Source organism: Salvelinus sp. IW2-2015, linkage group LG20 (genome assembly GCF_002910315.2).
Source record: "Salvelinus sp. IW2-2015 linkage group LG20, ASM291031v2, whole genome shotgun sequence".
In the NCBI taxonomy this organism is placed as follows: Eukaryota; Metazoa; Chordata; class Actinopteri; order Salmoniformes; family Salmonidae; genus Salvelinus; species Salvelinus sp. IW2-2015.
Window position 1 is genome coordinate 56090315 of NC_036860.1, and position 71501 is coordinate 56161815.

Sequence of the window (71501 nt, forward strand, 5' to 3'; positions counted from 1 at the left end):
TAGAGGTCTGTAATTTTTATCATAGGTACACTTCAACTATGAGAGACGGAAATCTTAAATACAAAAATCCAGAAAACCACATTGTATGATTTTTAAGTAATTAATTTGCATTTTATTGCATGACATAAGTATTTGATACATCAGAAAAACAGTACTTAATATTTGGTACAGAAACCTTTGTTTGCAATTACAGAGATCATACGTTTCCTGTAGTTCTTGACTAGGTTGCACACACTGCAGCAGGGATTTTGGCCCACTCCTCCCTACAATCTTCTCCAGATCCTTCAGGTTTCGGGCTGTCGCTGGGCATACGGACTTTCAGCTCCCTCCAAAGATTTTCATTGGGTTCAGTCTGGAGACTGGCTAGGCCACTCCAGGACCTTGAGATGCTTCTTACGGAGCCACTCCTTATTGCCATGGCTGTGTGCTTCGTGTCGTTGTCATGCTGGAAGACCAGCCACGACCCATCTTCAATGCTCTTACTGAGGGAAGGAGGTTGTTGGCCAAGATCTCGCATACATGGCCCCATCCATCCTCCCCTCAATACGGTGCAGTCGTCCTGTCCCCTTTGCAGAAAAGCATCCCCCAAAGAATGAGTTTCCACCTCCATGCTTCACGGTTGGATGGTGTCTTGGGGTTGTACTCAATACTTCTTCCTCCAAACACGGCAGTGGAGTTAGACCAAAAAGCCTTTTTTTGTCTCATCAGACCACATGAACCTTCTCCCATTCCTCCTCTGGATCATCCAGATGGTCATTGGCAAAACTTCAGACAGGCCTGGACATGCACTGGCTTAAGCAGGGGGACCTTGCTGCTGCAGGATTTTAATCCATGACGGCGTATGTGTGTTTACTAATGTTTTCTTTGAGACTGTGGTCCCAGCTCTCTTCAGGTCATTGACCAGGTCCTGCCGTGTAGTTCTGGGCTGATCCCTCACCTTCCTCATGATCATTGATGCCCCACGAGGTGAAATCTTGCATGGAGCCCCAGACCGAGGGTGATTAACCGTCATTTGAACTTCTTCCATTTTCTAATAATTGCGCAACAGTTGTTTCCTTCTCACAAGCTGCTTGCCTATTGTCCTGTAGCCCATCCCAGCCTTGTGCAGGTCTACAATTTATCCTGAGTCCTTACCACAGCTCTCTGGTCTTGGCCATTGTGGAGAGGTTGGAATCTGTTTGATTGAGTGTGTGGACAGGTGTCTTCAATACGAGGTAACGAGTTCAAACAGGTGCAGTTAATACAGGTAATGAGTGGAGAACAGGAGGGCTTCTTAAGAAAACTAAACAGGTCGTGAGAGCCGGAATTCTTACTGGTTGGTAGGTGATCAAATACTTATGTCATGCAATAAAATGCAAATTAATTATTTAAAAATCATACAATGTGATTTTCTGGATTTTTGTAAAAATTACAGACCTCTACATGCTTTGTAAGTAGGAAAACCTGCAAAATCGGCAGTGTATCAAATACTTGTTCTCCCCACTGTATATATATACACAGTGACAGAGTGGGGATTGGAACCAGGTGTGTGTAATGATGATGAGACAAGTCCGGGGTTGATGAGTGAAGGGTGTTTGCCAGCAGCAGGTTCGGCAGCAGCTGGATGGCCGGCGACGCCGTATGCCTGAGCTGGACAGGAGGGGGAGCCAAAGCCGGCTGCCACCGGCTTGAGGAGAGATTCATGATATGAGGGTGAGATATGGTAATTGACTTGGAGCTGTAATCTGTACGTCACCTAATTGACTCTCCTCAGGACTTTGAACGGTCCCACAAACAACGGACTCAGCTTCTGGCAGGGCAGGCAGAGGGGCAGGTCCTTCGTAGAAAGCCAGACCCTGTCACCGGTGTGAAAGACCAGGGCCACACTGCGGTGACGATCGGCCTCTGACTTCTGCCGGAGGACGACACGCTGGAGACGGGTGTGCACTGTGTTCTATACCTCTTCGGCGCACCGGAACCAATCATCCACCGCAGGAGCCTCGATTTGACTCCGGTGTCAGATGCCAGGGCTGGCTGATATCCTAGAACAAACTGAAAGGGTGTGAGGTTAGTGGAGGAGTAACGGAGGGAGTTTTGGGCATATTCTGCCCGAGGCAGAAACGTAGCCCACTACCCCGGCCGGTCCTGACAGTAACTACGAAGGTACCTACCCAGTTCCTGATTTACCCTTTCCACCTGCCCATTTGATTGGAGACAGTACCCGGAGGTGAGGCTGACCGTGATCCTCAGTCGTTCCATGAAGGCTTTCCAGACACGGGAAGGGAACTGAGGACAATGGTCAGACACGATGTCCTCCGGGTCCCGTAGTGCCGGAAGACATGAGAGAAGAGAGCCTCCGCGGTCTGCATGGCAGTTGGGCGACCAGGCAGAGGAATCAAGCGACAGGCTTTGGAAAACCGGTCCACAACAACTAGGATGGTCGTGTGCCCCTCCGATGGGGGAAGGTCTGTGACAAAAGTCCATGGAGAGATGGGACCAGGGTCATTGTGGAACCGGCAGCGGGTGGAGTTTGCTATAGGGGAGATGTCTCTGTGTCTTGCTCTGTGCGCAGGTGGAACAGGAAGAGAGGTAAACTCGGACATCCTGGGCCAAGGTGGGCCACCAGTACTTGGCAAAGAGACAGTCAATAGTACGGGCTATATTGGACACAGGTGCTGTACCGGACACAAGTGCTGTGTGTGCCCAGGCGAGAAGAAAGTCCTGCACATCAAAGGGCATGTAGGTACGCCCCTCGGGACAGGGTAATAATGGGTGTCACTTTCTCCCTCCGATCCACTGTGCAATGCACCCTGGACAACGCATCGGCCTTGACGTTCTTAGATCCTGGCCAGAAGGAGAGGGTAAAGTCAAACCTGGCGAAGAATAAGGTCCACCTTACCTGCCGCAGGTTCAGCCTCTTCACTGCTCGAATATATTCTAGGTTCTAGTGGTCCGTCCAAACAAGGAATGGGTGTTGAGCACCCTCCAGCCAGTGCCGCCGTGTTTTCTGCACCTGCTTGACGACCAGCAACTCACAATCCCTCAGGTTGTAATTCCACTCTGCGGGAGACAGCTTCCGTGAGTAGAAGGCGAAAGGATGGAGTTTAGGCGGCGATCCAGTTGGGAGAGAACAGCCCCAACTCCAACCTCGGAGGCGTCCACCTCCACGATGAAGGGCAGAGACGGGTCAGGGTGAGCCAGGACAGGTGTGTTTCGTAAAATGTTCCTTGAGCGCACGGAAGGATTTGTTGGCCTCCTCAGTCGAGCTTAGCTGTCGAGGACCTCCCATCAGGAGGGAGGTGAAAGGGGCCACCAGTGTGCTAATGAAGCACCTGAAATAGTTGGCAAAACCAAGGAAGCTCTGCATCGCCTTGATGTTGGATAGAACAGGCCACGACCGTTCTGCACTGACCCTCTGCTCTTCCATCTCCACTCCTGCGGTGGATATCCGATAGCCCAGGAAGGAGACCGCCTGCTGGAAGAAAAGGCACTTCTTTGCCTCGTACCCTATCAGCCTCTACAAAACGGACATGACATGAGATACATGTTTCTTGCGTGTAGTGGAGTACACCAAGATGTCATCTATGTACACCACTACACAGCGACCCAACATGTCTCTAAACACCTTGTTAATGAAAGCTTGAAACACAGAGGGTGGATTTGTCAGGCCGTATGGCATTACCCTGTATTCGTAGTGCCCGGTGCTGGTGCTGAAGACGGTCTTCCATTCATCCCCCTCTCTGATGTGCACCAGGTTGTAGGCATTGCGTAAATCCAATTTGGGAAAGTACTGAACACCATGCATATGTTCGATCACAGTGGGTATGAGAGGCAGGGGATAACTGAATTTCAACAGTTGCCTTGTTCAGTGTGCTGTAATCGGGGCAGAGACCTCCGTCCTTCTTCACGAAAAAGAAGTTGGAGGAGGCCGGAGAGGTGGATGGGTGGAGGAATCCTTGGGCCAGCACCTCCTGGACGTAGGCCTCCATGGCTTTGGTCTTTGCATGCGAGAGAGGGTAGATGTGCCCCCGCGGGAGGGTACAACCAGGCAGTAGGTCGATAGTGCATTCCCATGGGCGATGAGGGGGCAGGCACATGGCACGGGTCTTCAAAAAGCCACCTGTAGGTCCCAGTACTCCTCCGGGATAGGGACGTGGGCGGCTTGGTCCGGACTTTCCACTGAGGTGGCACAGATTGACACAGAGACACCTCCCCTGACACTGCGACCAACCCAACAACCTCCTCTCTGTCCACGATATACTGGGGTTATGCAACTGTAACCAGGGGAACCCTAAAACTACGGGGTGTGCAGGAGAGTCTAAGATGAGGAAAGGGATGTGTTCATGGTGGTTGTGAGCAACTGTGAGGGAAATGGGACTCGTGATCTGTCACACCAGTCCTGTTCCTAGGCGACGGTTTTTTGAAATGCTTAGAAACAATATGGGTTTTAAAGTCTTTTTAGATTTTTAGTTTAGTCTTTCTTACTCTTGTATGTCTTTTGTTTTTACAAATGTATAATGTTTATTAAAGCAAATTTCAATTTACAAAACAAAATGACGTTTTCGTCTTTTGAGKTTCTAGTCATGAAATCTATGCAGCCTACTCGATCACTTTTTATAGCTACTGTTTACAGGCCTCCTGGGCCATATACAGCGTTCCTCACTGAGTTCCCTGAATTCCTATCGGACCTTGTAGTCATAGCAGATAATATTCTAATTTTTGGCGATTTTAATATTCACATGGAAAAGTCCACAGACCCACTCCAAAAGGCTTTCGGAGCCATCATCGACTCAGTGGGTTTTGTCCAACATGTCTCTGGATCAACTCACTGTCACAGTCATACTCTGGACCTAGTTTTGTCCCATGGAATAAATGTTGTGGATCTTAATGTTTTTCCTCATAATCAGACTATCGGACCACCATTTTATTATGTTTGCAATCGCAACAAATAATCTGCTCTGACCCAAACCAAGGAGCATCAAAAGTCGTGCTATAAATTCTCAGGCAACCCAAAGATTCCTTGTTGCCCTTCCAGACTCCCTCTGCCTACGCAAGGACATCAGAGGACATAAATCAGTTAACTGAGGAACTCAATTTAACCTTGCGCAATACCCTAGATGCAGTTGCACCCCTAAAAACTAAAAACATTTGTCATAAGAAACTAGCTCCCTGGTATACAGAAAATACCCGAGCTCTGAAGCAAATTTCCAGAAAATTGGAATGGAAATGGCGCCACACCAAACTGGAGGTCTTCCGACTGGCTTAGAAAGACAGTACTGTGCAGTATCAAAGAGCCCTCACTGCTGCTCGATCATCCTATTTTTCCAACTTAATTGAGGAAAATAAGAACAATCCTAAATGTATTTTTGATACTGTCGCAAAGCTAACTAAAAAGCAGCAATCCCCAAGAGAGGATGGCTTTCACTTCAGCAGTAATAAATTCATGAACTTCTTTGAGGAAAAGATCATGATAATTAGAAAGCAAATTACGGACTCCTCTTTAYATCTGCGTATTCCTCCAAAGCTCAGTTGTCCTGAGTCTACACAACTCTGCCAGGACCTAGGTTCAAGAGAGACACTCCAGTGTTTTAGTACTATATCTCTTGACACGATGATGAAAATAATCATGCGCCTCAACCTTTCAGCTTGCACTACTGGACCCTATTCCAACTAAACTACTGAAAGAGCTGTTTCCTGTGCCTGGCCCTCCTATGTTGAACATAATAAACTTCTCTCTATCCACCGGATGTGAACCAAACTCACTAAAAGTGGCAGTAATAAAGCCTCTCTTGGAAACGCAAACCTTGACCCAGAAAAATATAAAACATCGGCCTAGAATCTTTCATTCCTCTCAAAAAAAATTGAAAAAGCTGTTGCACAGCAACTCACTGCCTTCCTGAAGACAAACAATGTATACGAAATGCTTCAGTCTGGTTTTAGACCCATCATAGCACTGAGACTGCACTTGTGAAGGTGGTAAATGACCTTTTAATGGCATCAGACCGAGGCTCTGCATCTGTCCTCGTGCTCCTAGACCTTAGTGCTGCTTTTGATACCATCGATCACCACATTTCTTTTGGAGAGATTGGAAACCCAAATTGGTCTAAACAGACAAGTTCTGCCTGGTTTAGATCTTATCTGTCGGAAAGATATCAGTTTGTCTCTGTGAATGGTTTGTCCTCTGACAAATCAACTGTACATTTCGGTGTTCCTCAATGTTCCGTTTTAGGACCACTATTGTTTTCACTATATATTTACCTCTTTGGGGATGTCATTCGAAAACATAATGTTAACTTTCACTGCTATGCGGATGACACACAGCTGTACATTTCAATGAAACATGGTGAAGCCCCAAAATTGCCCTCACTAGAAGCCTGTGTTTCAGACATAAGGAAGTGGATGGCTGCAAACTTTCTACTTTTAAACTCGGACAAAACAGAGATGCTTGTTCTAGGTCCCAAGAAACAAAGAGATCTTCTGTTGAATCTGATAATTAATCTTGATGGTTGTACAGTCGTGTCAAATAAAACTGTGAAGGACCTCGGCGTTACTCTGGACCCTGATCTCTCTTTTAACGAACATATCAAGACTGTTTCAAGGACAGCTTTTTTCCATCTACGTAACAATGCAAAAATCAGAAACTTTCTGTCCAAAAATGATTCAGAAAAAATGAATCCATGCTTTTGTTACTTCTAGGTTAAACTACTGCAATGCTCTACTTTCCGGCTACCCGGATAAAGCACTAAATAAACTTCAGTTAGTGCTAAATACAGCTGCTAGAATCCTAACTAGAACCAAAAAAATTGATCATATTACTCCAGTGCTAGCCTCCCTACACTGGCTTTCTATTAAGGCAAGGGCTGATTTCAAGGTTTTACTGCTAACCTACAAAGCATTACATGGGCTTGCTCCTACCTATCTTTCCGATTTGGTCTTGCCGTACATACCTACACGTATGCTACGGTCACAAGACGCAGGCCTCCAAATTTTCACTAGAATTTCTAAGCAAACAGCTGGAGGCAGGGCTATCTCCTATAGAGCTCCATTTTTATGGAATGGTCTGCCTACCCATGTGAGAGACGCAGACTCGGTCTCAACCTTTAAGTCTTTACTGAAGACTCATCTCTTCAGTAGGTCATATGATTGAGTGTAGTCTGGCCCAGGAGTGTGAAGGTAAACGGAAAGGCTCTGGAGCAACGAACCACCCTTGCTGTCTCTGCCTGGCCGGATCCCCTCTCTCCACTGGGATTCTCTGCCTCTAACCCTATTACAGGGGCTAAGTCACAGGCTTACTGGTGCTCTTCCATGCCGTCCCTAGGAGGGGTGCGTCACTTGAGTGGGTTGAGTCACTGACGCGATCTTCCTGTCTGGGTTGGCGCCCCCCCTTGGGTTGTGCCATGGCGGAGATCTTTGTGGGCTATACTCGGCCTTGTCTCAGGATGCTAAAATTCTGGTTGAAGATATCCCTCTAGTGGTGTGGGGGCTGTGCTTTGGCAAAGTGGGTGGGGTTATACCCTGCCTGTTTGGCCCTGTCCGGAGGTATCATCGGGTGGGGCCACAGTGTCTCCTGACCCCTCCTGTCTCAACCTCCAGTATTTATGCTGCAGTAGTTTATGTGTCGGGGGGCTAGGGTCAGTCTGTTATATCTGGAGTACTTCTCCTGTCTTATCCGGTGTCCTGTGTGAATTTAAGTATGCTCTCTCTAATTCTCTCTTTCTCTCTATCTTTCTCTCTCTCGGAGGACCTGAGCCCTAGGACCATGCCTCAGGACTACCTGGCATGATGACTCCTTGCTGTCCCCAGTCCAACTGGCCGTGCTGCTGCTCCAGTTTCAACTGTTCTGCCTGCGGCTATGGAACCCTGACCTGTTCACCGGACGTGCTGCCTGTCCCAGACCTGCTGTTTTCAACTCTCTAGATACAGCAGGAGCGGTAGAGATACTCTTAATGATCGGCTATGAAAAGCCAACTGACATTTACTCCTGAGGTGCTGACTTGTTGCAACCTCGACAACTACTGTGATTATTATTATTTGACCATGCTGGTCATTTATGAACATTTGAACATCTTGGCCATGTTCTGTTATAATCTCCACCCGTCACAGCCAGAAGAGGACTGGCCACCCCTCATAACCTGGTTCCTCTCTAGGTTTCTTCCTAGGTTTTGGCCTTTCTAGGGAGTTTTTCCTAGCCACCGTGCTTCTACACCTGCATTGCTTGCTGTTTGGGGTTTTAGGCTGGGTTTCTGTACAGCACTTTGAGATATCAGCTGATGTAAGAAGGGCTATATTTAAAAAATTATTTGATTTGTCTAGGGCATGGACTAGGATAGGGGGTTGTAAAGGGACTAGAGCAGCTATTCCTAAACTGGGGTACGCAATGCTGTCGGGGGTACGCCAAATAAAAATGTGATTCACATTTTTTTAAATGTAAAAATAAAAACCTTATATTGGTACATTTTTTGTTCTTCACATTTTCAAACAGTCCATTTATATTTTCCAACGGGGCTATACATTTGTGTGAGTTTTTTTTCTCGCCAGAGTAGACTCGTTTCACTACCATAAATAAAATTAAACCATCTAGTGTTCAGCGAAATAACAACACAATGTGTTGTAGCCTAGTCAGGTAGCCTAGTCAAATAATTAACATCCTGTCAAATTAACCGTTACTCTCTCGCGGGAATTTCACTAACGGTCCGTATGTAGCCAAACGTAGCTACTGCTCATGTTGGTATATGTACTGATGGCGCAAAAGCCATGACAAGGAGACATAGTGGAGTGGTAAGGCACGTGCAAGCAGTTGCTCCTGACACCACTTGGGTACACTGAGAGGCTCTTGCTGCCAAGGGAATGCCTGACAGCTTGAAAGACATTTTGGACACTACAGTGAAAATGGTTAACTTTGTTTAAGCAAGGCCCCTGAACTCTTGGGTATTTTCTGCACTATGTAATGATATGGGCAGCGACCATGTAACGCTTTTACAACATACTGCACTGGTTACCAAGGGGCAAAGTATTGACACGATTTTTTGAATTGAGAGACTAGCTTAAAGTTTTCTTTACTGACCATAATTTTCACTTGTCTGACCGCTTGCATGATGACGAGTTTCTCACAGGACTGGCCTATCTGGGTGATGTTTTTTCTCGCCTGAATGATCTGAATCTAGGATTACAGGGACTCTCCGCAACTATATTCGATGTGCGGGACTAAATTGAGGCTATGACTAAGAAGTTGGAGCTCTTCTCTGTCTGCATTAACAAGGACAATGCACACGTCTTCCCATCATTGTATGATTTTTTTGTGCAAATGAACTCAAGCTTACGGACAATGTGATATAGTGAAGCACCTGAGTGAGTCGGGTGCGCAATTATGCAGATACTTTCCTGAAACGGATGACACAAACAACTGGAGTCATTATCCCTTTCATGCCCTGCCTCCAGTCCACTTACCGATATCTGAACAAGAGAGCCTCATCGAAAAGTTGTAGACCACACTATCTACCCAGAAAGTTTTCATCTGTATTTTTCGTAGCTGTCTACATTCCACCACAGACCGATGCTGGCCCTAAGACCGCACTCAATGAGCTGTATACCGCCAAAAAAACTCTCGACCACCTTTACTCCACACACGCGTCTCTATGTGTGGAGTAAAGGTGGTCGAGAGTTTTTTCCCCCTCTTGTTGCACATTTAACATGCTGGTAGAAATGATGTAAAACAGATATAAGTTTCCCTTCATTAAAGTCCCCTGCCGCTAGGAGCGCCACCTCTGGATGAGCGTTTTCCTGTACAAGGCTCTCCCTCGCCCTCCATTTGGCAAATCTGACCATAATTCTATCCTCCTGATTCCTGCTAACAAGCAAATATTTAATCAGGAAGCACCAGTGACTGGGTCTATAAAAAAGTGGTCAGATGAAGCAGATGCTAAGCTACAGGACTGTTTTGCTAGTACAGCCTGAAATATGTTCTGGGATTCTTCTGATTGCATTGAGGAGTACACCATGTCAGTCACTGGCTTCATCAATAAGTGCATCGATGATGTCGTCCCAACAGTGACCGTACGTACATACCCCAACCAGAAGCCATGGATTACAGGCAACATCCGCACTGAGCTAAAGGGTGTAGCTGCCGTTTTCAAGGAGCGGGACTCTAACCCGGAAGCTTATAAGAAATCCCACTATGCCCTACGACGAACCATCAAACAGGCAAAGCATCAATACAGAACAAAGATCAAATCGTACTACACCGGCTCCGGCGCTCGTTGGATGTGGCAGGGCTTGCAAACTATTACAAACTACAAAGAGAAGTACAGCCGAGAGCTGCCCAGTGACACGAGCCTACCAGATGAGCTAAATTACTTCTATGCATGAGAGCATCAGCTGTTCCGGACGACTGTGTGATCGCGCTATCTGCAGCCGATGTGAGTAAGACCTTAAAACAGGTCAACATTCACAAGGATGCAGAGCCAGATGGACTACCAGGACGTGTACTCCGAGCATGTGCAGACCAACTGGCAAGTGTCTTCACTGACATTTTCAACCTCTCCCTGTCTGAGTCTGTATACCAACGTGTTTCAAGCAGACCACGATAGTCCCTGTGCCCAAGAACACTAAGGTAACCTGCCTAAATGACTACCGACCCGTAGCACTCACGTCTGTAGCCATGTAGTGCCCAAGCCATGAGACTACTGAACATCTAATCAAATGGCTACCCAGACTATTTGCACCCCGCCTTTACGCTGCTGCTACTCTCTGTTATTATCTATGCATAAGTCACTTTAATAACTCTACTTACATATATATATTACCTCAATTACCTCGACTAACCGGTGCCCCCGCACATTGACTCTGTACCGGTACCCCCGGTATATAGCCTCGCTATTGTTATTTTACTGCTGCTTGAATTATTTGTTACTTTTCTTTTTTTTCTTTAGGTCATTTTCTTAAAAATGCATTGTTGGTTTGTAAGTAAGCATTTTACTGTAAGGTCTACACCTGTTGTATGCCGCTGCTGTGACTATTTTGATTTGATTTGGTAGGCCTGATCAACAATGAGACAGCCTATAGGGAGGAGGTCAGAGACCTGGCATTGTGGTGCCATGTCAACAACCTCTCCCTAAACGGGTGCTAGACAAAGTGGAGTATTTGTGGACTACAGGAAAAGGAGGGCCGAACACGCTTCCATTCACATCGATGGGGCTGTAGTGTTTCAAGTTCCTTGGTGTCCACATCACCAACAAACTATTATGGTCCAAACACACCAAGAACGTTGTGAAGAGACCATGCCTTTTCCCCCTCAGGAGTCCCCAGAGTAAATAGTTTCTTAACTTCTTTTAGTAAATACTTTCTTAACACTTATTTGTTTTAACTGCATTGTTAGTTAAGGGCTTGTAAGTAAGCATTTCACTGTTGTTTTCAGCTGATGTGACAAATCCATTTTGATTTGATTTTTGGTGTGTTGGCCGTACCCACCAATTTACAACACCTGATATTAATAATAGCTTGTTTCTTTTGAAATGGGGTCTGTTTGAATAGACCAAAATGAACAGCTTTGCATGAGTTTAAAAAAAACATTGCATTCTAGTTCCATCCTGGTGGTGCAGTGGATTAATTCCATGGATAGAGAACAGAATATCATAGGTTTGACTATTTATTGTCGCTTTGCCACAAAAAAAATTATTAATGCGTAAGCAAATTAATTTCCATGTCTCCTATTTGTGATTTGTGTTCAAAACAATTAACCTAAGCTAGCAGTGTTATTCAGTAAAAGCTATTAAAAAACTCAAAATTACATGTAATTTCTGTTCTCAGAACATTAATAAAACCTCCCAGGAAAACTTTCAGGGAACCATAGTAAAACGTTCTCAGAACCTCCCTGCAACCTAAAAATGAAAGTTCCCAGAACAGGTTAAATGTTCACTTCCATTCTCAGAATGCTTAAAAAAACGTTCAGTTTTACCAATCATGAAACATATGGCTTAGTTCCCAGAACCAATGGGAAACCAGAACGTACATTCCCACAACTTCCAAGGATCCAGATGTACTAACTGGAAACCTATGTAATTTGCTAGGTTATTGTTATCTTTGCGCTGTTAAAAATAGTATTTTACCGGAATTAAAGTAATCTACCGGAGACACAACTCTCATCTGGCTATACCTCCTGAACAGGGCTAACAATATATTTTATTTTGATATTTCAGGTTCACCATCAGCAAAAATGTTGGTAGTTTTGCTTTAAACAATCAGTGTACATGGTCATTTTTACATATACAGGGTAAAGTTGATCATTTCATAACGAGGACAAAAATCCCTTTTGTGAGGCGCACTGCATAGACGAAGAGGAGAATTGAAGATCTCTCCCTAAAAACTTCCAAACGGTCAAAACCATTCGATTTTGAGATGGGGGTGAAATCCAAGGTATTGCTATATATTAATTGGCTATGTCATAGTTCATTTGTAAACAAAACATTTTGATATATTACTAGCTCAATCACTTAATCTGCAAAAATGACAAGTTAATTAGTGGGTGATGGTAATTTCTGAACGAAATTGGAGGGACAAAAAACATAGGCTACATTGAATTGTATTGCATCGAACCAAATCACATCGACTCGTTCTCTAATCAAACTAAATCGCACTGAATCGTTTGAAACTAAAACTTATCGTAAAAATGATCATTCCATGTACAGTATGTTATACCCATGTATCATATTCCACGTATCGATTCGTCTTGAAAGGGAAAGATGCTAGTCCCTAGATTGGGGGTTCCAAAGGGCGGCGCACAATTCATTGTAAATAAAAATTTGTTCTTAACTGACTTGCCTAGTTAAATAAGAAATATTTTTAAAAAATAGCATGATCTCTTTATTACCACCAATAAAATAGCCCCATAGATACAATACTTATAGGGTTCGATTTAATTCCGTGAACACTCCATCATCAACACAACGCTGTTCATCTGTGGTAAATGTGAGTCTGACCAGTGAACACCCAGCAATAATATACATTTCACTATGGCTTGGCAGATTACAGTTCCTTCAGGTGTTATTTACACACACTTAAAAGGAAATCAACAATATCTGCAAGTGTCGGAATTGAAATGAACTGGTTATGCAGAGGCAAGTCATCAGTGACTCTGTCAGGGAATCTTCTTATCTGTGTCACTCACCCTGCGCACGTTCCCTGTCTCTCTTCTCTGAGCAAAGGATCACAGCCACCCGTCAACAGCTCTGTGTTACCACCAACTCTGTGTTACCAGCAACTGATACTATTCATATTTACCAAACTGACATAACAAAATGTCACTTGTATGGCGTTTGACATCTGTTGGAAGCAGTAGAACTTCCAATCTTACCAAACAGAAAGAGTTACAGTATATGAATATCAAGGTCCATGGATGTGAAGGAGTATACATAAAAGAATACAGAGATAGATATTGATAGAGATTCTAGAATTAGATATAAATGTGAACTGAATAGATATGACCACTAGAGAATAGAGGGAATAGGTGTGAATGCTGGAAAGAGGTGAGATATGAGTGCAAACGAGTGCAAACTGAATAGATACAGATGTAGGATCTTAATTTGAGCCAGTTTGCTACAGCAGGTAAATAATCCTGCAGCAACAGGATATGTGATTTATTGTGTGGATTATTATTAATGGACATTTATTGTTGGGCTTGATAACATTTTCATTAGGTCAAATCAAGTCTGACATTTTAAAGTGGAAATTGCAAACTTTAGAAGCCTTTTTCAAACCTTGTATACACAAGTTTGCATTTCCTGCTGTGCAGAAATATTCTCAGCAACAAAATAGTGTTGAAAATAAGATCCTACATCTGTATGAGCACCATTGTTCTGGAATAGATCTGAACCCAGAGATGCAGGAGTGATTTCTGACACTATAATGCAGTGATGAATATTAAAAACAACATCTACAGAGAGTAAACATTGTGGGCTCTCTCACCCACTCAACAGCCTCACCAATTTCGCTCATTTAATCAAATTGTTTTTTATCCGCCTCTCCAGCTTGAGCCACTGAGTTCAGCTTCACAGCTCTTTAAGGAGCATCTATTAACCAAAATAAAAGGAATCCGCGAGTCATGTCATCTAGAGAAAAAATGGGAATAGTAATTTGTTGAAAAGCAGAGAATTAACTAAATTTACTACAAAAAAAGACCCTGATGCATAACGAATGCAGGCATAAAATTAACCTATAGTGACTAATTTGAAACAAATAACTCTTAATAAATGTAAAATGAGTGTGATTATTTGGTTGTAGATTTGATCATCTGTTGCAAATTGTGTGCTGTGTCTAATTGATCGATGTTGGCAATTAAGCAGGTCTTTCTAGGGCTGTCGGTTTATCCATGTCCTCCATTGATTTTCTGCCTGATACAGTTTAATGCAACAACAAAGGAAGATGGCGGAAGGTCAGCCTTTCCTCAGGTAACAGGTTAAGAGCGGAGTACAGTGCATTCGGAAAGTATTCAGAACCCTTGACTTTTTCTAAATTTTGTTACGTTACAGCCTTATTCTAAAATTGATTAAATACTTTCTTCCCTCATCAAGCTACACACAATACCCCATAATGACAAAGCGAGAAAAACGGAAATACCTTATTTAGATACGTATTCAGACCCTTTGCTATGAGATTCAAAATGTAGCTCATGTGCATCCTGTTTTCATTGATCATCCTTGAGATGTGTTTCTGTGTTTCTACAACTTGATTGAAGTCCACCTGTGGTAAATTCAATCGATTGGTCTTGATTTGGAAAGGCACACACCTGTCTATATAAGGTCCCACAGTTGACAGTGCATGTCAGAGAAAAAACCAAGCCATGAGGTCGAAGGAGCTGTCCGTAGAGCTCCGATACAGAATTGTGTCAAGACACAGATCTGGGGAAGGGTACCAAAACATTTCTGCAGCGTTGAAGGTACCCAAGAACATAGCGGCCTCTATAATCCGCCATCACGGTTGACAACTCCATTGTGTCCTCCTCCCAGAGCGCTAAGAACCTTGGCGTGATCCTGGACAACACCCTGTCGTTCTCAACTAACATCAAGGCGGTGGCCCGTTCCTGTAGGTTCATGCTCTACAACATRCGCAGAGTACGACCCTGCCTCACACAGGAAGCGGCGCAGGTCCTAATCCAGGCACTTGTCATCTCCCGTCTGGATTACTGCAACTCGCTGTTGGCTGGGCTCCCTGCCTGTGCCATTAAACCCCTACAACTCATCCAGAACGCCGCAGCCCGTCTGGTGTTCAACCTTCCCAAGTTCTCTCACGTCACCCCGCTCCTCCGCTCTCTCCACTGGCTTCCAGTTGAAGCTTGCATCCGCTACAAGACCATGGTGCTTGCCTACGGAGCTGTGAGGGGAACGGCACCTCAGTACCTCCAGGCTCTGATCAGGCCCTACACCCAAACAAGGGCACTGCGTTCATCCACCTCTGGCCTGCTCACCTCCCTAACACTGAGGAAGTACAGTTCCGCTGTCAGCCCAGTCAAAACTGTTCGCTGCTCTGGCCCCCAATGGTGGAACAAACTCCCTCACGACGCCAGGTTCAGCGGAGTCAATCACCACCTTCCGGAGACACCTGAAACCCCACCTCTTTAAGGAATACCTAGGATAGGATAAAAGTAATCCTTCTCACCCCCCCCCCCCCCCCCCCCCCCCCTAAAGATTTAGGACGATGCATATTGTAAAGTGGCTGTTCCACTGGATGTCTTAAGGTGAATGCACCAATTTGTAAGTCGCTCTGGATAAGAGCGTCTGCTAAATGACTTAAATGTAAATGTAAATGTATAATTCTTAAATGGAAGAAGTTTGGAAAAATCAAGACTTCCTAGAGCTGGGTGCCTGGCCAAACTGAGCAATCGGGGGAGCTCTAGAGGTCCTCTGTAGAGATGGGAGAACCTTCCAGAAAGACAACCATCTCTGCAGCACTCCACCAATCAGGCCTTTATGGTAGAGTGGCCAGACAGAAGCCACTTCTCAGGAAAAGGCACATAACAGCCCGATTGGAGTTTGCCAAAAGGCACCTATAGACTCTCAGATCATGAGAAACAAGATTCGCAGGTCTGATGAAACCAAGATTGAACTCTCTGAATGCCAAGCGTCACGTCTGGAGGAAACCTGGCACCATCCCTACGGTGAAGCATGGTGGTGGCAGCATCATGCTGTGGGATGTTTTTCAGCAGAAGGGACTGGGAGACTAGTCAGGATCGAGGGAAAGATGAACAGAGCAAAGTACAGAGAGATCCTTGATGAAAATCTGCTCCAGAGGGCTCACGACCTCAGACTGGGGCGAAGGTTCACCTTCCAACAGGACAATGACCCTAAGCACACAGCCAAGACAACGCAGGAGTGGCTTCAGAACAAGTCTCTGAATGTCCTTGAGTGACCCAGCCAGAGCACAGACTTGAACCCGACTGAACATCGCTGGAGAGACCTGAAAATAGCTGTGCAGTGACACTCCCTATCCAACAAGACAGAGCTTGAGAGGATCTGCAGAGAAGAATGGGAGAAACTCGACAAATGCAGGTGTATCTAGCTTGTAGCATCATATCCAAGAATACTCAAGGCTGTAATTGCTGCCAAAGGTGCTTCAACAAAGTACTGAGTAAAGGGTCTGAATAACTACAGTACCAGTCAAAGTTTGTACACACCTACTCATTCAAGGGTTTTTCTTTATTTGTGCTATTTTCTACATTGTTGTCACACCAGCCTTAGCTTTGGCTCCCCCTCCTGTCCAGCTCAGACGCTGGCCCTCTAGCTGCTGCCGAACCTACTGCTGGCAAATGCCCTTCACTTATCAACCCCGGACTTGTCTCGTCATCATTACACACACCTGGTTCCAATCCCCACTCTATCACTGTGTCACATAGCTAGGAGTGGTGGGTGTGGAGTCAGGCGCAGAGAGCAGAGGTTTCGGGGAAAAAAAACATTTATTTCGGTAAGTAAATGGTCACGCCAAAACAAGAGGCGAAAATAATGACTGACCCAAAACAGGACACCAAACAGTCCGGAAAATACAAAACATAACCATCCACAAATAAAACAGAGAACAAGCCTGCACAAAAGCAGGCGGACATAAAAGGCTTAAATAGCCCTGAAACAACCCCCAAACAAGAAACAGGTGAAACCAATACAGACATAACCAACAGAAAAAGAAAAGGGAATCGGTGGCAGCTAGTAGCCCGATGACGACGACCGCCGAGCGCCGCCCGAACAGGAAGAGGAGCCACCTTCGGTAGAAGTCGTGACACACTGTATATATATACTCCCTCTGCCATTATTTTTGTATTGGTCATTGTAAATGATACTTGTTTTCCTGAGAGGAATCTCTCCTACTATTTCCAGAGTACTTTATATTTTGCCCTTTGCCTTTTTGTTTATGAAGATATATTTTGAGCGTTTGGGTTTCGTCCCGCTTTGTTCTATGGTGCTTAAATAAATTCAGTAGTTCTAAACCTGCGATTGCCTCCTGCCTACTACTCTCTACACCAGTGACAGAATGACCGACCCAAGAAAACAGGAAGCAGCAGGACATCCCGGCCTATCCGCTGTAGGAGCAAAGCACCGCCACCCACAACTCGTTTCTGGAGCGCCTCGGAACTGCCATGGACCAGATGCTCCGTTCCAAGGCGTTCCGGGCCGTACGCCAACTGCATGTTACACAACCACCTTCCCAGCTCCCCGCAGTCATTCCAGCCACCCCAACATCATCTACATCACCCGGTAAGATCAGCAACGTCCAGCTGCCCATCCCGGATCGGTTTGACGGCACCCCAGCTCATTGTAGGGGGTGTCTCCTGCAGTGTGACCTCCACCTGGCCCGTCATGCCGGGATGGCCTCCAAGAAGGACAAGGTGGCTTTGGTGATCTCGGTGCTGACAGGCCGGGCTCTGGAGTGGGCGCACGCCGTCTGGGAAAGGGACGGACCAGAAGTGCAGTCCTATGAGCACTTCATCCAACTCTTCCGTGCCATCTTCGACCACCCTACAGAGGGCCGAGAGGGAGGTGAGCGTCTCCTCCGTCTACGCCAGGGGTCCAGGATCACGTCGGAGTACGCTCTGGATTTCCGGACGGTGGCTGCGTCCACTGCCTGGAACGACCAGGCCGTGTTGATGATTTTCCGCAGCGGGCTACAGGTGGACGTCCAGACCGAGCTGGCCTGTCGAGATGATGACCTCACGCAGGACCAGCTCATCGCCATGGCCATCCGCCTGGATAATCTCCTGCATGCCCGTCGTCGCCCATACCGGGGATTCGGGTCTCTCCCAGGAGCCTCCAGCGAGACTGAGCCCATGGAGGTTGGCACGACGCATCTTCCCCCTGAGGAAAGTCAATGCCGCTGTCAACAGGGTCTCTGCTCCTACTGCATGGAGTCGGACCACCCCTGAAACACCTGTCCCAGAAGAAGAACCAGGCGAGGAAGCGACAGGCCGAGGAGCGCTCCTGCACCTTCTCAGGTAGGTGTGGATGTGCCTTGCTCCTCTCTGTCCTCTGTCTCCCTGTCACCCTCCCTGACTATCCTGGCCCCCCACTGAGTTCTGCCCTAGTGGACTCAGGTGCTGCAGGCAATTTCCTAGACCGGTCAGTGGCCTTATCATTACGCATTCCTCTAGTCCCTTTACAACCCTCTATCCCAGTCCTTGCTCTAGACAACCGTCCCCTAGGATCAGGACTGGTGTGCCAGACCACGATTCCCATTTCCCTCACAGTTACTCACAACCACCATGAACGCAACACTTTCCTCATCTTAGACTCTCCTTAACACCCCATAGTTTTAGGTTTCCCCTGGTTACAGTTGCATAACCCCAGTATATCGTGGACAGAGCGGAGGTTGTTGGGTTGGTCGCAGGAGTGTCAGGGGAGGTGTCTCTCTGTGTCAATCTGTGCCACAACCGTGGAAAGTCTGGACCAGGCCACCCACGTCCCTATCCCAGAGGAGTATCGGGACCTACAGGTGGCCTTTGTGAAGACTCGTGCCACGTGCCTGCCCCCTCATCTCCCATGGGACTGCACTATCGGCCTACTGCCTGGTTGTACCCTCCTGCGGGGTCACATCTACCCTCTCTCGCATGCAGAGACCGAATCCATGGAGGCCTACGTCCAGGAGGCACTGGCCCAAGGATTCATCCGTCCGTCCACCTCTCTGGCCGCCTACAGCTTCTTTTTCGTGAAGGAGGGAGGTCTCCGCCCCTGTATCGATTACCGGACACTGAATAAGGCAACTGTTAAATTCAGTTTTCCCTTACCTCTCATACCCACTGTGATCGAACAGATGCACAATTCTAAGTATTTTACCAAATTGAATTTACACAGTGCCTAGAAACTGGTGCACATCAGAGAGGGGGATGAATGGAAGACCGCCTTCAGCACCTGGCACTACGAATACAGGGTAATGCCCTACGGCCTGACAAATGCACCCTCTGTGTTTCAAGCCTTCCTTAACAAGGTGTTTAGAGACATGTTGGGTCGCTGTGTAGTGGTGTACATAGATGACATCTTGGTGTACTCCACTACACGTGAGCAACATGTCTCTCATGTCAGGTCCGTTTTGGAGAGGCTGATAGGGTATCACCTGTACGCCAAGGTGGATAAGTGCCTTTTCTTTCAGCAGGCGGTCTCCTTCCTGGGCATCGGATATCCACCGCGGGAGTGGAGATGGAAGAGCAGAGCGTCAGTGCAGAACGGTCGTGGCCCGTTCCATCCAACATCAAGGCGAGCTTCCTTAGTTTTGCCAACTATTTCAGGCGCTTCATTAGGGGTTTCAGCACAGTGGTTGCCCCTCTCACCTCCCTCCTGAAGGTTGGTCCTCGACAGCTGCGCTGGACTGGGGAGGCCAACAAAGCCTTCCGTGCTCTAAAGGAACATTTTACAAATGCACCTGTTCTGGCTCACCCTGACCCGTCTCTGCCCTTCATCGTGGAGGTGAACGCCTCAGAGGTTGGCGAAGGGGCTGTTCTCTCCTAACGAACTGGATCGGCACCTAAACTCCATCAATGCGCCTTCTACCCTCTACCCAATTACGACTTGGGCGATCGTGAGTTGTTGGCTGGACGGACCACAGGAACTTGGAGTACATTTGAGCAGCGAAGAGGCTGAACCCGCATCAGGCTAGATGGGCCCTATTCTTCGCCAGGTTTGACTTTACACTCTTCACTATTATTCTACAATGTAGAAAATAGTAAAAATAAAGAAAAACCCTTGAATAAGTAGGTGTTATAAAACTTTTGACCGGTAGTGTACATTGATGGCAGCCACAATCTATCTGCAATATTAAAGCTGATCTCCCCCCCCACATTTTTTAAAAATACAAGAGTGTAGTATAGGAAACTGGTCACTTCATCATCATGCCTCACACACAATGCCTGACAGTGACAGATGTGTTCAAGTTCATGCTTAATCCAAATTTGAATGTGTATTAACTATTAAGATGTTATGGACACACATGAAATACTTTTGGCCATATAGTGTATGTGGACACTTGCTGAAACAGGAAAGGGCTTTCCCCAAACTGTTACCACAGACCGTTGTTCCTCCTCCACCAAACTTTACAGTTGGCACTTTGCATCAGGGCAGGTAGCGTTCTCCTGGCATCCGCCAAACCCAGAATCAGCCGTCGGACGGCCAGGTGGTTAAGCGTAATTCTTCACTCCAGAGAACGCGTTTCCACTTCTCCAGAGTCCAATGGCGGTGAGCTTCACACCACTCCAGCCGGGAGGGGAGGGGTGGGAGGGGAGGGAGAGGGGGAGAGCGTGCAAACTGCAGGCTGAATAAACAAAATATACACACCCATGTAGTCATGATTATTAACTTGTCTGTGTTTTGAGCATCTATGAATCCCAGTTTACCACCAAGATATATTTGTATCATGAGACAACTGTAGTGGGCTGGACACTGCATGTTTCCATGGTAACCAGCTCACAAAATGAGTTTGTCTTCTCCCAACTTCCTTGTTGCAATACTATAGATCCCAGGAGATGGAGTCCGATACAGTCTTCTCATTACAGAGGCCAGGGTCTACTTCCCTTCACAACCATTAATAGTATTTTATCAAACTATCCACGTAGGATTATCAGACTGCACCAGTGGGTTTAAGTGGGATGAGTGAGAGGGACCCTCTTTTAGTGGAGTTTCACCATACATGTCATGGCTGCACATTTTTACCACTCCCAATATGAACTTAAGTTTTACAATTTAGTTAAACAAATATGGTTTTATTATGCTATAAACCAGTTAGAACATTTTTGTCTGAATCAGATTCTGCATGGTGTTTATGGGTCTTCATTATGAAGGTGCTTTACTGCCCTCTAGCAGCCAACAAATACACTACCGTTGCCATACAGCATTTGATATCACCTTGATAACAACCAAGCCACTAACGAAATTGTCCCATAATTGAAATGTATACCTCATTTCCAGCTACAGCTCTATCTGTATCAACAGCTGCAGTGCAATTGGAGATTTATCAGACAGAATGACTTTCAATTACTCTAGTTCAACACTGGCTTAGTTTGTTGCAGACTGCAATATGTGCACAGCTTCTGTCTGCCATTGAGAAGTATCCTCATTAAACAGTTATGTGGGCTTAATCTTCTTTCTCTCATTAGTGGGACAAAATAGTGTATTGCAAACGAACTGAATCTATGCATCATTAACTAGCACTGGAAATTGTAAGGGACCTCACGATACGATATCAGGATAAGTTACCGCCCACAAGGAACGGGATACGGACATGGACAAGAAAGCCCACTACGACCTCTAACGAGAGGAAACATGCAAAAGGAAATTATAGGAGGAAGAAGGAATACTACCTATTACACCGGCTTCGACACTCGTTGTATGTGGTAGGGCTTGCAAACGCTAACAAATTTAAAAGAGAAAGCCACGCACGACTTTAACACATCATCAAGTTTGTTGACGACACAACGGTGGTGGGCCTGATCACCGACAGCGATGAGACAGCCTACAGGGAGGAGGTCAGAGACTTAGCAGTGTGGTGCCAGGACAATAACGTCTCCCTCGACGTCATTAAGACCAAGGAGCTGATCGTGGACTACAGGAGCAATAGGGGAGAGTGCGTCGACATCGACAGAGAGCTTCAAGTTCCTTGGCATCCATATCAATAAGGACTAACATGGTCCAGACACACCCATACAATCGTGAAGAAGGCTTTTCCCCTCAGGAGGCTGAAAATATTTGGCATAAACCCTCGGACAATAAAAAGTTATACACCATCGAGAACATCCTGACAGGCTGGATCACCGCTTGATATGGCAAATGCACCACCCTCGACCGCAAAGCGCTACAGAGGGTGATGCAGACAGCCCACCATATCACTGAGGCCGAGCTCCCTGCCATCCAGGACCCCTACATGAGGCAGGTCAGAGGCCCAAAAAATTGTCAAAAACTCCCGCCACCCAATCCATAGACTGTTCACTCTGCTACCGTCCGGCAAAAGGTACCGGAGCATTGGCTGTTGGACCAACAGGCTCCGAGGTAGCTTCTACCCCAAGGTATAAGACAGCTAAATAGTTAATTAAATGGTTACCCGGACTATCTGCACTGACCCTGTGCAAACTCACAAGACAAGACTATATATACACACTATATACACTCACACACACACACATACCGACACAACGCAAACACACGTACACACACTTTTACACTCATCATATGCTGCTGCTACTGTTCTTAATTGTAGTCTTATTATGATCTAACCTAACCTAGTCACTTTACTCTGTCTTCATGTACACACTTTACCTCAAATACCTTATTATTATCTAACCTAATGCCTAGTCCACTTTACCATGTCTTCATGTACACACTTTACCTCAAATACCTTATTATTATCTAACCTTGTGCCTAGTCACTTTACCCTGTCTTCATGTACACACTTTACCTCAAATACCTTATTATTATCTAACCTAATGCCTAGTCACTTTACCCTGTCTTCATGTACACACTTTACCTCAAATACCTTATTATATCTATCCTATGCCTAGTCACTTTACCCTGTCTTCATGTACACACTTTACCTCAAATACCTTATTATTATCTAACTAATGCCTAGTCACTTTACTCTTTCTTCATGTACCACTTTACCTCAAATACCTTATTATTATCTAACCTAATGCCTAGTCACTTTACTCTGTCTTCATGTACACACTTTACCTCAAATACCTTATTATTATCTAACCTAATGCCTAGTCACTTTACTCTGTCTTCATTACACACTTTACCTCAAATACCTATTATTATCTAACCTAATGCCTAGTACTTTACTCTGTTCTTCATGTACACACTTTACCTCAAATACCTTATTATGATCTATCCTGATGCCTAGTCACTTTACCCTGTCTTCATGTACACACTTTACCTCAAATACCTCTTACCTCTGCACATTGATCTGGTACTCTGGTACTCTCTGTATATAGCTTCATTCTTGTGTATTTTATTCCTCTCGTGTTATTTCTTTTTACTATAATTTTTTTACTCTGCATCGGTGGGAAAGGCTCGTAAGCAAGCATTTCACGATAATGTATACACCCGTTTTATTCGGCGCATGTGACAAATAAAATTATATTTTGATTTGATACTTAGGTGCTGATACGATATGTATTGCAATTCTCACGATTGAATATGTATTGCGATTTGATACTGTGTTTTTATTGTGATTTGACATTCCAAGCATATTGCTCACTATATGTCTGCTGCAGAGAGAGAGAGAACATGAGAAAATTTGTACTAAAAGTGCTGAAAACATGTTGGCTCACTATAAAGAAGATGGAGAACAAGCTATAGGATGAAATAATACCAGTTTTGGTGGAAGCATCACTCATTTAGAAAATAATAATGACCAAAGCACTTGAACCATGCCCTGTTTTAATGAACATCGACTGTCATTACAATTGTGAATGAAGATGTTCACACTAATTTATACGCCTTTATACTGAATAACATACTTTGGCATCTTCAGTATGAGAGGAGGGGATAAAGGATTTCATGCAGGCTTCAAGAGTCAAGCTCTGAGAGTAATATGCTGACTTAGAAAAAACTAATATGTACAATTTAGAGATTAATCAGCACATAGCTGTTATGATCCTCTCTTCCACTTATACATCAATGCAATAAGATAGCACTGCATAAGGAGTCAGTCACAAAGTGTATCTTTATTTGCAACCCCAAGTTGTTTAACACCCCTACAGTTGATATCCAAGCCTCCGTGAAAATCGAATTAGCATAATAAAAAATGTGCCATCATAATGCGTCTGTTTAAGCTAGAAATACGTTTTTTTGCAATCCACCGCATCTGCCAATGGCGGCCTTCCACATCTGCGGTGGAAGGTGGCCGAGCTACAGCAGTGTTTGTCAGACCATGAGACATCCCAAAAATTGGTCTTCTCACGAAAACGTCAGTAGCATCCGAACATTTTGGCCTACAAACTAATATGACCACTCTGAAGAAATTTGACTCTCACAAAAACGGTGGTGTTCTCCGTTTTGCTCTATGACCCCCACAAGCGTCATGGCACTCGTCTGAATTCAGTACCGCCGATCTGCCAACTTCTGTCTGTAGCGTCCAAACAGTTTGGGCTACACACGAATATGACCCCTCTATGGAAAGGTGAGACTCATAAACACGTACATGTTGTTTTGCTCTAGGATGCCCACAAGCCTCACAGGACTCGTCTGAAGGTAGCCCGGTAGCAGTTGAAAAAAATTTATGGAAGTCAGTGGAGGCTGCTGAGGGGAGGATAGCTCATAATAATGGCTGGAAGGAGGTCAATGGAACAGGGAAACCACGTGTTTGATGTGTTTAGTACCAAACATGTGAGTCTCACATGTGTTTGGTATCAGCAGCCTCCACTGATGATATAGGACAGACATAGGACAAACACTTTAAAACAAACTTCCTTATGATTTATTTTTAACTATCTGTTTTTCCATGTATGAATCTGTCATTCAATGTGTTGCTATGGGCTAATAGCAATAAGGCCAAAGGGCTTCTACAATTTAAAATCAAAGAGCTAAATGATCCTTGGTATGATCATAAAAAAACGATTCCATATATAATACTAGTAGCAGACCCCCCCCCCCTCACAGCTCTAGCTTATATTCTTAAGGATTAATCCAAATTGTTCCCATAAATTAGTTTGTAGCTAGAATATAGTATCCTTTAACCAACCCCATAATCTTGTGAGCCACAAGTTGACCCCTAGCTCTGATAGGTACTGTATTTCAGGTGTGAGCATTTTCCGACAGAGTTCCCTGTATTTGGGGTCAATGTTTTTCCTTAAATTGTAACCCAGGATGAAGTTCTCTCCAACTGGCTGCCAGGGAAGCAGATCTGTGTCCCGAATCAGCCCAGCCTCCACTGCTCCCCCACCCTCAATGCACATGGCAGCCATTTCTGCATTCCTCCTCCTCAGCTCCTTCACTTCCTGCTCCATCCGTGTCCACCCGTATGCCTCCACCTTGGCCCAGAATGTGGCGTTAAAGTGCTGGTAGAGCCTCCAGTCGGCCCCGTTCCACTCCCGGGCCTTGGCCTTTAGCTCAGGGGTCAGTCGTGACACAGATGAGTCCTTGCGGGCATTGAGCTTGAAGAACAGCATATCTTCCATCGTCCAGCAGAGTGTATCTTTCAGCAGGATGAGAGACTCCTCAAAATGCTCCGCCATCAGGACCAGCTGGAAGCGTTGGGACAAGGTCTGAATACCCCTCTCCACCAGAGGGTGGTCCGGCTCTAAGTTGTTATCAAATCCAAAGTCAAAGAAGAGCAGGTTCTTGAGGTAGAATGAGTTGTAGCTCCCTGGGGTGTAGTAGTTCATGGGTTCACGCAGAAACTCAGCCAGTTTGCTATCTCCGTGGATCCCCCAGGTGAGGGGAATCGCTCGGCTGTAATAATGGAAGGATGACTCAAACAACTCCGCCGGGTCTCGTAGGATGGTGAAATAGGGAGCGTCTGCTGGGAGGAGCTTTGCCACCTCATGCCCATTAAAGCGCATGTGGTTACATAAGATGTTGAAACATACCCCAGGCTGGTAGTCTTTGACCTGGGAGCAAAGGAAAGGGGATGGGTAGAAGAAGTCATTGCGACCTTTAGGAAAGGCAAACTTTAAACCGTGCTTCTCACCGAAGCGGAAGATGATGTTGAGTAATGTGCTGCTGGCAGTCTTGTGGGTCTTCATGAACATGATGTCCACCTTGGGCACACACTCCCCTGACAGACTTGTTCTGCTTTGAGAGTAGTTGGTCAAATTGTGGACCCATATTTGAGACAAGTGGTGAGAACACGACAGAGCCACTGTAACCCTGTAGAGAAAAAGTGAAAAAATAATAAACTGACATTTATTTTACATTTTATGTTACCTATTTATGTCAAATGAATTGATTTAAAAGTAAATCACATCGTATAGCAAATAATAGATAGACTGTATTTCACAACAAAAGTCCAGCATACACTTACTTTTGTTGATTGACTTGTTGGACTGCTGGGGTAGATAAGCAGTGCAATACCACCATGAAACTGGTCAATAGAACTCCTACAGCCAGTCTTCTTGCTATTGACTTGCACAGTCTTTTCCTCACACCAAAACCAAGCATTCCTGCAACGTCAAGCCAACCTGGAATGAAAGGCAGAGTTGACGCAGATGTCAAAGTGAACTGTTCTTTGTCATCAAGTGGTTTGGGCTCTACTCATTTGCCTAATTAATAGGCACATATTGTGTGAAATTAGTCCCATGAGCACTTTTCCCTACACATGCTCCCGTCACAATATTTATGGAAACGCACAGCCTGTTCCAGTCACCCTTATGGAAATCTCTCTGAATAGGATTAAATGTATCTATTAACCCTGAGTAATGTCATGGGAAAAACCAAATAAAATGGCCAATCTGTGTAGAAGACAGTCATCATGAATAATGTTTTTTGCCATACTGTAGCTAGATAATAAAGAAGTCCGTACTTACTATAATGATTGGAACAGGTACTCTTCACAGGTATTTCATGGCCATCACAGACATTGTACGAACAAAATATAATTTGAATAGCAGTGAATCTTGTGGTAAAACACAAGATTGGTAAAACAATGTGGTAAAACAATGCAGGGAAATAGAAAACCATCTAGCGAAAGAAGAGATAGTCTGATAAGCCCCAAGAGAGGGAATGTGTCATCCTTTTTCCAAACAACAAGACACTGCCCCCATGTTTACACATCAAACATGTTTTAGCTTTTGACCTTTTCCTTTCACAGCAGGAACAATCTGAGGATTTGGAAAAATGCCCTTGATATATATATACATATAGTGATCTCCAAAAGTATTGGGAAGGTGACACATTTTTTGTTGTTTTGGCTTCTACATTAATGTGGCTGCTACCATGATTACGAAGTACTGAATGAATCGTGAATAATGCGTGAGAAAGTTACAGACTATTAAATATTGTAACGACCCTGGGTTTATAAGTTCGAGACCTACTCCCTGCCTGTTTAATTACAATATCATACCCCCAAAAATGCTAACCTCTCCTGTTATTATTGTAATGGTGAGAGGTTAGCATGTCATGGGGGGTTGATATTTGTTCGTCTGTAACTTTCTCACTCATCATTATTTACAATTCATTCAAGATTATCCATGAGCATGGTTGCATTCACAACAATGTAGACGTTTTAGCAGGGATGCAAACTAGTCACCTTTCGGCGAAATTCACCGTTTTGAATCCAAAATAGGTAACCTGCGTGATTCATGTAGATCCGATGAGAAAAGTTTTTTGGGGGGTGATGCACGTTTGGCGCAATATTGGCTGTATCCAAGGCTCAACAATCGTTCACATAACAACAGAACGCAGCACGCGACTAAAGAGAAGAGACAACCAACTTGCTAGTGACAGCATTAGCGCGCGCACTAGAAAGCTACAGCAGCGCGTCCACTGAACGAAAACGACGTGGTAGGTGAGAAGCCTGACTACCGGGGTGAGAAGGTGATGAATGAAGCGTACTTCATGAGCTGTAACCGAAAAACAACTGGCATAACAACTGGCATTTGAAAAGTTTGAGGTAAGGGAGCAAGTGTGGTGGAACAATAATTGTTAGCATTGTTAAGTACCTCTTGCTAGCTGGATCGAATTCTCCGTTCGCTAGCTATCTATGAACTAATGTTTTCCCTGTACATTAACGTTATGTGGTTAATTTTCAGAATGAGAGAATTATGTGAAAATGAGGCGTTGCTTGTTGAACAAGTGGATTCAGGGATGAATTGGAGCTTGAGCTGGGCCTGGTTTAAACTGGATGCCACTATAGAGGTGTAAGGAACACAACACACTTTCCCTCTTTCTCACTTTTTCAATGCTGTAGATAAAAAGGGGTATGCCAGGTTTACTCTGCCTGAAAGAGATCAATTATGCCAACCAATCGTTTCATGCTCTGCTGCTGGCACATTGTAGAACAGATGTCCACAGGCAGAAAGTGTACAATGTAATAACGTGCAGTGTAGCTCAAAGCTATTGCTTTTGTTGTGTTGAACTTGATATACAGTTGTGTGTGAAGGGGGGGGTCTTTTAGTTTTTGCTCAGTGAACGTTATTTTTGCACACATAGCCATGTGCACTTGGTCGATGTCTGCTACAGTGGCCACAATAGTATAGAAAAAATAGAATGCTGTTTGTTTCATTCTATTTCTACTTTAAGATCTTTTTTTCCCAAGTGCAATATTTAGATGTGTGTGGTCACAAGCGTTCTATTATGAAGGCTGTCATGGCTAACTACAATATTAGTGTATTGTTTTTTTCTCTGGACTTGAGTGTCATTTGCAGTAAAGTCTAGGCAACAAATAACATTGGATTGCTTTCCTAATTTTTTTTTGCTGTGAGTTCAGTGGCGATTTTAGCATGCAAATCTTGGTCGCCAACACAAAAAAAGTGGGATGCCTGCCAGCAAAGCCACTACACAACACAATACATTAATTGCACTATAACGGTGACAAACGGTGCCCACAAACAGTTAGGCCCTACATAAAGCTGTCCCAAAAGCAGTCCCAACACCTTACCTCTGCTACACCTGGCTATCAGCAGAGCCTTGTCTGGCAGCGAAACAGTTCATTCAGCCTCATTTACTGCCTTTAAAAAAAACTTAGCTGATGTGGCTGACTTGCTTAAATAAATGTGGTTTCTACTGACAATTGAGATGTACGAACTATGGTATAAGGGGACGACAAGTGGATAAAAGGCAATCTGTAATTTCGATTAAGACATTAATGAGCGAGCGACGACGGACGTAGTCAATAACTATTTGTTCAGCACTTTTGAAATGTACAGCGACAGAATTCAGAACATGGGCCGTTCTTACAGTCAGAACCGTAGGATAAATAAATGGGGCATATAAACAGACAATATTCAGTGATTACATTTCTCTAAAACAGGTTATAGGCACCACCAAATTAGAACAGTAGGCAAAATTAAGAGGTGAATATAGGCCAAATTATTAGGGTGAAGCATATTGAATGCCGCTTGGGTCTTTGTATATGTCAAATAACACAATTCTATTATAGAATGTTGTATGTGCTGAATTTGCACGTGCAAGCCAAGTGCCACCACTACTATTAGTAGCACTGTCAAAACTGTACCAAAAGAAGTCTGCTAACAATCACACAACGGCCACAAACAATGTTTTTACAATACTGTGTTGGTGAAAACAGACCAAATTATTAGGGTGAGGCACATTGGCTACTAACAGCTTACTACACAACATACACTTAGTATTACTTTCTTAGCTAGAGTATACATATGTAACGGATGTGAAATGGCTAGCTAGTTAGCGGGTACGCGCTTATAGCGTTTCAATCAGTTACGTCACTTGCTCTGAAACCTAGAAGTAGTGGTTCCCCTTGCACTGCAAGAGCCGCGGCCTTTGTGGAGCGATGGGTAACGACGCTTCGTGGGTGACTGTTATTGATGTGTGCAGAGGGTCCCTGGTTCGAGCCCGGGTATGGGCGAGGGGACGGTCTAAAGTTATACTGTTACACATATCTACCTGGCATATTACATGATTTATACAGAAGCATACAAGACATTTTTGGACTCACCTTGCTCACTTAAACAGGAAGGTGGCACGGTGGTCCATTTTGAGCAAATTTGTCCTCGAAGTCTGACATTCTCTGGATTTATGGTGGGAACTCGGAAAAAAGAACACACAGCCACTCCACTGAATAGCAGGTTAGTGATTGCTTTGCAATGCTTGCAGTTAGCCAATGATTCCTTCCAAACCACTCATTGTTGAATTAGCAATATCCAACTTGTTGTGGAACGGGTATGTCCAATGGCCGATGAGCACCGATACGTTTTATCTATAATTTCACTTCATTATTTCTCTTCATATGACAAGGATTGAAAAGGATTTGCCATTAGATTGTCGACTTGATTCATTCATAATGATGACTGTTAGCTAAGATTTTGAAAGTAAGATGTTGACATGATCAGTCCAATCAAAGCTACTGTACATATAACGTGATTTGACGTAATTTTATCTGTGCCCAATGACCTTGAGCCTTCTTGGAAGGGCACTTATAATGTAACTCTATGGCAGGGCTGAAATGTTCGATGTCTACCCTTACTAAGGACTTTAGACTTGGCCTGTGACGTAGTGTCCCCATGAGTGACAGAACACTGAGCCAATCAGGCGCAATGCTCCTCTTTTCTGCTGGCTTGCCCCACCACCACAGAAAGCGCTGAGCTAGGCTGAAACACCTGCATTTCGGAGCTGCCTTACTCAAGAAAGCAAAAAAGAGACCATATTTGTATGCAGCTTTATTAACTCAATTATATTTATATATTTTTTTTTACATAGTTTGCAAACTGATAAGTGACATGTATTAATGCCAAAATAACATGCAAAACAGGCAAGGCCAAACCTTTTTTTTATATATACACATTTTTGTAATGCTTTTTATTTTACCTGAATGACGGGTCGGCACTGTGAGTTACATGCTGACCAGACCGGACACGTCGCGTGCGCGAGCGGCGCAAAATAAATTTAGAAATCCATGTTATTCAATTATTGCACCCACACTGCTTGCGCATGGCAACGAGCATCTGTGACACCAAGGGCTAAAATAGATGTCGTTCCTATTTCTGACGCAGATCGCGCTGCAAGTCCTGCCTCTCCCATCTCCTCATTGGTTTATAGAAGCAGGTACCCACATGCCATTGGTTATACCCACGTCGGTGATAGAAAGACGAACTGTTTTGCCGGTAGTCGTGGTAATACAATGAAAGTTTAGATGCGATCACCATATAATTTAAACGATGAAAAAGCCCGGAAGGAGGAGAGATGATTAGAAACGATTCGGTTGGCCGTGTTATGTGTGGACTCAGGAGTGTGTTGACTCAGGAGTGTGAATACTTATGTAAATAAGTATCAATACTTATTGATATTTCTGTATTTCATTTTCAATAAAATATTTCAATTATTATTAATCTTTTTTGTCATTATAGGGTATTGTGTGTAGATGGTTGAAATAGAAGCTGTTTAGAAGACTCTTGGACCTAGACTTGGCGCTCCGGTACCGCTTGCCGTGCGGTATCAGAGAGAACAGTCTATGACTGGGGTGGCTAGAGTCTTTGACAATTTTTAGGGCCTTCCTCTGACACTGCCTGGAATAGAGACCTGGATGGCAGTTAGCTTGGCTCCAGTGATGTACTGGACCATATGCACTACCCTCTGTGGTGCCTTGCAGTTGGAGGCCGAGCAGTTGCCATACCAGGCAGTGATGCAACCCGTCAGGATGCTCTCAATGGTGCAGCTGTAAAAACCTTTTGAGGATCTGAGGACCCATTCCAAAACTTTTCAGTCTCCTGAGGGGGAATAGGTTTTGTCATGCCCTCTTCACGACTGTCTTGGTGTGCTTGGACCATGTTAGTTTGTTGGGGATTTGGACGCCAAGGAACTTGAAGCTCTCAACCTGCTCCACTACAGCCCCGTCAATGAGAATGGGGGCGTGCTCGGTCCTCCTTTTCCTGTAGTCCACAATCATCTCCTTTGTCTTGATCACGTTGAGGGAGAGGTTATTGTTCTGGCACCACACGACCACGTCTCTGATCTCCTCCCTGTAGGCTGTCTCATCGTTGTCGGTGATCAGGCCTACCACTGTTGTGTCATCAGTAAACTTAATGATGGTGTTGGAGTCGTGTTAAATGGCGCCGGAGAAGAAGGCTGACGTTCTACGTGTCCCCAACTGATTGTGTTTTTTTGTTTGTTTATTTGCATTGTTTGTAACTTGTTATTTTACTTATTTTGTACATAATGTTTCCGCTACCATCTCTTATGACCGAAAGTAACTTCTGGACATCAGGACCGAGATTACTCACCACGGACTGGCAGAATCCTTTTTTTCCTTTAACTAGGCTGACGAGCCTGACGCAAATGATATACTGCTTTCTCGGGAACAGGCCCAGATCCCTGTGATTTGTGTGAAAAGGAGGCAGAGAAAAAGAGGCCAGAAGGCGGGCTGCCTTCTGAGAATTCGCAGGCGATCGAATAAACCCCCACTTCCTTCCATTCTGCTAGCAAACGTGCAATCTTTGGAGAATAAAATTGATGACCTACACGGAACATTAAACTACCAAAGGGTCATTCAAAACTGTAATATCTTATGCTTCACGGAGTCGTGGCTGAACGAAGACACTATCAACATACAGCTGGCTGGTTATACGCTATACAGGCAGGATAGAACAGCAGCGTCTGGTAAGACAAGGGGTGGCGGACTACATATTTTTGTAAATAACAGCTGGTGCACAATATCTAAGGAAGTCTCGAGCTATTGCTCGCCTGAGGTAGACTGTCTCATGGTAAGCTGTAGACTACACTATCTACCTTGAGAGTTTTCATCTGTATTTTTCATAGCTGTTTACATACCAACACAGACTGAGGCTGGCACTAAGACAGCATTGATGAGCTGTATTCCGCCATAAGCAAACAAGAAAACGCTTACCCAGAGATGGCGCTCCTAGTAGCCGGGAACTTTAATGCAGGGAAACTTTAACATTTCTATCAGCATGTTAAATGTGCAACCAGAGGGGGGGAAAAAACTGCACCACCTTTACTCCACACACAGAGACGCATGCAACGCTCTCCCTCGCCCTCCATTTGGCAAATCTGACCATAATTCTATCCTCCTGCTTGTCGGTGATCAGGCCTACCACTGTTGTGTCATCGGCAAACTTAATGATGGTGTTGGAGTCGTGCCTGGCCGTGCAGTCATGAGTGAACAGGGAGTACAGGAGGGGACTGAGCAAGCACCCCTTAGGGGCCCCCGTATTGAGAATCAGCGTGGCGGATGTGTTGTTACCTACCCTTACCACCTGGGGGCGGCCCGTCAGGAAGTCCAGTATCCAGTTACAGAGGGAGGTGTTTAGTCCCAGGGTCCTTAGCTTAGTGATGAGCTTTGAGGGCACTATTGTGTTGAACTCTGAGCTGTACTTAATGAATAGCAGTCTCACATAAGTCTTCCTTTTGTCCAGGTGGGCAGTGTGGAGTGCAATAGAGATTGCATCATCTGTGTATCTGTTGGTGCGGTATGCAAATTGGAGTGGGTCTAGGGTTTCTGTGATAATGGTGTTGATGTGAGCCATGACCAGCCTTTCAAAGCATTTCATGGCTACAGACGTGAGTGCTACGGATCGGTAGTCATTTAGGCAGGTTACTCAGTCAGGGAGAGGTTGAAATGTCAGTGAAGACACTTGCCAGTTGGTCAGCACATGTTTGGAGTACATGTCCTGGTAATCCGTCTGGCCCAGCGGCCTTGTGAATGTTGACCTGTTTAAAGGTCTTACCCACATCGGCTGCAGAGAGTGTGATCGCACAGTCGTCCGGAACAGCTGGTGCTCTCATGCATGGGTCAGTGTTACTTGCCTGAAAGCGAACATAGAAGTTATATAGCTCGGCTGGTAGGCTCGTGTCACTGGGCAGCTCTCGGCTGTGCTTCTCTTTGTTGTCTGTAATAGTTTGCAAGCCCTGCCACATCGGAGCCGGTGTAGTACGATTCGATCTTAGTCCTATATGGACGCTTTGCCTGTTTGATGATTCTTTGGAGGGCATAGCGGGATTTCTTATAAGCTTCCGGCTTAGAGTCTCGCTTCTTGAAAGTGGCAGCTCTACCCTTTAGCTCATTGCGAATGTTGCCTGTTATCCATGGCTTCTGGTTGGGGTATGTACGAACAGTCACTGTGGGGAGGACGTCCTCGATGCACTTATTGATATAGCCAGTGACTGATGTGGTGTACTCCTCAATGCGATCAGAAGAATCCCAGAACATATTCCAGTCTGTGCTAGCAAAAAAGTCCTGTAGTTTAGCATCTGCTTCATCTGACCACTTTTTAATAGACCGAATCACTGGTGCTTCCTGCTTAAATTTTTGCTTGTAAAGCAGGAATCAGGAGGATAGAGTTATGGTCAGATTTGCCAAATGGAGGGCTTTGAACGCGTCTCTGTGTGTGGAGTAAAGGTGGTCTAGAATTTGTTCCCCTCTGGTTGAACATTTAACATGCTGATAGAAATTAGGTAAAACTGATTTAAGTTTCCCTGCATTAAAGTCCCCGGCCACTAAGAGCGCTGCCTCCGGATGAGCGTTTTCCTGTTTGCTTATTGTAACGTTCTTCGTCGGGCGAAAGAGAGGAGGACCAAACTGCAGCGTGGTGAGTATTCATATTCCTTTTAATGAAAACCGAATACTCGAACAAAACAACAAAATAACGATAAACGAGAATAACACGAAACGAAACAGTCCTGTCTGGTGACATACACAAAGACACAGGAAACAAGAACAATCACCCACAACCCACAAAGACAAAACAGGCTACCTAAATATGGCTCCCAATCAGAGACAACGACTAACACCTGCCTCTGATTGAGAACCATATCAGGCCAAACACATAGAAACAGACAAACTAGACATACAACATAGAATTCCCACTCATATCACACCCTGACCAAACAAAACATAGAAACATACAACGCAAACTATGGTCAGGGCGTGACACTTATGGCGGAATAGAGCTCATTGAGGGCGGTTTTAGTGCCAGCCTCGGTATCTGGTGGTATGTAGACAGCTACGAAAAATACAGATGAAAACTCTCTAGGTAGATAGTGTGGTCTACAGCTTATCTTGAGATGCCTCGGAAGGGAGTCATTGAGGTGGCTTTGTTTTTGCTTTGTATTGTTTATTTGTTTTTTCTTGTCATTATACTGTAGGCCTATGTTTAGCACACATTATTTGTGTATGATTCATGGTGGTGTGTGTGTGTGACTTGATTTTCTAGCAAATACCATGCCTGCAAGACACTGTAATCAATCAATGCTCATTTCATGTTATAAATCATATTTACCCTGTGTAACAACTTTGTGATAAGCAAAATGGCTGTAATGTTTTAGACATTTCCTTTTTTTGCATTTTCAATCAGAAATCCTTTTATCAGAGACAAATCACATAAACTTAATTGAAACAAATAAAGTGATATGCTTTACCTGATAGGACTATCTGCAGATGTTTAAATCCTCTGTTCTGAGTTACCACTCTCTACCTGTTCCTGAAAAATCTGACCTCCCTTTCACATACACATCTCTGTTGTGAAAGCATTGAGATGTCAGATGAGATGTGTCCCCTCTCAGAACATGACATAGACAGTGTTGACACTGAGAAGTGATTGTCATGACATAGACAGTGTTGACACTCTGAGAAGTGATTGTCACTTTCTTCTGTTGGCCTATTTCCTCGTCTCTATGGTTCAACGCTCCCACTAACAATTTGAAGTCAGGCGACTGGTCCGACCAGCCTTGATTTAGACTAAACATAGACGTCTATAGGCCATAGGCTATGTTTCACAAGTTTGGACAGCACAATACAGTAGAGCACAGCAGAGTACAGTACACAGTACAGTAAAGAAAAGTAGAGTATAGTACAGAACAATACAGTAGTGCACACTAGAGTACAGTAAAGAAAAGTATAGTGTACTGTATTGTACCCTACTTTACTCTACTGAATTAAACTCTACTGTATTGTACTGTACTGAATTATACTGTACTGTACTTGACTCTATTGTACTCTAATCTACAAAATTGAACTCTACTGTACTGTACTTGACTCTATTGTACTCTAATCTACAAAATTGAACTCTACTTTACTGTACTGTACTCTACTGAAGCTAATTAGAGTAGAACCCAGCATTCTTTTTTTTTCAACTAAGGTAATCAACAACATGTCACAGTCATAGCATGAAAATAAAAAAATCTGTAACCATTACTCAAAATGTTATTGGTGTTGAAATGGTCTGTTGGTTTATTCTGTACGTTGGTGTAAGGACCGACGCTAGAGTAGAGAAGCAGGTATGGGGAGTTGAACATTTAATGTGGAACGGACATGTAACAGGACAGGAACAGCGTCAGCACACGGGTAACACAACGACATACGAACATTAATGCAGCAGCGGGGAACAGAGCTGGGGAACTGACAAATATAGGGGAGGTAATAAACAGGTGATTGAGTCCAGGTGAGTCCAATAATTTGCATGACGAGGGAAGGCAGGTGTGCGTAATGATGGTGGCAGGAGTGCGCAATGCTGGGGAGGGGGAACGGGAGCAGGCGTGACAGTACCCCCCACCCGGGCGAGCCCGACGGGCCGGTGAGGCCTGGGCGCTGGACCAGCCGGTTGGGGCGTAGGAGCCCGGCAAACCGGCTGAGGCGTGGGAGCATGACGATCCGGTTGAGGTGTGGCAGCCTGACGATCCGGCTGAGGCTTGACTTGGGATGGGTGCCTGCCGAGCCGACCGGTTAACCTCTCGAGCCAGTTAGGGAGGGGGAGCGGGAGCAGGCGTGACAGTTGGACTATTTTGAAAATCAGCGCTGGCAGTTTTAAAGCTCACGTGCTAGATGGGAGAAATAATAAATATTTTGTTGCAATCTTAAGTTGGCTCATCTTTCCTATAAAGAGGTGTGAACAAAATATGATGGTGATATAATGCTTACTTAATTGAGAATGTATAGCAGTGGAAATTTGCCCATATTTGCCCGAAAAATATGTATTTTCAATGTCTGTAAATTACATGTTTTCAACTTCCAGAAGATACACATTTTTATGTCCGGAAAATAGGTATTTTTACCTTCCATTCATCACCTATAATGCACCTGATTTAAATGTCCGGAAAATAAGTATTTTCAATGTCCGGACAGTTACCAGGCCTCTCTCTCCCACAGAGGTGAGAGGGGGAGCTGCTGGATGGTCGACCGTTCACACATTTCACACTGAAACCCTATCCACAGTCAAACGTGGATAATGGAACAATAATTCTTACATAAAGAATGTTGGGAATGGACGGTGGGGAGATGTAGACAACAAATGTCATATTGTTTAAATACTGTAACTTGGAAAGGATACCCCCTTTATCTGTAAAGTTTCCATCCAATACGATATTAAAATGATGAAAGTATTTATGTTAAGATATGAATGTCATTTTAGTAGTCATAAGAGAACTTCTAATCATATCTTTTGCACATTAAGTAGCCACGCCCTGAGTGAAGTCAGAAGAGCATGTCAGAGTCCTTTTCGAACCAGAGTGCTTAAAAGAACTGGCTAAGAATGAACTTATCAGACCAGAACATTGGCAGGTTGCTGCTGTGCGTGTAAAGTGGTCTGAATCCTGAATAATCAACATGAGTTGTAGGCTAGAAGCTCACTTCCCAGACAATCACTGGTACGGCTGATTAGCTGTCCTAAGTCAGATTTCGAGGAAAGCGAATCGAAGAGGGACCTTCATACTACACTGCAAACCCTCCCATCCTACTACGATTCTCAAATCACTGTATTCTCCGACTATCATCACCCATGGGAATCGTTGACACAGCTGTAGAAGAGCCGTAGAAGAACAACAGCAGAAGAGACGGGTCCTGACCATTACAAGCGTGCTGCTGAAAGGCCAAACCATCTCCTTCCTAAGAAGGCCTAGTTCTGACAGATATAGACGGCGAACAAGGTCACTCAATGTAAATACATTCATGATTTCTTATTCCAAACAGGCGGCGGTTCGTGTGCAAAGCATATGATTAATGTGAGGAATAGTCCTAAAATGTATCCACGATAAGTGTCCCTTTTCTCTATCTCTCACTTTTTCCCCCTCTCCATCTCTGTGTAATAAGCCGTCATATTGTCAGTCCGCTAGGGACTTTCTTCTCATGTATTAAGTGTGTATGTTATCCTGTTTTCTCATTTTAGTTAGCTAGTCAATAAATAATTAAACCAATTGGTGTAGTCCTGAATCATGAGTAAGGTTTTTGCAGATGCAAGGAGTAGACGACGTTCAGAATTATGATATAAGAGGTAATGATTAATAAGATGACGGTTTATTGATGAAATGGATATATATCTTATAGAGTTTAATTCGGGAGATGATAACTCTTTAAACAAACTCTTCCGTGGTGCCCAAATTCCTAATGGGTTAATTGTTACATGATTAATTTAATCAATAGTTAGTGGATTAAATAAATAACAGTCATCAGATTAATGAAAGTAAAGTCACGACACAGCCTTATTCTAAAATGGTTTAAATTGTTTTTTCCTCCTCGTCAATCTACACACAATACCCCATAATGACAAGCGAAACAGTTAAAAAAAAAAAAAAAAACAGAAATAGCGTTATTTACATAAGTATTCAGAACCTTTGCAATGAGACTCGAAATTGAGCTCCGGTGCTACCTGTTTCCATTGATCATCCTTGAGATGTTTCTACAACTTCATTGGAGTCCACTTGTGGTAAATTCAATTGATTGGACATGATTTGGAAAGGCACACACCTGTCTATATAAAGATCCCACAGCTGACAGTGCATGTCAGAGCAAAAACCAAGCCATGAGGTTGAAGGAATTGTCCGTAGAGCTCCGATACAGGATTGTGTCAAGGCACAGATCTGGGCAAGGGTACCAAAAATGTCTGCAGCATTGAAGGTCCCCAAGAACGCAGTGGCCCCCATCATTCTTAAATGGAAGAAGTTTAGAACCACCAAGGCTCTTCCTAGAGCTGGCCGCCCGGCAAAACTGAGCAATCGGGGGAGAAGGGCCTTGGTAAGGGTCACTCTGACAGAGCTCCAGAGTTCTTCTGTGGAGTTGGGAGAACCTCCATAAGGACAACCATCTCTACAGCACTCCACCAATCAGGCCTTTATGGTAGAGCAGCCAGACAGAAGCCGCTGCTCAGTAAAAGGCACATGACAGCCTGTTTGGAGTTTGCCAAAAGGCACTTAAACTCTTTGATCTGAATGCCAAGCGAGGAAACCTGGCACCATCCCTACAGTGAAGCATGGTGGTGGCAGCATCATGCTGTGGGGATGTTTTTCAGCGGGAGAAACTGGGAGACGAGTCAGGATCAAGGGAAATATGAACAGAGCAAAGTACAGAGAGATCCTTGATGAAAACCTGCTCCAGAGCGCTCAGGACAACAGACTGGGGGGAAGTTTCACCTTCCAACAGGACAACGACCATAAGCACACAGCCAAGACAACGCAGGAGTGCTTCGGGACAACTCTCTGAATGTCCTTGAGTGGCTCAGCCAGAACCCGGACTTGAACCCGATCGAACATCTCTGGAGAGACCTGAAAATAGCTGTGCAGCGACGCTCCCCATCCAACCTGACAGAGCTTGAGAGGATCTGCAAAGAAGAATGGGAGAAACTCCCCAAATACAGGTCTACCAAGTTTGTAGCGTCATACTCAAGAAGATTTGAGGCTGTAATCGCTGCCAAAGGTACTTAAATAAAGTGCTGAGTAAAGGGTCTGAACACTTTTGTAAATGTAATATTTCAGTTGTTTCTTTTTAAATAACATTTCTTAAAACCTGTTTTTGCTTTGTCATTGTGGGGTATTGTGTGTCGATTGTTGAGGGAAAAAACGATTTAATCAATTTTAGAATAAGGCTGTAACGTATCAAAATATGGGAAAAGTGGGTCGGAATACTTTCCGAATACACTGTATTTTCATGTTGCCAAACATACCCTTGTAAAACTGACCATCCTACCAATCCTCGACTTCGGTGATGTCATTTACAAAATAGCCTCCAAAACCCTACTCAATAAATTGGATGCAGTCTATCACAGTGCCATCCGTTTTGTCACCAAAGCCCCATAATACTACCCACCACTGCGACCTGTACACTCTTGTTGGCTGGCCTCGCTTCATACTCGTCGCCAAACCACTGGCTACAGGTCATCTACAAGACCCTGCTAGGTAAAGTCCCCTTTATCTCAGCTGGCTGGTCACCATAGCAGCACCTACCTGTAGCACGCGCTCACAGAGTATATCTCTCTGGTCACCCCCAAAACATTCTTCCTTTGGCCCGCTCTCCTTCCAGTTCTTCTGCTGCCAATGACTGGAACGAACTACAAAAATCTCTGAAACTGGAAACACTTATCTCCCTCACTAGCTTTAAGCACCAGCTGTCACATAGCAGCGTAGGTGCTGCTGACCAGAACAGGGCTCCGGGCAGCCGAGCGGAAATGGAGGAAAACTCGCCTCCCTGCGGACCTTGGCATCCTTTCACTCCCTCCTCTCTACATTCTCCTCTTCTGTCTCTGCTGCTAAAGCCACTTTCTACCACTCTAAATTCCAAGCATCTGCCTCTAATCCTAGGAAGCTCTTTGCCACCTTCTCCTCCTCCTGAATCCTCCTCCCCTCCCCCCCCTCCTCCTCTCTGCGGATGACTTCGTCAACCATTTTGAAAAGAAGGTCGACGAACATCCGATCCTCGTTTGCTAAGTCAAACAACACCGCTGGTTCTGCTCACACTGCCTACCTTGTGCTTTGACCTCTTTCTCCCCTCTCTCTCCAGATGAAATCTCACGTCTTGTGACGGCCGGCCGCCCAACAACCTGCCCGCTTGACCCTATCCCCTCCTCTCTTCTCCAGACCATTTCCGGAGACCTTCTCCCTTACCTCACCTCGCTCATCAACTCATCCTTGACCGCTGGCTACGTCCCTTCCGCCTCTAGAGAGCGAGAGTTGCACCCCTTCTGAAAAAACTACACTCGATCCCTCCGATGTCAACAACTACAGACCAGTATCCCTTCTTTCTTTTCTCTCCAAAACTCTTGAACGTGCCGTCCTTGGCCAGCTCTCCTGCTATCTCTCTCAGAATTACCTTCTTGATCCAAATCAGTCAGGTTTCAAGACTGTCATTCAACTGAGACTGCTCTTCTCTGTGTCACGGAGGTGCTCCGCACTGCTAAAGCTAACTCTCTTCCTCGTCTCTCATCTCTCTACTATCGGCTGCCTTTGATACTGTGAACCATCAGATCCTCCTCTCCACCCTCTCCGAGTTGGGCATCTCCGGCGCGGCCACGCTTGGATTGCGTCCTACTGACAGGTCGCTCCTACCAGGTGGCGTGGCGAGAATCTGTCTCCGCACCACAGTGCTCTCACCACTGGTGTCCCCCAGGGCTCTGTTCTAGGCCCTCTCCTATTCTCGCTATACACCAAGTCACTTGGCTCTGTCATATCCTCACATGGTCTCTCCTATCATTGCTATGCAGACGACACACAATTAATCTTCTCCTTTCCCCCTTCTGATAACCAGGTGGCGAATCGCATCTCTGCATGTCTGGCAGACATATCAGTGTGGATGACGGATCACCACCTCAAGCTGAACCTCGGCAAGACGGAGCTGCTCTTCCTCCCAGGGAAGGACTGCCCGTTCCATGATCTCGCCATCACGGTTGACAACTCCATTGTGTCCTCCTCCCAGAGTGCTAAGAACCTTGGCGTGATCCTGGACAACACCCTGTCGTTCTCAACTAACATCAAGGCGGTGACCCGTTCCTGTAGGTTCATGCTCTACAACATTCGCAGAGTACGACCCTGCCTCACACAGGAAGCGCGCAGGTCCTAATCCAGGCACTTGTCATCTCCCGTCTGGATTACTGCAACTCGCTGTTGGCTGGGCTCCCTGCCTGTGCCATTAACCCCTACAACTCATCCAGAACGCCGCAGCCCGTCTGGTGTTCAACCTTCCCAAGTTCTCTCACGTCACCCCGCTCCTCCGCTCTCTCCACTGGCTTCCAGTTGAAGCTCGATCCGCTACAAGACCATGGTGTTTGCCTACGGAGCTGGGAGGGGAACGGCACCTCCGTACCTTCAGGCTCTGATCAGGCCCTACACCAACAACAAGGGCACTGCGTTCATCCACCTCTGGCCTGCTCGCCTCCCTACCTCTGAGGAAGTACAGCTCCCGCTCAGCCCAGTCAAAACTGTTCGCTGCTCTGGCCCAATGGTGGAACTCCCCCACGACGCCAGGTCAGCGGAGTCAATCACCACCTTCCGGAAACACCTGAAACCCCACCTCTTTAAGGAATACCTAGGATAAGATAAAGTAATCCTTCTAACACCCCCCCCCTTAAAAGAGTTAGATGCACTATTGTAAAGTGGTTGTTCCACTGGATATCAATAGGTGAATGCACCAACTTGTAAGTCGCTCTGGATAAGAGCGTCTGCTAAATGACTTAAATGTAAATGTAAAAATGTAAGCTGTCAGAGCAGCTCATAGATTACTGCACCTGTACAGAGCCCATCTTAATTTAGCCCAAACAACTACTCTTTACCTACTGTATTTATTTATTTATTTTGCTCCTTTGCACCCCATTATTTCTATCTCTACTTTTTCTATCTCTACTATCTTACTCTACTTTTTTTTTTTTTTTACTTGCTATATTGTATTTACTTCGCCACCATGGCCTTTTTATATTTTTATTTTTAATATATATATTTTGTTTGCCTTCACCTCCCTTATCTCACCTCACTTGCTCACATTGTATATAGACTTATTTTTCACTGTATTATTGACTGTATGTTTGTTTTACTCCATGTGTAACTATGTGTTGTTGTATGTGTCGAACTGCTTTGCTTTATCTTGGCCAGGTCGCAATTGTAAATGAGAACGTGTTCTCAATTTGCCTACCTGGTTAAATAAAGGTGAAATAAAAAAAATATAAAAAAAATCAACATAATTTTGCTTACTGGGAAGGCATAACAGAAACATGGACAGAATATTGACAGAATCATAAAATGTCTTGAATAGGCCAGTCAAGGAGATTGACATGAAATTAGTGTAAATTATCTGATGATAGACAGCATAGGCCTATTAGAAGTTCAATATCATCACATACATTTTTTGTCAATCTTCTGTACTGTCATTTAATCCATAGCTTCTAACTGTAACTTAATTTGAGAGTGATTATTCGCCAGCCCCATCCAACCATCAATTCACTACACAAAGTGGCAGGGTCAGTTTGTCGAAATTACAGATTGTGCCATGCCTTCAAAGGGAAGATTTTTTTGATTAGTCTGCCCTATGCAAATTTATTAGTCTCAAAAGTGGGCGGGTATTTCTGACGTAGCGAACCAGAGACAACTCGAGCTGACTTCCTGCTTTGAGACTGCTCGATAGTCTTCCACATATTTTCCAAAAATTACTCTGAGGTATGTCTGAAATTATGTTTTTAATAGCAAATAATTTGTTATTCATAAAGGTTAATAACCGATCTAAATACTTGTTGATATTTACACTTTAAAATTAAAGAGGGGACTAGACTATAGCTAACGTTAGCATGGACGGAAACAACAAGAGGACTAAAGTTAGCTAGCTAGCTCGAACGTCGCTACCAAGCTAGCCAGTTAATCGTTCACGTATTGTAGTGTTATAACACATTTTCGGACCTAGCGAACTGTAGATATAATAACGTTATCTAGTTAATCGAATTCAATAGGGGGGAAAAGTATATTCAAAAGCATGTTTTGTCGAATGCAAACACATAGCTAGCTAACTAACATTAGTATTATCATGACTCCATTGGGTTCTCGAGAGCTAACACATAGGTAGCTAGCCATGTTGTTAGCTTAGCATGCTAACTTTATTTAGCGGGCTGACTTGTTTCTGACTGTGTGTACTTGTAACTGCCAGACCTTGCCTGCATTCCAAACACTTAAGACACACCCTATTTCCTCAGCCCTCAAAGTAAGTGGACACTTCTGATGACGTCTGACGAGTATACACTTGCAGGGTGAGGGGGGAAGGAATTATTTTTAAATGGACCGCCCTTGCCCGGAAATTCGTCAGTCATTCATGCCGCGAAGATTGTGTTTTCAGCCACTGGTAGCGTGTGGGTGCTTTATATACGCTACGGTAATTTATTATTGCATGTCTATTTACTATATAATTATTATTATACGCCTACTGTATGACAGCTAGCAAATTAATTTGCTATCTAACGTTAGCCTGCCTAGCTACTTCTGAAGAAGGAAAATGTTTATTTCTACAATTTCCTAAAGCTAACCAAACAAAAGCATCATTACTTTTATGAGACGTGTGGGCATTAGTAGCACAATTTCTATCTTATTTACATTCGCTTTTACTTACACTTGTATGTTGTCTCCATATTGACGTTGAGGTTTTAAGGTTTGGCAGACTTTTCTTAGCGGATGTATAATCATCGAAAATTTTATTATGGGGCGTGTCAGGCCCCGAAGTGAACATAATTGTACACTCGCAAACTCCATTAAAAACGAGGGCTGAGGGGCTTACGTTGCAAATTTCCCTTGCTAGACCGCGGGGATTCACCTAAGGGTTTAGGGCCGAGGGCTGTCTACTTTGAGTTTGAAACGCAGCCTTTCTTTAGATTTTGCCTTCTAGTAAGCTAACTGTAGCTCGCCTCTTTTTGCTACATAACCTATCGAAGTGGTTTGTTATGATATGTCACATTGAAGGAAGGTCAGTAGTACCAGCAATACATTAAATGTCTTAAAGAAAGTATTTCTGGTAGTACTAGCTAGTTAGCCACTAACTAGTGCATGTTCAAAATACTTCTGCTAGATAATAGTCCAAGGCATTCATCAGCATTATCCTGTGTTCTAAAGCTTTCAGACTGGTCCAAGGTGCTGTGCCGATTATATTGAACTCAACATGTACTACTCCTACTCCACAAAGATTCTAGATTTTTCCAAATTAAAACATTAGAAGAGGATGGATTGGGACTAGGATTAGGATACGGATTCTATACAATTTTTTGGTATGCAATTTAAAAGCACTAGAAGAGGACGGATTTGGATTAGGATACGGATTCTAGAATTTTTTTTATTTATTTAAAGCATTAGAAGAGGATGGACTAGGATTGGGACTAGGATTAGGATACGGATAATCTCCACCATTGTTCTTGGAATCGATCAGTGAGTTTGAAGCCTGCAGGTGCCTTCGGTTTATTTTAGCAGGGCCTAACCAATACCAACAATGACTGATGGAAGGATCTACGTGGGAAATCTTCCAATGGACGTCCAGGAGAAGGACATAGAGGATCTCTTCTTCAAATATGGAAAAATCCGGGATATCGAACTAAAGAATAACAGGGGAACCATCCCTTTTGCTTTTGTTCGCTTCGATGATCCACGGTGAGTTCCAGGGATGATCTAGTGCGTGTACAAGTCCAATCACAATTCCTGGCTGTTTGGCAAGCTGTTCTCCTCTGATTTAGTAACATCACCAGGGACTGACCTCAGGGAACGGATGGAGAAGGCGTTGCCAAGTGTATTTCCCTTAGGCAAGTAAGTAAGGAGTTCTGTGCTCTCTTCTCTTAGGGATGCGGAAGACGCGGTCTATGGAAGGAATGGATATGGATTCGGAGACTCCAAGCTGCGTGTAGAATACCCTCGCTCCTCTGGCGCCAAATTTAGTGGCCCTATGGGAGGAGGAGAAGGAGGGGGTCCTAGGGGGAGGTTTGGGCCCCCAACTCGGAGATCTGAGTTCCGGGTGATAGTGACTGGTAGGTGGACGTTCTGAGTCGTAGGAAGTGTTATTTTTGTCTCTATCTCTTGGCGGACTGGAAGTCAAGGGGACTAAGTGGAGGTCAAGTCAGCTGCCCAAAACAAACACGAGCAAAACAATAAAAACTCAAACTGATCATGTTGACTGCATAAACCCAAACACCCGGCCATAGTGACTGGTAGGTGTATGTTTTATAAATCTTTGTTTTAGCCATTGCTTGGAGGTATTTTGCTATTGTATCTAGGGCCCGGGACGATACCAGTATCACGGTACTCATTAGTGTTGTGGCAAGGAAACAACACGAAGCGGATCTTCTTTAGGAAAACAGCCCGAATGTTGAAAACAAACATCATCTTGTCATCCAGAGTCACATTTATTTTCCTAGCTATAGCACACTATTTTATATACAGCAGGTTTTTTAAAGGACTAAAGAGTTATCTGGATACTGGTATCGTCCTGGCCCTAACTGTATCGGTGTTGTATATCCTCTAGTATAGCTAGAAGAGCTTATTTCTTAGGTTTCAACACAACTGGCAGTCAGTCAGTACTTTTCTTTCAAATCAAGGGAAAATATTAGTAGTGACTGACTATTTGCATACTTATACTATCCCTCAACTTTGGCTGAAATGTAAATACAAATGTGAATTGGGTACATGCCACCTGAAACAGGTCTATAGAAACTTTACTTAAACTCATATTTGATGGCATCAAAAATATCACTCTTCCACTCCAACAAGCAGAGCTTTTGGTAAAATGACAATGTGCTGTATCCCCATCCAGGCTTGCCCCAAACCGGGAGCTGGCAGGATCTGAAAGACCACATGCGTGAGGCGGGGGATGTTTGTTTTGCCGACGTGCAGCGAGATGGTGAAGGAGTGGTGGAGTTTGTTCGTCGGGAGGACATGGAATATGCCCTGCGCAGATTGGACAGGACTGAGTTCCGTTCCCATCAGGTGAGTACACCTCTCCACGGTAAAACAAGACAAATATGAGTCCATTATCGAGTCAAATCAAGCTTATTCAAGCTCATGAAGGAAAACGGGTCGTCTTTCATTTGCTCTGTCTCTCAGGGGGAGACGGCGAACATTCGTGTCCACGGAGAACGTGGTGCCAGTTACGGTCGCTCGCGGTCTCGCTCCAGATCCCCCCGAGGGCGTGGCTACTCACCACCTCCTTACCAAAGCAGAGGGTCCACTCCACAGCGCTACCAGTCACCCCCACGCCGCCTTGTGTCCCGCCATAGCCCCCCAGCGAGGCGACACCCAGTACCGTACCATAGCCCGCCCCCACGCCACTATCGATAGACCAGCCGGCCATTGATGATTAGGGGCAGTTTAATTATTATTTTTATCCCAGATCTCAAATAATTGTCCCCCTTTTGCTTGCTATGTACATTCCTTTATCAGTCACCCCTGCTGGCCTTAATATTGTTGATTTCCTTAAGCTTCAGCTCCCCATGTCAGGTCACTAGTCAGCTCAGTTCTGATGTCTGGTGAGACCATTTGTTAACATGCCAATTAACTGGTCTTGCTGCTCAAGTACATGTATGAACATTATCAGTTTGATGAACACTGCCCTGAGAAGTGCGACACCCAACAAAAACTAAATGTGAACATCTGCCTGCATCGTCTATTCCTTTTAAATGAATTGTAAGTGTGTGTGTGAACCTCTAAGAATGAATGAATACATTTGGATATTGATTGTAATCTGGTAAACCTCTGTGAAAATCCCATGTTTTATTTTAAAGAAATATTGAACTTTAGCCAGTTCATTCCTCTGTTTTTGTAACCTGTGGTGTCTATATGCAAGCATTTTGTTTTCAATTAAAACACAAACAAACCCAACACCTGTACTCAATGGTTTGTCACATTGCAGATTAGGTTTCCTGTGACAGTGATATCCATCCAGAGCTAAAAATATTACTTGGCAGTAATGAAACATGATTCTCCTATTTATTGTTTTGTCAATGTACATGTCAATCACAGCATTACATTGCATCATACACAGACAGAAAAAAATCATACACTGAAAACTCTGAAGTGCAATGGAGCAAGATAGAAACATCTGCTCTTGCACAGTGTAAACCAAATAAACGTCCTTGTATGATGTTTGAGCTTTCTCTTCTAGCCCAATGCTTCCACATTAATGCCTTCATTTGTCTTGAGGGACATTAAGCCAGGGCACTCTTTTATAGTAGGCGTCAATAATTCTATAACTGAAAAAAATGAAACTCCCTTTGCAAAGCATCATAGTCCTTTACAATGAATGAGTATCTGATGTGACCACCACTTTACATGCATCTTGTGACCATGGATATTTATTGGCCTGACCCAAATGTCTGGATTCATAGCTTCCACTTGTAATCCATGCCCAACATACAAATTACAAAACCCATCGTCATGTAATTTAGCATGTTGGAGCCTTCATATGAATGCTCATTAGTCTCCACATTAGAAGGACAGTGACCTTAAACAAAACCCAATCCAAGATAAAAGGGTGGAAACCCTGTCCATGGCAAGCCCAGTGAGCATTGCAAGTGAGTCACAGAGCATAACGTTGTTGGGGAGATCATCCATCGCATCTGTCAGCTGTCTGGTTTCTCTTTATTGGGGCCCATGAATTCTACACCATCAATGGGAATGTTCTTTTCTTTGATGGCCTTCTGCAAATACAAGCACAACATATGTAGTTGTATCATTAGATTAGACACTTGCATCCAACATTTAAAAATACTAAATAATAATGGATTCTGAGAAGACAATAGGCCTATATCATGAATTGAGGATATTTATTTCCAATACATAGATGTCCATAAGTCAAAGATGTTTTATAACAAAGTAGCTAAGTTTCCCCTTGCTTCAGTCCTTTGAATAATATACTTCTGGGGCCTAATATGACAGCTGACACAATGCTGTTGCATCATGGCTGTTTTGGTTACCTAGAAGTAAGGTACAGCATCAATGAGTGGTGATTATGAGCAGATAGCTAGCTAACAACATTTGTCCGTGTTTGATAAAATGTATTTACCTGGACACAGTGCTGATATTTCTTGAACATTTCGGTACAGGGATCACCGCTTCGATCTTCCTTCAAGAATTTCTCAGCAAACCAACGGTTAAAACACTGGTCATATTCCCGTTTTAGATCAGTGCAGCCCTCTCCAACACTATTCATCTTCAAGACAGAATAACCATAGAACATATGAGAATAAGAAATAAAGTTTACGGTCAATTATTTCAGCTTAAGTGTCTCTTCCGCACAGCTCGCTTGACTTTCCTTGAACCATGTGGTCTGATTGGCCAGACAGCACGGCGTATATTGATGACGTAATTGAATAAGCGACACATCGTAAATCTACACTACACCTTGCGAAGCAAATGCTCCAACTTCAATCTTCGACATACTTATTATTATTATTAATTAGCACGATACTCCTCTTACACAGTTCAAACTAGAAACGCCGTTCAAACTTTAAAACGTGCAGGATGGCCATGCTTGAGTTTCTTGTATACTGTTTTTTTTAAAATCTTTTTTTAAATGTTAAACATTTGTTTTTTGTTTTTCATCCCCTTGTATGGGACTTACTCAAGATTCTAAAAGGCCACATTGTGACATCAATTACAATTTACATTCACTGTAAATGCAATAATGCAACTTTTGACACAAATCAGCTACTTTGACCACTTTGCAACAAAAGTTAGATCTCGAGCGTTTACAGCTTTGTCTACTTCTCTGCTACTCAAATCTGGCGGTTGAAAGTAAAATGATATTCTGATAAAAAAAAAGTTACAGCTGTTTTAGTAACCACATCAACATTTTCTCTAACTTTTGTAAACTGCTGTTTCGACCACTACCCCAACAAGTTAACTTTTTGTCTAGAGGGTGTGAAATCTTCGTCTACTTCTGTTGTTCATATCTGTTCTCGGAACCATAATATTCACTACGGACTTATGGTACAGCTGTTTTAGTAACTACATTACCACATTTTCTCCCAAACAACTGCCGTTTTGACCACTCCCCCAACAAGTCAGACAAAAACATTGAGTGTATGAAATCTTCCCCTACTTCTCTGCTTTTCAAATCTGAAAACGGATTAGGAATAGTGTCTACCAATCTGTAGATAGAGCTTTTTTTAAACCCATCAACTGCTCTCTAGGTTTCTTCCTAGGTTCTGGCCTTTCTAGGGAGTTGTTCCTAGCCACCGTGCTTCTACACCTGCATTGGTTGCTGTTGGGGTTTTAGGCTGGGTTTTTGTACAGCACTTTGAGATATCAGCTGATGTAAGAAGGGCTTTATAAATACATTTGATTTGATTTGATCACCACTACCTTGGTTTATTGTAGTCCAGTTCATTCTCTAAGCTCAGGTTTCCATACTAGCTACCTAGCATACTATTCATATCACTACTCTATTTGTTTTATTGTTATTTTATTTTTTTCAAGTTATACAACATTTTGAATTCAATGCACTAAATATTGTATCCCTAAATGCCAGGGTTTTACAAAACATAACTACAAGAAAAACACTTTCTTTAATGTTGTAAATACTCCAATGCATATCTCATTCTATTCCTGGAAACTCAACAACAAAAAACGTATAGTTTTTGGAAATCACAATGGGGAAATAATGTTAGTTAGTCATGGGTCTAATCACTCAGCTGGTACTATGATATTGCTTCATAAGCTTAGAGGCAATATTTCAGAGTCATGTGTGTCCAAAGATGGGAGATGGGTTATTTTGATCTCCAAACTAGATGCTTGTTTTATTATATGCAATGTGTATGGGTACAATTCTCACACCTCAAATAACAGTTTATTTTTGGATCTTGCTGATAAGCTTACTGAGCTGCAAAACAAGTATACAAATGCATGGCTTATAATAGCTGGAGACTTTAATTCAACTCCTGATAACTTTTTAGATAGATCTCCACCTAGAATAGCTCAAAGATAACAGAATAGTGACATTATCACTTCATTTTGCAGTAAACTGACAGTGGTTGATACATGCCATTTCTTTAATTCAAACTTAAACAAATACATCTGGTGTAATAGGTCAATGATGATCAGATCCAAAATTGATCTGTTTCTCATTTCTCCCCCACTTTTACAGTATGTACAGGAAGTAAGTCATAAACATTCTCCTTCGACTGATCATAAAAATATATTATTGAAGTTAGAATGTTCTGAAAAATCCAGTGGCATTTGAGCATACTGGAAACTTAATAATTCACTCCTAAATGATGCAGCCTTTAAAAAGAGCATAAATAACTTGATCATAGACTCGTTTAATTCAAATGATTTCGAACCAAAGCATGGAAGTAACTGGGAAATATTTAAATTCAAAGTAAGCTCTATTGCCATTACACACTGTAAGGAACTAAAGAGGCAAAACTGTTTGAAAGAAGATGAGCCTATGAATAAATTGAATGTTCTTTTAGAAAAGGATACCCTTAAAGCAGAGAAAGAAACAGATAAGAACTAGTTCAAATGTACATTGATTTAGCTAAAGGGGCCTTTATTAGAAATGGGTTGAGGAGGGTGAGAAAAACACTAGTTATTTTTTTGCACTTGAAAAAAGAAACTATAAGAGAAAATATCTTTCTGCCTCAAATATTGACAATAGATTGTGTAAATACCAAAATCATCTCTAGCTATGTGTATTCTTTCTATGAAAATCTGTATAAATCTAATTTGAATGGGATTGAAAATGAACGTTTTATGAAACATGTCCATGGTCATGTTCCAATTATTTCTGATGAGTTCAAGTCCATATGTGAAGATGAGTTTTCTATAGAACAGATTAGAGATGCGCTTCAATCTATGAAGGGCAAAAACCTGGAACAGACGGTCTTTCTGTGGAATTGTATTTACACTTTTGGGAACATTTAGAGGGACCAGTATTCAACATGTTCCAAGAATGTCTAGCTAAGGGTGAGATGATTACTTCCATGACACAAGGGGTTATTTCCTTAATACCAAAACCTGATAAAGATTCCCTTTTCATAGATAATTGGATACCTTTTAAATGATTATATACATTATAAATGGATAACTTTTGCACATTTTAATAAACTTTAAATGGGCCTAAACCACCTTATTAATGAAACCCAAACTGGTTTTGTGAAAAGATCTCCAAATTAGCTGTAACAGGTTAGTTTTAGATTTGATTGATTACGCAGATTCAATTGACCCAGAGGCTATTATTTTATTCCTCGACTTTTGTAAAGCATTTGATACAATTGAACATAAATTCCTAATACATTCGTTGTACACTTTTGGTTTCGGGACTAGCTTTGTCTCGGTTATCAATACTTTTTATAGAGATATTAATAGTTCTATGATTAATCGTAACGCATTTAAAATATGTAATATTCACCGTAGTGTACACCATGGTTTCCCTATTTCAGCTTTCTTATTCCTTTTAGTTGTAGAATTACCATCTATTAGCATTTTAAACAACCCTGAATTAAAAGACAATTCAATATTTTGAAAATAAAAAATCTAAATTAGCAGACGATACAGCTCGGTTTCAAGGATCAAGTTGCTATTGCACTTAATATTATCAAATCATTCTCTTCTGCTTCTGGTCTGGAACTTAACTTCAATAAATGCGAAATATTGTCCATACATAACTCCAATTACCAATCTGTTGAGAATATTCCAGTGTAAAATCATGTGAAATATTTAGGGGTGCACATGGCATAAAAAAAAACATATTGTCCATCAACAGCTCAATATCTCTCAGAGATGAATGAAAACAAAATCCATCTTTAATAACTGGCTCCAGCGTGACCTCTCTCTGAAATGCAATTTAAAAAAAAAAAACTAAATAGTAGTGGACACTCCGTGGTTTTAGGACACATATTGCAATTCTTCAGAAAATGGGCGTGGCTTTAACATTTTCCGATTTGAAGAAAATGGCGGAAAATATGCAGCCGAAGTCCAACGAGAGCGGATACAAATTCATTGCTTTAACTAATTATGACAAATGTTAACAAAATGTTGAGCAATGTAATAAATTAAGGACTTTTCAAATAAGTGACATTACACGTTATGTTGGCTGACAATTTGTTAGCTATGCTATCCTTACGAACTGCGTAGCATTACAGCAGTATGTACCGGTATGTTAACGTTACCTTTATTTTATCATAAATGCCTGATTGGGGGAGTGCTGCAGAGATTGGTTTCCCTTCTGGAAGGTTCTCCCATCTACACAGAGGAACTCTGAAGCTCTGTCAGAGTGACCATTGGGTTCTTGGTCACCTCTCTGACCAAGGCCCTTCTCCCCCGATTGCTCAGTTTGGCGGCCAGCTCTAGGAAGAGTCATGGTGGTTCCAAACTTTTTCCAATTAAGAATGATGGAGGCCACTGTTCTTGGGGACCTTCAATGCCGCAGAAATGTTTTGGTACCCTTCCTCAGATATGTGCCTCGACACAATCCTGTCTCGGAGCGTTACGAACAATTCTTTCACCTCATGGCTTGGTTTTTGCTCTGACATGCACTGTCAACTGTGTGACCTTTATATAAACAGATGTGTGCCTTTCCAAACCATGTCCAATCTAGTGAATTTACCACAGGTGAACTCCAATCAAGTTCTAGAAACATCTCAAGGATGATAAATGGAAACAGGATGCACCTGAATTCAATATCGAGTCTCATAGCAAAGGTTCTGAATACTTATGTAAATAAGGTATTTCTGTTTTTTATTTTTAATACATTTGCAAACATTTCCAAAAACCTGTTTTCGCTTTGTCATTATGGGGTATTGAGTGTTGATTGATGACGAACATTTTTTATTTAATCAATTTTAGAATAAGGCTGAAACTTAACAAAATGTGGAAAAAGGGAAGGGGTCTGAATACTTTCCGAATGCACTGTAGTTGAACAGTTTTGAACAAAATAATTTCTTCCAAAATGAAGAAGTAGCAAGAGAGAGATTTCACTTTCATTTTCACTTAGCTAGCAAATGCAGCTAGCTAGTTTTGCCTACTCAAATACCCTGCTCAAACAGAGGGATGCTATGTTAGCTAGCTGGGTATGACTATCCAAGATAACACTGGAACTCTTCCAAGTCAAGGTAAGCTTTAGGTTTTACTAATTTATTGCCACCGGGGACCACAGATGTAACTGCTTACTGGCTGTACACCGTAACTTTACTGCATGATTGTAGCGGGTTTAATAACACATTAGTTCTATTAGCTAAGTTGACTATGACTTTACTTTAGCTAATATAGTGACAACATGTAGGCTATGTGTAGCAGTTATGATATGGTTTGGCTTGGAAAGGTTTTTCGCCTGGTCACATACAGCTGATGTGTTGTGCATTGAAGTCCACAAGCGACAATGTGAGGGGAGGAGAGTGCATAGATGCGAGAATGAATACAACATGGCTGCAATGAAAGTGAACTGTGTTTACTCGTGATCATGGGTGTATTCATTGTGCCGATTCTGTTGAAAAACATTTCTCAATTTGTCCAATAGAAACTCTCTTTTGCAACTGTTGGACTAATGATTACACCCCGTATCAGCTAGATGCAGGCAAGAGTCTGCAAGGCGGCATTTAATGTGTCAACGTTTGTCCATGTCTCATTCTGTCACCTCAATTGTTTTCTCTCGACCTGTGTCCACCTACGTTGTAAACTTTCCTTGGTAGGCTAGGTTGTAGCAACCTCATGATGGGTAAATGGAAGATGTGGGTTCCATGTAGTAGCCTAAACCAATAGCTGTTACATTGAACTGGGTGAATGGAATATGAATGACAGTCATCCAATATGCTGTAAAAGGCCATGCTCATGAAGAAAATAAATTGCCCTCCCTCATCTTAAACGGCACTGACCCAGTGTTGCCAACTTAGCGCCTTTGTCGCTATATTTAGTGAGTATTCAGACCCCTCTAGTGACACATTTTCAAAATATTTACTAGCGACAAATCTAGCAACTTTTTATGGTGTTATTGGAGACTTTTGGAGACTGACATGAAAGCACTATCGTTCTTACTCTTCTCAACGAGCAGCAGGTGCTGCCGTGGGCCCCACCCCCGTCCCAAAGCACTCACAGACGGCCCAGTCCTCGCGCAGGAGATGTTCACCCCTCCGTGTCCAGACCTCAAATGAATCGCTCATGCGAGAAGCCGCCGCTGGCTGATTCCGCCCTGGCTTACATTCAGGGCGGGATGTAAATGTAAAATGTTCTTTGTCTAAAATAAATCACTGCACAAAAATAAATCACTGCATTTGACTCACACAGCCTCAGTCACTTACTCACCTTGTCCACTGTGTGTGTGCCTCTCTGTGACATAAGCTAAACATCTAGCTGGCTAGCTCATCATGTCTCAGTCTAAACTGTACACTCAAAAATACAGAAAGGAGTGGGAATCAACCCCTGAATTCAAAGGCTGGTTGAAGCCGTTTATTGGAGATGATACACGGGCATACTGCCTGTATTGTAAGGCTGATTTCTACACCAAACTTAGTGATGTAAAAAAACACATGGCAACTCAAAAACATGCTCAAAAGGCAAAGCCTTTCCACCCAAAACAAGCTGCCATTTATGGTTTAAAAAAAATTACTCTGCAAAAAAGGCTGAGGCCACCATGGCATTAGCTATCGCTGAACACTGTTCCATGCTGGCATGTGATGTTACGGCTCTCGTCGAAAGGAGTGGACCAAAGCGCAGCGTGGAAAGTGTTCATGATTTTTTATTCAAAACCACTCAAACAAAATAACGAAAGTCAGAAAACGAAAGCGAACAGTTCTGTCAGGCATAAAAACAGAAAACAAGATCCCACAAAACCCAAAAGGAAAATGACAACTTATATATGATCCCCAATCAGAGACAACGATAGACAGCTGCCTCTGATTGGGAACCATACTCAGCCGAAAACACAAAGAAATAGAAAACATAGATTTCCCACCCGAGTCACACCCTGACCTAACCAAACAGAGAATAATAAGGATCTCTAAGGTCAGGGCGTGACATGTGATCACATTGGAGAAGCATGTAGAGCTGCTTTCTCAGACTCCACTGCTGCTACCCACTTCAAAATGCACAGGACAAAGTGCACAGAAATGATTAATGGTGTTCTAGCACCATACTTTCTGAAAAAGTTGGTCGCAGATGTGGGTGACCAGAGTTTCCGCCTCCTCCTCGATGAGTCCACGGATGTAAGTGTCTTTAAGTACCTGGGGGTTGTGATAAGGTACTTTAGTGACACCAAGCAGACAATTGTATCAACATTTCTGGGGCTTGTTGAGTTGGAGGGAGGAGATGCCAAATCTATAGCCTGTGCTGTTGTGGCTTTCCTCGAGAAGTGTTGTCTTAAAAAAGAGAAACTCCTGGGGATAGGGACTGACAATGCCTCTGTTATGACGGGGATTAACAATGGGGTCCATAAAGTACTGATGGAGGAGTATGGCCTCAAATATCTGGTTCCAATTCGCTGTGTGTGACACTCTCTGCAGCTTGCTCATTTGTAGTTCTAAACATATTTAGGGTGTTTTTTACTCACTTTTTGTCTCTCCCACGACGTTATTCCTCTCTCCTACAGCGTCCATCACAATTACATGCACATGGCCAATTATGCAAATTAGGCGATGATGTCATTTAGCAACTTCTAGCGACTTTTAGGACAGCCAATAGCTACTTTCCTTACTGAGGAGTTGGCAACACTGCACTGGCCTACAAGGCCTATGCTTTTCCATTGCAGAGTGATTAGTCAATGTTGCATTACGCGAGCATCATAAAGTACTATGTTTTTGGTCACTTTACTTTTTCTGCCATGGTATTTTTCTGCTATAGTAGTGCAATGTAAAAACTACCATTTTCCTGCCATGGTAGTGACCAAAAAACATGGTATTTTTTTCATTGTACTACCATGGTACATTTTTGTAAGAGTGAAAAGCGTGACCACAGTTACTAACAACAACCTACAAATATTTTGCATTTGTATTTATTAAGGAACCCCAGCAACATTAAGGCAGTTTTATACAATTTAAAATATTACATGACATGATATTTCAAATCACTTTTCACAACACATTAAGTGTGTTCCCTCAGGCCACTACTCTACTATCACATACCTACGATACAAAATCCATGTGTACGTGTGCATAGTGCGTGTCTTATCATGTGTATGTGTGTCTGAGCCTGTGTGTGTGTCTCTTCACAGTCCCTGCTGTTCCATGAGGTGTATTTGTATCTGTTTTTAAAATCTGATTCTACTGCTTGCATCAATTACCTGATGTGAAATAGAGTTCCATGTAGCCATGGCTCTATGTAGTACTGTGCGCCTCCTATAGTTTATTCTTGACTTTGATTGTGAAGAGACCTCTGGTGGCATGTCTTGTGGGGAATGCATGGGTGTCTGAGCTGTGTGCTAGTAGTTTAAACAGACACCTCAGTGCATTCAGCATGTTAACACTTCTTACAAAAACAAATAGTGATGAAGTCAATCTCTCCTCCACTTTAAGCCATGAGAGATTGACATATTATTATACATTTTGTATTTGTATTTATTATGGAACCCCATTAGCAGCTTCTCTTCCTGGGGTCCAGCAAAATTGTGGCATGTCCTGTGGGATATGCATGGGTGTCCGAGCTGTGCGCCAGTAGTTCAAACAGACAGCTCGGTGCATTCAACATGTCAATACCTCTCATAAATACAAGCAGTGATGAAGTCAATCTCTCCTCCACTTTGAGCCAGGAGAGATTGACATGCATATTATTAATATTAGCTCTCTGTGTACATCCAAGGTCCAGCCGTGCTGCCCTGTTCTGAACCAATTGCAATTTTCCTAAGTCCTTTTTTTGTGGCACCTGACCACACGACTGAACAGTAGTGCAGGTGCGACAAAACTAGGGCCTGTAGGACCTGCCTTGTTGACAGTGCTGTCAAGAAGGTAGAGTAGCGCCTTATCATGGACATACTTCTCCCCATCTTAGCTACTGTTGTATCAATATGTTTTGACCATGACAGTTTACAATCCAGGGTAACTCCAAGCAGTTTACTCACCTCAACTTGCTCAATTTCCACATTATTTATTACAAGATTTAATTCAGGTTTAGGGTTTAGTGAATGATTTGTCCCAAATATAGTTTTGAAATATTTAGGGCTAACTTATTCCTTGCCACCCACTCTGAAACTAACTGCAACTCTTTGTTAAGTGTTGCAGTCATTTCAGTTGCTGTAGTAGCTGACAGGTATAGTGTTGAGTCATCCGCATATGGCTTTCCTCAAAGCCAGTGGCAATTCATTTGTAAAGATTGAAAAAAGTAATGGGCCTAGACAGCTGCCTTGGGGAATTCCTGATTATACCTGGATTATGTTGGAGAGGCTTCCATTAAAGAACTCCCTCTGTGTTCTGTTAGACAAGTAACTCTTTATCCACAAAATAGCAGGGGGTGTAAAGCCATAACACATACAGTACCTTCGGAAACTATTCAGACCCCTTGAATTTTTCTACATTTTGTTACATTACAGCCTTATTATAAAATAGATTTGAAAAACAATCTACACATAATACCCCATAATGATGAAGCAAAAACTGTTTTTTAGAAATGTTTGCAAATGTATTAGAAATACCTTATTTACATAGGTATTCAGACCCTTTGCTATGAGACTCAAAATTGAGCTCAGGTGCATCCTGTTTCCATTAATCAAGTTGTAGAAACATCTGAAGGATTATCAGTGTCCACCTATGGTAAATTCAATTGATTGGAAATTATTTGGAAAGGCACACATCTGTCTATATAAGGTCCCACAGTTGACAGTGCATATCAGAGCAAAAACCAAGCCATGAGGTCGAAAATATTGTCCGTAGAGCTCCGAGACAGGATTGTGTCGAGACACAGATCTGGGGAAGGGTACCCAAAAAATTCTGCGGCATTGAAGGTCCCCAAGAACACAATGGGAGAAGTTTGAAACCATCAAGACTCTTCCTAGAGCTGAAACTGAGCAATCGGGGGAGAAGGGCCTTGATCAGGGAGGTGACCAAAAACCTGATGGTCACTCTGACAGAGTTCCTCTGTGGAGATGGGAGAACCTTCCAGAAGGACAACCATCTCTGCAGCACTCCACCAATCAGGCCTTTATGGTAGAGTGGCAGATGGAAGCCACTTCTCAGTAAAAGGCACATGACAGCCTGCTTGGAGTTTGCCAAAAGGCAACTAAAGACTCTCAGACGATGAGAAACAATATTCTCTGGTCTGAACTCTTTGGCCTGAATGCCTTTACACTTGTAAGGTAGTTGTTGTGAAATTGTTAGATTACTTGTTAGATATTACTGCATGGTCGGAACTAGAAGCACAAGCATTTCGCTACACTCGCATTAACATCTGCTAACCATGTGTATGTGACAAATAACATTTGATTTGATTTGAAGCGTCACGCCTGGAGGAAAGCTGGCACCATCCCTACAGTTAAGCATGGTGGTGGCAGCATCATGCTGTGAGGATGTTTTTCAGCGGCAAGGACTAGGAGACTAGTCAGGATTGAGGGAATGATGAACAGAGGAAAGTACAGAGAGATCCTTGATGAAAACCTGCTCCAGAGCACTCAGGACCTCAGACTTGGGTGAAGGTTAACCATCCAAAGTGTCTGAATACTTATTTATTTGCTTTGACATTATGGGGTATTGTGTGTAGATTGATGAGGGCCAGAAAAATATTTAATCAGTTTTAGTAAATAAGGTTGTAACATAACAAAAAAGAAAAAAGTCAAGGGGTCTGAATTCTTTCCGAATGCACTGTATGTTTTTCCATCAGCAGACTATAAACGATAAGGTCAAAAGCCACACTGAAGTCTAACAAAACAGCTCCCACAATCTTTTAAACGATCAATTTCTCTCAGCCAATCGTCAGTCATTTGTGTAATTGCTGTGCTTGTTGAATGTCTTTCCCTATAAGCGTGCTGTAAGTCTGTTAATTTGTTTACAGTAAAATAATATTGTATCTGATCAAACAAACAAAAAATCTAAAGTTTACTAAGGGTTGGTAACAGGCTGATTGGTTGGCTATTTGAGCCAGTAAAGGGGGCTTTATAATATTCTTGGGTAGCGTAATTACTTTTGATTCCCTCCAGGCCTGAGGGCACACACTTTCTAGTAGGCTTAGATTGAATATATGGCAAATAGGATTGTCAATTTCATCCGCTATTATCTTCAGTAATTTTTCATCCAAGTTGTCAGACCCCGGTGGCTTGTCATTGTTGATAGACAACAATAATTTTTTCACCTCTTCCACACTCACTTTACAGAATTCAAAATTACAATGCTTGTCTTTCATAATTTGATCAGTTATACTTTGATATGTAGTGTCAGCGTTTGTTGCTGGCATGTCATGCCTAAATTTGCAAATCTGGCCAATGAAAAAAAAGTTTAACAAATTGGCAATATCAGTGGGTTTTGTGATGAATGAGTCATGTGATTCAACGAAGGATGGAGTTGAGTTGCCTTTTTGCCCAAAATGTAATTTAATGTGCTCCAAAGCTTTTTTACTATCATTCCTTATATAATTTATCTTTGTTTCATAGTATAGTATGCCAATCGGTTGTGCAGCCAGACTTATTTGCCATTCCTTTTGTCTCATCTCTCTCAACCATACCATTTTTCAATTCCTCATGAATCCACTGAGATTTAACAGTTTTTAACAGTCATTTTTTTAATGGGTGCATGCTTATTAATAACTGGAATAAGCCATTTCATAAATGTGTTAAGTACAGTGTCTGGTTGCCTCTATTTACACACCACAGACCAACAAATATTATTTACATAAACAACATGACCTCTTATACACTATGTTAGGCCCAGCCTTTGGAACTTTGGTTTTCCTAGATATGGCTACTATATTGTGATCACTACATCCGATGGATTTGGATACTGCTTTAAAGCATATTTCTGCAGCATTAGTAAAGATGTGATCAAGCCTATTCCCCCTCAGGAAACTAAAAAGATTTGGCATGAGTCCTGAGATCCTCAAAAGGTTCTACAGCTGCGACATCGAGAGCATCCTGACTGGTTGCATCACTGCCTGGTACGGCAATTGCTCGGCCTCTGACCGCAAGGCGCTACAGAGGGTAGTGCGTACGGCCCAGTACATCACTGGGGCTAAGCTGCCTGCCATCCAGGACCTCTACACCAGGCAGTGTCAGAGGAAGGCCCTAAAAATTGTCAAACACTCCAGTCATAGACTGTTCTTTCTACTACCGCATGGCAAGCGGTACCGGAGTGCCAAGTCTAGGACAAAAAGGCTTCTCAACAGTTTTTACCCCCAAGCCATACGACTCCTGAAAAGATTTTTATTTTTATTTTTTTATTTTTTTATTTCACCTTTATTTAACCAGGTAGGCTAGTTGAGAACAAGTTCTCATTTGCAACTGCGACCTGGCCAAGATAAAACATAGCAGTGTGAACAGACAACACAGAGTTACACATGGAGTAAACAATAAACAAGTCAATAACAAGGTAGAAAAAAAAGAGAATCTATATACAATGTGTGCAAAAGGCATGAGGTAGGCAATAAATCGAATAATTACAATTTAGCAGATTAACACTGGAGTGATAAATCATCAGATGATCATGTGCAAGAGAGATACTGGTGTGCAAAGAGCAGAAAAGTAAATAAATAAAGAGCAGTATGGGGTGGTGAGGTAGGTCAATTGGGTGGGTAGTTTACAGATGGACTATGTACAGCTGCAGCGATCGGTTAGCTTCTCCGATAGCAGATTTTTAAAGTTGAGGGAGATAAAGTCTCCAACTTCAGAGATTTTTGCAATTCGTTCCAGTCGCAGGCAGCAGAGAACTGGAAGGAAAGGCGTCCAAATGAGGTTTGGCTTTAGGATGACGTGAGATACACCTGCTGGAGCGCGTGTTTGCGGTGTGGGTGTAGCCATCGTGACCAGTGAACTGAGATAAGGGGCGGCACTTTACCTAGCATAGCCTTGTAGATGACTGGAGCAGTGGGTCTGACGACGAACATGTAGCGAGGGCCAGCCGACTAGGGCATACAGTCGCAGTGGTGGGGTCGTATAAGGTGCTTTAGTAAAAAACGAATGGCACTGTGATAAACTGCATCCAGTTTGCTGAGTAGAAGTTTGGAAGCTATTTTGTAGATGACATCGCGAAGTCGAGGATCGATAGGATAGTCAGTTTATACTAGGGTAAGTTTGCGGCGTGAGTGAAGGAGGCTTTGTTGCTGGAAAGAACCGATTCTTGCTTTGATTTTGGATTGGAGATGTTTGATATGAGTCTGGAAGGAGAGTTGCAGTCTAGCCAGACACCTAGGTAGTTATATAGATGTCACATATTCTAGGTCGGAACCGTCCAGGGTGGTGTGCGCTAGGGGCGGGCGTGGCGGGGATGCAGGCGGAACGGTTTGAAAAGAATGCATTTGGGTTGTTGAACTAGAAGCGTTTGAAGCAGAGTAGGGCCACGGAGAGTGTGTGTGATTGGCATTGAGCTCGTTTGGAGGTTAGATAGCAAGTGTCCCAGAGGAAGGGCCGGAAGTAATTAGATATGGTGTCGTCTGCGTAGAGGTGGATCAGGGAATCGCGCCGCAGCAAGAGCAACCATCATTGATGTATACAGAGAAAAGAGTCGGCCGGAGAATTGAACCTGTGGTACGCGACCTCCATAGAGACTGCAGAGGGACGAAGAAAGACCTCGCTTATGTTGACATACACGAACTCTGTCTGCAAAGGTAGTTGGTGAACAGGCAAGGCATCGATTAGAAACCGAGGCTACTGAGTCTGCCGAAAGAATATGGTGATTGACAGAGTCGAAAGCCTTGGCCAGGTCGATGAAGACGGCGCACAGTAATGTCTTTTGATCGATGCGGTTATGATATCGTTAGGTCTTTGACGTGTTGAGGTGCACCCATGACCGGCTCGACCGGGATTGCACAGCGGAGAAGGTAGGTGGGATTCGAGATGGTCAGTGATCTGTTTTTGGACTCTGGCTTCGAAGACCTTAGATAGGCAGGGCAGGATGGATATATGGTCTGTAACAGTTGGGTCCAGGGTGTCTCCTTTGAAGAGGGAATTGACCGCCGGCAGCTTTCCAGATCCTGGGGATTCAGATGATACGAAGGAGGGTTGAACAGGCTGGATGATAGGGGGTGCGACAATGGCGGCGGACAGTTTCAGAATAGGGGGTCCAGATTGTCAGCCCGCTGATTTGGTATCGCCAGGTTTTCCCAGCTCTTCAGAACATCTGCTTCTGGATTTGGTAAGGAGAAGGCTGGTGAGGGCTTGGGCGAGTAGCAGCGGGGGGTGGCGGGGGCTGTTTGGCAAGGTTGGAGTCGCCAGGAGGAAGGCATGGCCAGCCATGTGAGAATGCTTGTTGAAGTCTTCGATTATACAGGATTTATCGGTGGTGACCGTGTGTACTAGCTCAGTGCAGTGGGCAGTGGGAGGAGGTGCTCTTGTTCTCCATGGATTACAGTATCCCAGAACTTTTGTGGAGTTAGAGCTACAGGATGCAATTTTTGCTTGAAAAAGCTGGCCTTATGCTTTCCGTGACTGACTGCGTGTATTGTTTCCTGACTTCCCTGAAACAGTTGCATATCGCGGGGCTCTTCGATGCTATTGCAGTTCGCCACAGGATGTTTTTGTGCTGTCGAGGGCAGTCAGGTCTGGAGTGAACCAGGGCTATATCTGTTCCTTGGTTCTGCATTTTTTGAACGGAGCATGCTTGTCTAATAGTGGTGAGGAAGTAACATTTAAGGAATGACAGGCATCCTCAACTGACGGATGAGGTCAATATCCTTCCAGGGTACCCGGGCCAGGTCGATTAGAAAGGCCTGCTCCGAGAAGTGTTTTAGGGAGCGTTTGACAGTGATAAGGGGTGGTCGTTTGACCGGGACCCGTGGCGGATACAGGCAATGAGGAGTGATCGCTGGAGATCTTGATTGAAGACCAGAGGTGTATTTGGGGGCAGGTTGGTCAGGATAATGTCTATTAGGGTGCCATGTTTACGGATTTAGGGTTGTACCTGGTGGGTTCTTGATGATGTTTGTGTGAGATTGAGGGCATCAAGCTTGGATTGTAGGACTGCGGGGGTGTTTAAGCATATCCAGTTTAGGGTCACCTAACAGAACAAACTCTGAAGCTAGATGGGGAGCGATCAATTCACAGATGTGGTCCAGGCACAGCTGGGAGCTTGAGGGGGGTCGGTAGCAGGCGGCAACAGTGAGAGACTTATTTCTGGAGAGATTAATTTTTAAAATTAGAAGTTCGAACTGTTTGGGCATAGACCTGGAAAGTATGACAGAACTTTGCAGGCTATCTCTGCAGTAGATTGCAACTCCTCCCCCTTTGGCAGTTCTATCTTGACGGAAAGTGTTATAGTTGGGTATGGAAATCTCAGAATTTTTGGTGGCCTTCCTAAGCCAGGATTCGGACACGGCAAGGACATCAGGGTTGGCAGAGTGTGCTAAAGCGGTGAGTAAGGCAAATTTAGGGAGGAGACTTCTGATAGAAAGGTATATTTTCTGGGTGATTTAAATATGAATTGATAATCAAATGGTTACCCGGACTATTTGCATTGTGTGCCCCCCCAACCCCTCTTTTTACGCTGGTTTTACTCTCTGTTTATCATATATGCATAGTCACTTTAACCATATATACATGTACATACTACCTCAATCGGCCTGACTAACAGGTGTCTGTATGTAGCCTCGCTACTGTATATAGCCTCGCTACTGTATATAGCCTGTCTTTTTACTGTTGTTTTATTTCTTTACTTACCTATTGTTCACCTAATAGATTTTTTGCACTATTGGTTAGAGCCTGTAAGTAAGCATTTAACTGTAAGGTCTACACCTGTTGTATTCGGCACACGTGACAAATAAACTTTGATTTGATGATTTCATTCCTGTGATGTTTGTAAATACCCTGGTAGGTTGACAGATAACCTGAACCAGGTTGCAGGCACTAGTTACAGTTTGAAGCTTTTTCTTGAGTGGGCAACTTGATGAAAGCCAATTCATATTTAAATCACCCAGAAAATATACCTTTCTATTGATATCACATACATTATCAAGCATTTCACACATGTTATCCAGATACTGACTGTTAGCAGTTGGTGGTCTATAGCAGCCTCTATAAAACTTGCCGCCATTGGACTCTGGAGCAGTGGAAACGCATTCTCTGGAGTGATGAATCATGCTTCACCATCTGGCAGTCCGACGGATGAATCTGGGTTTGGTGGATGGCAAGGGAACACTACCTGCCTGAATGCATAGTGCCAACTGTAAAGTTAGGTGGATCAGAAATAATGGTCTGGGGCAGTTGTTCATGGTTCGGGCTATGCCCCTTAGCTCCAGTGAAGGGAAATCTTAACGCTACAGCATAAAATGACATTCTAGACGATTCTGTGCTTCCAACTTTGTGGCAACAGTTGGGGGAAGGGCCTTTCCTGTTTCAGCATGACACTGCCCCTGTGCACAAAGCCAGGTCCATACAGAAATGGTTTGTCGAGATCGGTCTGGAAGAACTTGTCTGGTCTGCACATAGCCCTGATCTCAAACCCATCAAACATCTTTGGGATGAATTGGAACGCCAACTACGAACCAGGGCTAATCACCCAACACCAGTGTCCGACCTCACTAATGCTCTTGTGGCTGAGTAGAAGCAAGTCAAAACAGCAATGTTCCAACATCTAGTGGAAAGCCTTCCCAGAAGAGTGGAGGCTGTTCTAGCAGCAAAGGGCAGACCAACTTAATGCCCATGATTTTGGAATGAGATGTTCGACGAGCAGGTGTTCACGTACTTTTGATCCTGTAGTGCATCTTTATCTACACCAGCACGGTTTCCACTAGATAACACAGTCACAAAGTCAGATTCCACAGCCACATTGTCAAAATAGGCGCACAAAATAGGTGCTTGTTGTTATAAATTTAAGGTTTGGGTTAGGCATAAGGTTAGCAGTGTGGTTATAGTTAGGGTTAGGTTTGAAATCAGATTTTAAGAAGAGAAATTATAGAAATGGGCAGGGTGTAGACATAATTATGACTTTATGGCTGTGATAACTAGTGACGACTAGTGACGCACACTTTGGCTACAGGCAAACGTGGCTTTACCAAAGACAACACGGAGTGAAGTGCAATGAATTAAACTAAAGTTGACACAATGCTGAATCCAAAATATACGGATTGTTTAATACACAGCAAAGTAATAACAACAATAAACAGTTCAAGAATACATAGAAAAAATATTCTTATTTTTCTCCTTTGCTCATATATGTTTGACGGTTTATTTATTTTTATTGTCAAGCGACAAATCACATGTACAGTAGCTGACGTGTGTACATATCTGATCACATGTACAGTAGCTGACGTGTGTAGATATCTGATCACATGTACAGTAGCTGACGGTGTGTAGATTCTGATACAATGTACAGTAGCTGACGTGTGTACATATCTGATCACATGTACGAGTAGCTGACGTGTGTACATATCTGATCACATGTACAGTAGCTGACGTGTGTACATATCTGATCACATGTACAGAGCTGACGTGTGTACATATCTGATCACATGTACAGTAGCTGACGTGTGTACATATCTGATCACATGTCAGTAGCTGACGTGTGTACATATCTGATCACATGTACAGTAGCTGACGTGTGTAACATATCTGATCACATGTACAGTAGCTGACGTGTGGTACATATCTGATACACATGTACAGTAAGCTGACGTGTGTACATCTGAATCAATTACAGTACTGACGTGTGTACATATCTGATCACATGTACAGTAGCTGACGTGTGTACATATCTGATCACATGTACAATAGCTGACGTGTGTACATATCTGATATGAAACAATTTAGCTCCATTGTTATGCTCACAGATACTTTTGAACATTAGCCTTTGTGTTACAAATACTTTTACAGTTAACATTACAGTACCACAGCAATACACACAGACATTTAGCCAGGAGAATATATAATGAAGAGACCGATTTAAGCACTAATACAAAAATACTGGCTGCCATGATGGAGGGCTGCACCTCTACTCTGTGAATGGTTCTAACTGATGGGAAGTGCATGATGCCAATGTACAAACAAGATCTCATGTGGTAATCATATTGAGAATATCCCTGCACAAAATAGCTCAATTGAAGGCAAAACAAATACAAAAAAACATCCTGAAGCAATATGCAAAAGAGTGTTTGTTTTTAAAAGGGTACATTCACTAAGTGAACAATTAAATGTATTCAAACGTATTGATTATAATGTTAATTACCTGAACATAGGAAAGTGCTTTTAGAGACTGAGACACAGAAATACTGTGTTGTGCAATTATTGTAGTGTGAGTATATTTTCAGTACGAGTCACCTGGTGATTTCAGGAATAGAAATGATGATTTAGAAGCATGATTTTGAAATACTGACTAATTGTTGGTTTAGCTTTCATACAAATACAAGTGAACATATTGTCAAAATGTTGCACACTGAGTGAAAGGGAAAGGAACAGACACATGGTGGATTACTTGTTTTCTATGAGAGTCTGCACTTTGAGGACCAAGTCTCGAGCCATCGTTAGGACCTGCGGGACGTTGTGATGCTCGGCCATTTCTGAAGAGGGAAATCAAATCAAACACACTGTGTTACAAGATCCTAAATGGTTGTGTTGATTTACATATGAGTGCAGCCTATGGAGTTGTGCTTTTTGATGTTGTTAGCAAGCAGAATAAAAGCAGTTGCTACATTCAAAACATACATTCAGCAAGCAAAAAGAAAGTGGCAATGAAATTAAATAACTGAATTGTCAAATATTCCATAACAACATCTAAAGTCATCGTTTAGCCTCACCGTTGAAGAACTTGATGATGTCAGTGAAGTCCATGTTGTTCTCCAGGATGATGTCTCGGTACATCTCCACCAGTGCCAGAGCGATGAAGAGGACAAAATGAGTGGAGGAGGTATACGTGGCCGCCCAGATGGTCTCCCACACGGAGAACACATCATCATACACCATCTCTGGAGGGAAGAATGGCACAGCAGGTTATACACCAAAGAAGACTGTGATATGACCTGCCTGCAGAACAGTCATGTTACAGAAATAAAATGTTAGAAAAAACTAGCTAAAAATCTGTATAGGTCCTTCATATTGTATAACTTGAACAAGATTAATTTAGGTTTAAACATCACCAGCATGGCCCTTTCATAGTGTGTGCGATGTAACACATGCCCATGCAGATGTCAGCACCTCGTTTGAAGTCTAGCAGGAACCAGCGGTAGCAGAAGTAGAAGTGAGTGTAGTCTCCATTCATCTGCATCACTTCAAAGAGCTCTGCATCAAGGATCTAGCAGAAAAGATGACGAGAGTGCCTATCTGGTACTACAAAGTAATATCACTGTACTTATAATAATGTGCATGTGTGACTGTGTATATATGTGCGTGTGTGTGTGAGCATACGTGTTTATGGTACCTGGATGAGGGAGCGCATGTTGGCAAAGTGTGAGTCCATGGCCCCTCCATGGGGGAAGTTGTGATTCATCCTTTTCATCAACTCAGAGAAACAGCTGAAAGCTATGACCTCTGAGTAACACACAGACACAAATAAACAGCAAATGATTCATGTTATCTTACTCATGTCTGTAAATGATGCAGTAATATTATGCAGTATAAGAGAGCTATTGTTAATGCAGACTGACCATCATCCAGAATGACCAGTAAAGGAGCCAGCAGATCACACATGCCCTGGACATAGCCAATCTCCAGATGCTGCCACACATAACTGCACATTATGTTGCGTAGTTTCTCTAGGTTAGCAGGAGTGAAGTACCAGTAGGATCTGTCACAGCGTCTCACGTCCTTATCAATGCGATGCAGGTTGAGCAAGTACAAATCCAGCTGCTCTTGCTGCACAGAGTGACAAAAGTGACTAAGATTAGTTAAATTTGTTCAACTTCAAATGGCTATTGTTTCGTCATTCATACCAGCATTGTGTCAGCTCTGTAGCCAGTTGGGTACTGTATGTTAAACCAACAATTAGCCAATCAACCTCAAAAGCTGTGAAATTCATTACAGTACACATACAGTAGGTAACTCATTTGGAGTACTTACAGAATAGGTAGTCCCTGCTGGGGACACTGCCACTGGTGAGACCTCAGGTTTGAGTTCCTCTGTCTCAACCACAGAGTCAGACTGAGTGTAGAGACTCTCCATCTCAGGCTCCTCCTCAGACAGGGCTGGCTCTGTTCCATCAGGACTGGTGTTGGAGGGTGCATCCAGGACAGGCCCCCCTGAGCCAACTCTCCCCAGGGCCAAGGGGGCAGGTGGGGGAGCCATCAGGCCAGACAAAGGTCTAGCCCAGGCCGTGGGAATATCCTCCATCTCTAAGGCGGAGGGCGAGTCATCAGAATCTAGTGTATCAGGAGATCGCCTAGAGTGGGATGAAACTGTAACACTGGCCCTGGCCTCAGGCAGGGGTGGATTCAGTACTGGCAATGCAGGTGCATGTTTCTCTGAATCTATGGCAACTGTCATTTCTGCAGCTTTGTTATTGTAATTCTCAGGGAAATTGGCCTCCACAGAGTCTAATGGTTTGGTTACAAATACATCTGCAACCTTTTCTTTAGTACTATCCATGTCTTTCTCACAAACACAAGCCTTGCTGGTTTGAGGGGTTTGCATTTTTTGAAATTCAAATTCTGTGATTTCTTCCATTTCAGAGGAGGTTGTGTCCTCTTTTTCAGCAATACCAGCCTCCCTTATCGTTGTTGAATCTTTGTTTCCTTCTGTTACAGATGGCTCTCTGGGACAGAAGGGCTCTATCGCTGGGGCTTTGCTCTCTTGTGTTTTAGTAACTGTGGCCTCGCCTAGTGGCGGAGCTGGAATATATACATTAGAAACCTCAATTTCTAGTTTGAGAATATCAGTATTCTCAGTTGCAAACGCTGCTCTCACAAGGAGCTTTGTGTCTTCTGTGGTGGAAACTTCAAACAACCCATCTCCTATAATGTTGTTTTCTTCCATTTCAACATTTCCTAAGGACTTTGCATATTTTTTGTCAGAACGCTCTTCAACTTTCTCTGAGGTTTTCATGATTTCTACCAATCTAGAGCTTTCAACCACTTCACGCTCTGGGGCCTTGAACTCTCCGGCTGATGCAGCCTTGTCGTCAACTGTTATCAGCAGCTTTAGTTCTTCAGATCCAACTTCAGTTCCCAAGACAGTGAAAGGACTCTCTATTAGGGGTGGCTCAGCCTTGGCCACTGGGCTAGATGCAGCTACTTGGACTGCTGATGGCTCTGGTGATGGCTGAGTGGCTGCTGGTCTGACTGGTGAGTCAGATACAGGACTGTTGTTGTTGTTTGTGCTTTGAGGCTGTTCTGGAAGACCTGAGTCAATAGACAAGCTGTAGAAGGATCGGTCCCCAGAGTCTGAGGTACCATTTGGGATGGCTACATCTCGGAGGTCTTTCAGTGGGGTTTTGGACCGCTCTTTGCTTTTCTCTCGCTTCGTCTCAGATTCAATCAGTTCCACTTCCTCGACAAACCAAAATGCCTGCAACAGCAGACCATAGGAGAGTGAATACCAAGTATTATCAAGATATTCTATTAAAATCCTTCAGTATAAACATACTGTACCTGTGTGCTACTTCTGGAGTCACTCTGTGAGTGGGAAATCTGTTTGTCGGAACCAATGCTCTGTGAGGACTGGTGTAGGAGGATGAGACAAATGCCAACCAGGAAGAGACCAGAACAGCATGGGGAGAGACATATGTAAGTGGGTTAACCATATGAGTCACAAATTCTGTCATGTGTTACCCTCATCAAATGGGACTGGTATGGCCCACTTACATCAGTGCTGATGGTGGAGTCTCTCTGCACTGGTCCTGGTCTGTCCACACTGGCCACAGAATTACACTTGGCTATGGCTTCAGCATGCTTCTCCCCCTCATTCTGCTTTACGATGGCCTCACAGCCCAGCCACTCTTTCATAGTCTGCTCATAGCAGGCTCGCACCTGCTCATCCACCTATACACAGATTATAAATACACAGGGTCACTAGTGTGTAATGGTATTACATTTGACCCTCCTTCCTACTTTGATTCCTGAGTTCCGTAATTTTACCACATGACAATATAACAATACCCACCTCCATCCTACATTTCTGGGTCATATCGAAGTGGTAGTGTCCCAGCAGGAATGGCCAGACCTCCTTGCGTATTGTAGGAGCCACACCACCATAGTACACCAGACGCAGAAGCTCATGCTCATCATATGCCTGCAGGAGAAAAGATTGTGAATGTGATTACATACAGACTCAATACAGTACTGTCATCAGTTGCTGTGTGATTATGTACACCTCTCAGTGGGATGTTGATGAAGCAGGTACATTCACACTGTGAGCAGTTATCTAAGCCTTGAAGAACATACACAATCACTGCATGTTGTAGTTGTGTGTACAGTGTGTTGAGAATGATGAGCAGATGGTACAGTAGATCTTACAGAGCGGTCCTGGAGGAAGCTGCTCCAGACATCCACAGTGAGTCCTTCCTGGGCATCATGAGGCACGTCAGGGTCGACGATGGTGGGGTTGACCAGGGCAGAGAGGTGGATACGAACAGTGGACAGGTGACGGCAGTAGGCAAGCCCTTCAATGAAGAAGTGAAGAAATGTGCATGGTTATCAATCCAACCATAACATGAAGACACTGGCCTACAACACATT

At 43.5% G+C, this 71501-nt stretch overlaps 4 protein-coding genes across 10 annotated transcripts in view; 1 reads left to right on the forward strand and 3 right to left on the reverse strand.

The window, feature by feature from the left end:
- Window positions 1-24140: 24140 nt before the first annotated feature.
- LOC111980314 (galactosylceramide sulfotransferase) lies at window positions 24141-30185 on the reverse strand. Its single transcript, XM_024011038.3, has 3 exons — window positions 30067-30185; window positions 26458-26614; window positions 24141-26303 (listed from the first exon to the last, which is right to left on the reverse strand). The coding sequence occupies exons 2-3, from the start codon at window positions 26592-26594 to the stop codon at window positions 25151-25153; spliced, it is 1290 nt and encodes a 429-aa protein (XP_023866806.1). The 5' UTR covers window positions 26595-26614; window positions 30067-30185; the 3' UTR covers window positions 24141-25150.
- A 13214-nt stretch (window positions 30186-43399) lies between these two features.
- On the forward strand, window positions 43400-47666 carry LOC111980708 (serine/arginine-rich splicing factor 9). Of its 6 annotated transcripts, none has more exons than XM_024011607.1 (5): window positions 43400-43487; window positions 44922-45449; window positions 45636-45820; window positions 46603-46775; window positions 46893-47666. In XM_024011607.1, exons 2-5 carry the CDS (start codon window positions 45292-45294, stop codon window positions 47124-47126), a joined length of 750 nt encoding a protein of 249 aa, XP_023867375.1. In that variant the 5' UTR covers window positions 43400-43487; window positions 44922-45291; the 3' UTR covers window positions 47127-47666. The 6 variants fall into 6 exon arrangements, with proteins under 6 accessions (XP_023867375.1, XP_023867376.1, XP_023867380.1 ...); XM_024011608.1 differs by having other exon boundaries at window positions 45270-45449; XM_024011612.1 differs by having other exon boundaries at window positions 43407-43487; window positions 45273-45449.
- An 86-nt stretch (window positions 47667-47752) lies between these two features.
- On the reverse strand, window positions 47753-49126 carry LOC111980709 (TP53-regulated inhibitor of apoptosis 1-like). The gene is made up of 2 exons (XM_024011614.2): window positions 48850-49126; window positions 47753-48484 (listed from the first exon to the last, which is right to left on the reverse strand). Exons 1-2 carry the CDS (start codon window positions 49021-49023, stop codon window positions 48407-48409), a joined length of 252 nt encoding a protein of 83 aa, XP_023867382.1. The 5' UTR covers window positions 49024-49126; the 3' UTR covers window positions 47753-48406.
- Window positions 49127-66546: 17420 nt separating this feature from the next.
- The window catches only part of LOC111982145 (small G protein signaling modulator 1-like), a 22433-nt gene continuing 17478 nt past the window's right edge, over window positions 66547-71501 (reverse strand). Inside the window, exons 14-23 of one of the 2 annotated variants that reach the window (XM_024013739.2) lie at window positions 71280-71425; window positions 70927-71055; window positions 70629-70805; window positions 70416-70484; window positions 68890-70332; window positions 68478-68685; window positions 68252-68361; window positions 68029-68125; window positions 67632-67799; window positions 66547-67394 (exon numbers count right to left, since the gene is read on the reverse strand). In XM_024013739.2, coding sequence (XP_023869507.1) covers window positions 67306-67394; window positions 67632-67799; window positions 68029-68125; window positions 68252-68361; window positions 68478-68685; window positions 68890-70332; window positions 70416-70484; window positions 70629-70805; window positions 70927-71055; window positions 71280-71425 — 2636 coding nt within the window. In that variant the 3' untranslated portion in view covers window positions 66547-67305. Of the gene's footprint in view, window positions 67395-67631; window positions 67800-67970; window positions 68126-68251; window positions 68362-68477; window positions 68686-68889; window positions 70333-70415; window positions 70485-70628; window positions 70806-70926; window positions 71056-71279; window positions 71426-71501 lie in introns of those variants that run through there. The other variant, XM_024013740.1, reaches the window with a different exon arrangement.

Excerpts from the sequence above, each read along its gene's own strand:
- LOC111980314 (XM_024011038.3), bottom strand. The coding sequence starts at position 26,594 with ATGCTTGGTTTTGGTGTGAGGAAAAGACTGTGCAAGTCAATAGCAAGA. Across the intron at positions 26,304-26,457 it reads CAACAAGTCAATCAACAAAA|GGTTACAGTGGCTCTGTCGT; the intron begins GTAAGTGTATGC and ends TTTTCTCTACAG.
- LOC111980708 (XM_024011607.1), top strand. The coding sequence starts at position 45,292 with ATGACTGATGGAAGGATCTACGTGGGAAATCTTCCAATGGACGTCCAG. Across the intron at positions 45,450-45,635 it reads GTTCGCTTCGATGATCCACG|GGATGCGGAAGACGCGGTCT; the intron begins GTGAGTTCCAGG and ends CTCTTCTCTTAG. Across the intron at positions 45,821-46,602 it reads GTTCCGGGTGATAGTGACTG|GCTTGCCCCAAACCGGGAGC; the intron begins GTAGGTGGACGT and ends ATCCCCATCCAG.
- LOC111980709 (XM_024011614.2), bottom strand. The coding sequence starts at position 49,023 with ATGTTCTATGGTTATTCTGTCTTGAAGATGAATAGTGTTGGAGAGGGC. Across the intron at positions 48,485-48,849 it reads AATATCAGCACTGTGTCCAG|AAGGCCATCAAAGAAAAGAA; the intron begins GTAAATACATTT and ends TTGTATTTGCAG.